This window comes from Sus scrofa, chromosome 6 (genome assembly GCF_054392235.1).
Source record: "Sus scrofa isolate SSC_HxYL_T2T_F1_AM1 chromosome 6, Sscrofa_HxYL_maternal_Yorkshire_Landrace_v2.0, whole genome shotgun sequence".
NCBI lineage: Eukaryota > Metazoa > Chordata > Mammalia > Artiodactyla > Suidae > Sus > Sus scrofa.
The window spans coordinates 77,532,636-77,604,069 of NC_139388.1; the positions used below are offsets into that span (position 1 = coordinate 77,532,636).

General features: G+C 46.3%; 1 protein-coding gene and 1 pseudogene across 2 annotated transcripts; both read left to right on the plus strand.

Annotated features, from left to right (window-relative positions):
- The first annotated feature begins 8,314 nt into the window (after positions 1-8,314).
- On the plus strand, positions 8,315-39,290 carry PDPN (podoplanin). 2 transcript variants are annotated; one of them, XM_005665017.4, is made up of 6 exons: positions 8,315-8,603; positions 29,311-29,435; positions 31,297-31,426; positions 35,998-36,036; positions 36,605-36,716; positions 37,561-39,290. In XM_005665017.4, the coding sequence occupies exons 1-6, from the start codon at positions 8,537-8,539 to the stop codon at positions 37,565-37,567; spliced, it is 480 nt and encodes a 159-aa protein (XP_005665074.2). In that variant the 5' UTR covers positions 8,315-8,536; the 3' UTR covers positions 37,568-39,290. The 2 variants fall into 2 exon arrangements, with proteins under 2 accessions (XP_005665074.2, XP_084815075.1); XM_084958949.1 differs by lacking the exon at positions 35,998-36,036.
- A 29,845-nt stretch (positions 39,291-69,135) lies between these two features.
- Positions 69,136-71,434, plus strand: part of LOC100738564 (lysine-rich nucleolar protein 1 pseudogene) — a 2,763-nt pseudogene continuing 464 nt past the window's right edge.

Below are 71,434 nucleotides of genomic sequence, written 5' to 3' on the forward strand. Positions count from 1 at the left end.
GGAAAGGCAGCTCCGTATCCACCCTGAATTTTATGATGATGCATTTTTTCTGGGGTGAAAAAATCTCTTAGCCCCAGGGTAATGATGTGACACACTCTTTCCTTGTTTTGTGTATGTGCTGTTTAAGGATGGAGTTTGGTCCACATTGGGGTGCTCTGAATTCAGGATCAGGGGACCTTCACTGCGGGGTCAGTTCACACTGAGAACTGACATCCGGGGCCTCCTCAGGTGGCACACAGAGAAAACACAACATATTTCTGTCGTCATCCGGCCAAAAATGCACACCTGACTCTAATCATGAGGAAAGACCAGACAAACCCAAACTGAAGGACAGTCTCCAAAGTAACCAGCCAGTTGTCTTCAAAAAGCATCAGGGTCAGGAAAGACAGGAGAGGCTGAAGCACAATTTTCTTTTTTGGTATTATCTTTGTCTGGTTTAGTATTAGGGTGATGGTGGCTTCAAAGAATGTCATTGTGAGTGTTCCTTCTTCAGTCTTTTGAAAGAGTTTAAGAAGGATCAGGGAGTTCCCATCGTGGTGCAGTGGTTAACGAATCCGACTAGGAACCATGAGGTTGCAGGTTCAATCCCTGGACTTGCTCAGTGGGTTAAGGATCTGGCATTGCTGTGAGCTGTGGTGTAGGTCACAGATGCAGCTCGGATCCCCCATTGCTGTGGCTCTGGCGTAGGCTGGCAGCTATAGCTCCGATTTGACTCCTAGCCTGGGAACCTCCGTATGCCACGGGAGTGGCTCAAGAAATGGTAAAAAGACCAAAAAAAAAAAAAAAAAAAAAAAAGAAGAAGGGTCAGTATAAGCTCATCTCTGTATGTTTGATAGAATTTGCCTGATACTACCAAACAAGAAAAATTATAGGCCAATATCTTCGATGAATGGAGATGCAGAAATTTTAGCAAAGCAAATCCAACAACACATAAAAAAGATCATATACCACAACCAAGTAAGACTCATCCCAAATTCACAAAGATGGTTCCACATACGCAAATGAATGTCATACAGCACATTTACAAAAGGAAAGTCAAAAACCACATGATCATCTCAATAGATGCAAAAAAAATTTGATGAAATTCAACATCCATTCATGATACCAAAAAAAAAAAAATAAAACCTCTTACCAAAGTGGATATAAAGGGAATATGTCTCAACATCATAAGAGCCATTTATGACAAACCTACAGCCAATATAATACCCAACGGAGAAAAGCTGAAAAACTTCCCATTAAAATCTGGAACAAGTCAAAAATGCCCACTCTTACCACTTTTATTCTACATAGTGTTGGAAGTCCTGGCGAAAGACAGAAAGAAAGAAGGACAGGGAGGGAGGGAAGGAGAGAGAGAGAGACAGAGAGAGAGAGAAAGAGAGAAAGCAAGAAAGAAAGAGAGGGGAAGGGAAAGAAAGAAAAAAGAAAAAAAAGTAAAAGAAACCAAACTGGAAGAGAAGGGCAAAATTGTCAGTATATGAAAACGGCATGATATTATAAATAAAAAATTATATATATATATATATATATATATATATATATATATATATATATATATATATATGTAGGACTGGGTCACTTTGCTGTACAGCAGAAATTGACACAACATTGTAAATCAACTATGTTTTAATTTTTTAAAAAGTTACAATCTGAACCAAAAAAAGAGGCTGAAGCAGAGTTTCGACATCCGGAGTCGTGACAGCCAAGTGCAATGTAGGGTCATGGATTAGATCGTGGGGGAAAAAAATGATAAAGGACATTGCTAGTACAACTGTCAAAGTCTGAATGTGGATTAGACAATAATACTGCCCTTCAATTTAAATATTAAGAATACTGTTTTGGAGTTCCTGTTATGCCTCAGTGGTTAATGAACCCAGCTAGTATCAACAAGGATGCAGGTTCAATCCCTGGCCCAGCTCAGTGGGTTCATGATCTGGCACTGCTGTGAGCTGTGCTGTGGGTCACAGATGCATCACGGCTGGGATCTGGCATTGCTGTGGCTGTGGTGCCGGCTGGTGGCTATAGCTCTGATTCGACCCCTAGCCTGGGAACATCCACATGCCACAGGTGAGGCCGTAAAAAGACTATATATATACACACTTATTTAACTCTGTGGTGAAAAATAATTGGTATGTGTAGTTTCGCAAAATTCTTTTAGGAAGCCTGCAAGCAAAATTGTGTGCTGCCCATTGAAACGGGGCATGTGGTAGTTTGCCTCTGACAATAGGAAGGGCAGTCAGCTTTGGGGTGATTCCTGGAGAAGATAGGGTGCTCTGGTAAATAGAGGTAGCCCAGTAGGTCAGAAAGCCAAGCCAGCTCCCTAGTAGAGGAATGGCAGGAACCAACCTCCAGGTGGGGTCCTGATGCAGAATACTAGGTCCTGGGTGGAACTGGGAGATAACTGGATTTCCCAGAGGGGGCCTTGGGACAAGGGAGCCAGACAGGGGCCCAGGAGGCTTTCAAGACTCATGTCCAAGGTGAGGGGTGGACTAGCAGGGGATGAATTGATGCCACGTCCCTGTTCATCTGGGTTTCCTTAGGCCAAAAGGAACCTGTTGTATTGGGTCCATGTCATGAACCTCTGCCCAAGAGGCTGGCACCGGCTGAGGGTTCAGGTGAGCACAGGTGGCCAGTGGGGGACATTGAGAGGCTGAGAACCAGGCAGGGCCTGGCAGAAAAGACCATCTCAGCAATGACAGCATTTATATTCCTTGCTGTGCATAGATCTCTCCAAAGTGGGACTGATGCACCCATTTTTTAAAAAAAAACTGTCCCTTATTTTACACCAACCATGTGCCCATGGATGTTGTAAGTATCAGAAAAACGTGTGGAAGCAAATCAGTGTGTTGCCTTGTGCCACTTCTTAGAGACTTAAGTTCCTACCAAATAAATAAATAAGTAAATAAATAAAAGGCAGTCCTGGTCCATGTATGACAAAAAAAAAAAAAAAAGGAAGAAAATATGATTTTACTGAGATTCTTTCTGCCTGAAGCCTGCAACCCAAACTGGTGCAAAGTCCAATGATTTGGAGCTGTACAGGGAGAAGCAAGTTGAATTCTGAAGCAGGGGCTGGTAAGCTATATTTGGAAAGGGCCAGGTAGTAAATATTTCAGGTACTATAGGCCACATAAAGTCTTTGTTACATATGGGCTTTGCATGTTTTAGAATTGTTTTAAGAATGAAAAAGCACTCTTGGCTTGAGGACCATAAAAAAGAGAGGGCTTTTGGCCAGCAAGCTAGTTTGCTAAGCCCTGCTCTAGACCTAACATGCCCATTTTAAAGAAGCAGAAACTGAGGCTCACATTGGCCAAGGCCACCACGGAGCTGAACTGTGATTCCTAAAACCCTAGGGCTCTCTCCAGCAAAGCAAGCGGCTGAGGGTTCCTTCAGCCCCAGCAGGAGTCTCTACTTGCCATCCCTCCCCTCAGCCTCATCCCATTCCTGCTAAACGCATCTGAGGCGCAGCCCCCTCAACGGAGTGCACCATTTATCTCTGAGTCAGAGGTGTTTTTATTTTTCTTATTTTTTATTTTTTGTCTTTTTGCCGTTTCTTGGGCCGCTTCCCATGGCATATGGAGGTTCCCAGGCTAGGGGTTGAATCAGAGCTGTAGCCGCCGGCCGGCCTGCACCAGAGCCACTGCAACACGGGATCCGAGCTATGTCTGCAAACTACACCACAGCTCACGGCAATGCCGGATCTTTAAGACTCTGAGCAAGGCCAGGGATCGAACCCGCCACCTCATGGTTCCTAGTCGGATTCGTTAACCACTGCGCCACGACGGGAACTCCACAGAGGTGTTTTTAATATCAGAGATTCCAGCCATTGGCATTTGGCTCTGGATGAGAGTGTGTTGAGAATCGAGAGAAGATCAGAGGCCTAACACTCACTGCCCAGCTTCCCTTGGGGTGGAGGGGCCCAGCCGAGTGCCCTGGCTCTGATCCTTCTTCCTCAGCTTGGTCCTCCACCCTGGGGTTGGGGAAAGACCCCTACTCCTTAGCCACTTCCAGAGCTCTTTTTCCAGGTCTTAAGCAAGACACGGCACCATCTGACAGGCTCAAGTTCTGCAATTTTGGGATAACTGTGGGACCAGGGTTCTACCCCTCCTGCTGGACCATCTGGATGATGTGTGGTCTCTTAACCGGTGGATCTCAAAGTGGAGCCCCAAGACCAGCAGCATCACCCATGAACTTGTTAGAAATGCAAATTCTCAGGCCCCATCCCCACCTATGAATCAGACATGCTGGAGTGGGGCCTTAATCTTTTTTTTTTTTTTTATAGACACATCTCCATTCCTATGGTTTATATTGGGGGAGATGCTTTTTTTTGTTGTTATTTTTACAGCTGCTGGCCTACACCACAGCCACAGCAACACAGGATCCAAGCTGTGTCTGCAACCTACACCGTAGCTCACGGCATCAATAGATCCTTCATCCCTAGGCCTGGGATCAAACCCGCAACCTCTTGATTCCTAGTCGGATTCGTTTCCACTGTGCCACGACGGGAACTCCGGGCCTTAATCTTAATTAAGATGAATTAATCAGTCTTAGTTAAATGTCGTAATTTTTTTTTTTTTTTTTTTTTCATTTTAGGGCTGCACCCGAGGCATATGGAAGTTCCCAGGCCAGGGGTTGCATCAGGGCTGTAGCTGCCGGCCTGCACCACAGCCACAGCAACACAGTATCTGGGCCGTGTCTTTGTCCTACATCACAGCTCATAGCAACACCAGATCCTTGACCCACTGAGCAAGGCCCGAGATCGAACCTGCGTTCTCATGGATGCTAATCAGATTCATTAACTGCTAAGCCATGACGGGAACTCCTAAGTGAATTAATCTTACCCATGCCAATCTGATGTGCACTTTCTTCGGAAGCCCCTTTGGAAGCCACACTGCTTTGAAAACCTGTTTCCTTGGATATAAAATGGGAATCATCAGTGTTCTAAGCCCAAAGGATGCCTTGAGGATTAAGTGAGATAATGCTGGAGGTTCCCGGGTAAACAGGTGGACATCAATGTTATCTCACCTAAGTCAGTGCTTTCGGAACTCAAGCTGTTTCATAAGACTGTAGGAATTTTCTGGCACCTGCACTACTTGTTTCCTCCTTCCTTCCTCGGGCCTGGGCTCAGACTCCTAATCCCCTGGGCTTCCCTGCAGCTTCTTTAGTCTCACCCTGAATCACCCAGGAGCCCCGTGGCTCCAACTCCTGTGCCAGCCTCCCCTCTCTCCTCTCTGCTTGGGGGGGTGTTGAGGCAGGTCCCCACTGGGCCCAGCCACCCTCACCCAGGAGCCCAGGGGCTGCCACAGACTCCCCGTCCTGGTCCCTCTCCCCATCCCAGGATGACCTCCAACAGCATCCAACTCCGCCCTCCCCCTCCTCCCTTCTCAACCAGAAGGTCAGGAAACCAGCCTTGTAGAATCTAAACACATTCCTGGAGGCTGGGGTGGCGGGAGAGGCGGCGGGGGGTGGGGGGGGGGTAGAGGGGCTTCTCTTTCATCAACCGAAAAAAAAAAATGCACAAGAAAGTTTCTGTTGTGGTTCAGCAGTAACGAACCTGACTAGCATCCATGCAGATGTGATGCAGGTTTGATCCTTGGCCCTGCTCAGTGGGCAGTGGCAGATCCGGATCCGATCCCGCATTGCTGTGGCTGTGGTGTAGGCCAGCAGCTGCAGCTCTGATTCCATCAGTAGCCTGGGAATTTCCACATGCCATGGGTGGGGTCCTAAAAAGAAGGAAAAAAAAAAAGTGCACAATGTGAAGGGATCCAGTTTCGTTGGGGGCAAAACGAAGATTATGGCCCTGGAGACAGCATTTCAGACAGCGCTGAGAAACTGCCTGGAGAAGTAGGAGAGATGTCACACGTGCTTTCAGGGAAGGCGGGATGTGAGGTGAAGCACACATTTTAGCAGAGGCTTGCTGCTAGTCACGAGGAGCAGATGTCACCATGAAAGATGTTAGCGCTTCCCTAGATAGGAGGAGATGCAGGAATTGGGCTCGTAAAATCTTCTCCTGAAAATACCTATCTAAAGGTCTGTCCTGCCAGTTTTTCCCAGAGCAGAGAGTGCCTCATTCCTCATCTCCACTCCTTGCGGGGTGTGTTGAAGGTCAGCGGCCACAGCAGTCTGTGACTTCGTCCTTGTAAAGGCAGGTGGCAAGTGGCAATTTTGAGTTGGCACCTTCGATCATAACCCAGCCCCAAACCCCCGCTAAGTGAGCTGCATTTAACCAGTTCTCCCACTAAGGCTGCATTTCATCTCTATCTCCAAGCGAAGGCTTGAAGGCTCCTTTTTCTTTTCTTTTCTTTTCTTTTTTTTTTTTTTTTTTTTGACTTTGGAGTGGATTTGCAACTATCCTTCATCTAACTGGATAGACACTAGAGGTACCTTGCAGTCTCTCCACCAATATTACTGTTACTGCAGTAACACCAGTAAAACGCGTTACCGTGATGTGATGGGGAAGTTAGTTCAGGTTATTCTCTCTACGTCCAGTTTTCGATGTTTCCAACCCCTTGCCTCTCCAAGGTAACTTCCTCGCCCTTATTTCACGGGTCAGCTCCTATCCTGTAGCCCCAGGAAAAGACTTCACCTGGGAGACCCTTAGAAATGCAGAATCTCCCCACAAAGCTGCAAGATAGTTGCAGTAATTCACAAGGTCACTGCTGTTTGAGAAGGGCTGCCAGGGGGCTCTGTTTACTAAATATCCCTGGGGACACTCACTTAAAATAAGAATTCTCAAAGGGCCTGATTCCTGGGGGTGGAACCCAGGAATCTGAGCTTTTAAAGCAATCACCCCTTGTGATTCTTTTTTTTTTTTTTTTTTTGACGAAGACCAAGGTATGTGGAAGTTCCTGGGTGGGGGACTGAACCCAAGCCAGAGCAGTGACAATGCTGGCTCCTTAAATTCCTGAGCCATTTGGGAACTCCCCCTGTGATTCAGGGTTTTTTATTGTTAGTGTGGTTTTTTTGTTGGTTTTTTTTTTTTCCTGTATTTTTAGGGCTGCACCAGAGGCACGTGGAGGTTCCAAGTCTAAGGGTTGAATCAGAGCTGCAGCTGCCGGCTTACACAACACCAGCTCTGAGCTGCAGCTGAGACCTATGTCACAGCTTGAGGCAACACCAGATCCTTAACCCACTGAGCAAGGCCAGGGATGGAACCCAAATCCTCATGGTAGTCGGGTTATTAACCTGCTGAGCCACAGGGAAATTCTCCTTGTGATTCTTATGACGATTCTTATGTGATTCTTAGTCAAGTGAATTTAGAATCTGGTTTAAGAGAAGGATCTGGAAACAGCCAATTTTCACCCCAGAATGGAGCTTGAGGGCATTAGTCTCCGGGTTCTTTTTGTTGACTGGAATTTGTGGCATCTGGGAGTGGGCCACCTCTCCAACTCCTCCCTTTAAAAGAAAAAAAAAAAATTAATTCCAAGAGTTCAAAAAGAAATAAAATGAAACCATAAACGCTTTTCCCGTTGCTAACGGCCAGTACCTGAGGTCAGGGCAACATTGCTTAAAGCAGTAAAGTGGGAATTTGGGGGCCAAGCACCAGGATTAAAGCAGACGGTAGCTGAGCCCCAGCTGGAAGTGCACACAGGTTGGTGATCAGGCGAGTCCTTGTGGTTCTGGGGCTGTGGTTCCCCAGCGACTTCTCACTGGGCCCCAGCACCGCACCGCAGGGCTGTATCCAGAGTAGGGGGAGGCTCAATCTCCAGCCCAGCCTTTATTCCCAAACTGCCGGAGCCACTGAGCCTGCCAAGCTTCCAGCCAGCTCCCAGTCAGGTCTCGCGCCAGGCCCCCAGGAGCCCGCCTGCTCCCTGCGCCTGGAGAAGGGCGCAATTTACCAGCGCGAGCCGCCTCTGGCCCACCCAGACGAGGACGGCCACTTTTTTCGAAAGCCCATCAAATTCCGTATTTACAAGAATGCTTAGATCTAAAGCGACTTAGGTCGAAAGCGACGGGCCACACAAAGAACAGTTTACTTCTCGTAGGAAGAGAAGCCCAAGCTGGTGCCTTACCCTTAAAAAACAGAATAACAAAGCTTAAAAATCCCCCTCCAAAGAAACGCTTATTGTATGCGCCCCCTTCCCTCTGGCTGGGGAGCCGAATAAAAGCCAATTTTGCCTGGGCTCTGGCCCTCCGCCCGTCCTGGCAGCCCCCGCAGCTGCGGCCGTGTAACTTTAAACCTGGCCTGAGGTCATCGCTTTCGCGCTGGCCAAACAGAGGCGGGGGGCGGTCCCAGGGAGCCCGGGCAGAGACCACCTTACCGCCGATCACCCCGCCCTCGCCCGGGGAGATAAATGCTGACTTGGCTCGGAAAGTTCCCAACTGCAAAGTTTGCTCCTGGAGCGGTTGCAGCGGCTGCCGAAGAAGGAAGCTTGGGGACCCCTCCCGCGCTGCGACGTTTGCCCCCCGCCTTCCAGCCCTCTCTCTACGCGCTCCATCAAGCGAGGGCCTGTGGCTGCGGAGCTTTTGCCTCATCTTCCCCCCAGCACGGAAACTAGCTGCTCGGCGCCCCCCCCCCGCGGAAGACAAGTCAGCTAAGAAAATGTGGAAGGTGCCAGTTCTGCTCTTCGTTTTGGGAAGCGCATCGCTCTGGGTCCTGGCAGAAGGAGGTAAGAACTGGCAGGCGGGGCTCCCGGCAGCTGCTGGAGGGGCAAGCGAGCCGGGAGTTGCCGGAACGCCGGGCCTGGTATTTGAGGTTGCCCGGGAGAGCTCGGGGGAGCTGGCAGGGTGTGTGCGCAAGGAGTCTGGAGGATCCGGGAGAAGGAGGGACAGCGGCTTGGCCGGTGCCAGGTGCCAGAGAAAGAGTTGAGCAAGGTGCCAAGAGGAGACCCTAAATCCACAGGTGCCAGGGAAAGAGCTGAGTGGGGTGCCAGGAGGAGACCCTAAATCCACAGGCAGCGGATGGCGAGCAGAGGGGGCCTCCCTGGGTCGGGCGGAGCTGGCTCCTAAGGGAGAGAGTGGCAAGGTAGCAGCCAGGAGCCTTCCACCGGCTGCGCTGGGCTATCCTACAGGGCTGTGTAGCCGAGGACCGCCCATGGCTGCAGAAGAAGCTGGCCGGGTGGAACCGGGAGGGACATTTAGGGGCGCTGGGGTGGGGGTGGGGTCCCCCCAGCCGCGACAGGCTCCCTCTGGGGGCTGCCAGGGCCTACACCTTGTGCCCCCTGAACGGTGGACACACTCAGACCGCATCAGTGGAGACCCGCTGGAAGAGGCTTCGGTCCTGTCATCCTGTGCAGAGAGGATAGTGTGGGTGGAAAGGACTGAAGAGGAAGGTCCCGAGTTCCTGAGTCAGTGAAGGACTGTTGGGAACATTGAGGCTTAATTTCCTTTGGGGCTTTGAGTCGAACTTGGCCAACAGTGTCAATGACTGGGTGTCGGTGACTCCTGAGACCATCCCTGGGCTCTATCTGAGGATGGAGGCACTGCCTGCCGGTAGTCTGCATCTTCCCCTTTGCTTTCCTCTTTCTATCACACCCCCTCCTGCACTCGCTTCTTTCTGCCCATTGTGCTGGGTTGGTGGCATCCATGCACATTGGTCAATGTTTTATTTTTCTTGAGTTTTATTTTTATCTGTTTCCACTGTCAAATATAAGCTCCCATGAACACAGCTATGTCTTAGCCTTGATCTCCAGGGCCCAAACACTATATTGCCTGTAGTAGTTGCTCGCTAAATACTGGTTGAAGGCATCTTAAGCTGACTAGTGATCATTGGAGTCAGAGGCGGAGGATCTGGGTAAGCCTGGTGCCAGAGGAATCCTGCTTGGAGGGAGAGGCTTAAGGGCAGAGTGGACCTCACCAAAGCTTCTCTGATTCCACACAGAGGCAATAATAGCCAGCCCTGGGGAAGCGATACAGCGAGTTTTAGTCTGTGCTGTCTGCTATTCGTGGCGGACCTATCTTTGGAACTTCTCCTTCCAGGGCGATATACACAGCTCTGCATTTCGGTTACATTTCCTTTTTGGTGAGACAGTGTGCAGAGGACACTGTTTTGTGCTCAGCAGGGGCAAGGTGTGGGAGGTACACCCCCCGCCACCAAGCCGCATCCCAGCTCTGCTCAGGAAAGACTGCCACTGGGCGACAGCCTGTTTTCTCCCAGGGAAGAGTGACCTGTAATTACTTTTGAGCCAGTGCTGACTATCAAAGGTACTCCTAAAAAGTCATGGTGAACTTTGAAAAAACCAACCACCACTGGTACTTACAGCTCCATCGCTAAAGACAGAAGCCCCCCCACCCCCACCCCCCTTATGTCCAAGCTGAGTTGCTGGGCTGCTGGCAAGGCGCTGAGGCCCAGGAGGGTTTTTGTCTGAGGATAATGAGTGAGGCAACTTGAATATGGATGAATAACTTCATTGAGCCGAGCCATTGTTGGCTTTTGTCTGGGAGCTGGGCTGGGGGTAATTATGGTGATGAATTTTATTATCCTTCTCTTAGGATTCCACTCTCGGCTGGGCTAGTGTTATAATCTGGTTCAGTTGTATAATCTGGTCCCTTGTGTTGTCTCTGGGGATGTTTGTGGAGTCAAAGGAGCTCTGTTGTCCACACATCTGGCGTTTTCCTCCATTGTCAGGCCCCGCCCTCATTCCAGCTTTCATCCAAAACACGCACTCAGGCCTCTCCGTTAGTTGGTTTATTCCGTGAAGTTCTGCAGGCAGCTGCGTGCTGCAAACCCACGTGTGCTTTTCCGGGATCCATCCACCCAGGATTAATCATGCAACGAAGAAAATTCCCTGTGATTTCCCCAAAACTCCTGCCAGTTTCGGAGGCTCGGAAATCTTCTCGAGTGGCTAAGAGTTTTTTGTTGTGTTTAACGCATCTCAGATCTGTTGGAGCCTTTGTGAGGAAGGCTTTATTGATTACACTGTGCATGAGATCCAAGATAGCGTTTCACATAGAAAAGCACGTTTAAGAAGTCTTGGGGTGGGTGTGAAAAAAAGAAGTCTCCAGGCATGAGAAGGCTAAGCTGGGACACGGCAGATGGGAGCCCTGGCTGAGCAGAGTACGTGGCCCTTTCTCCGAAATGAGTGGCCAGTGATGAACTCTAGGCCGCCGAGAATTGCAAAGACCCCAAACCCTGGTGTGACAGTGGATGGTGTGGCCAAGTAGGACAGACACCACTTCTCTCCCAACTCCTATCCTATCCCCCACCATGTGCTAGGAATGTCACAGTCCCTCATTTAGTCATTGCAACTCCTAAAATTATACATTATTCCTTCAGAATATGGCAGGACTGGGATTCCCAAAAAAAATGGGCCTAACTCCAAACCTCAAGCTCTTTTTGCTGCATTACACAATTACACAGCAAAAAAAAAAAAAAAAAAAAAAAAAAGAGGAAAAAAAAAAGCTAAGAAAGCTGAACTTGAAATTTAAAACATTAAAGGTTAACCTTGCTTTAAACTCCTTGAACAGGAAAAAAATTTTTGAAAGATATATGAAGTTCTTTACATGGAATCCTTATCCTAATATTCCTTTAAGAATGAAGATGTCACAGTCCATTAAAATAGGATTCCTTAAATCATCCCCCCAAGAGTAATTCAGCATCTCCTGAAGTGCTGGATTTGAGCTCTGTGTACCTTCTTTGAGAGAGGTACCCTTGAACATAAAGCATGCACTACAGGCCTCACCAGCAAAGCCACGAACAACGAACGTGTGCTTTAAATTCCACTGGCTTATCTGAATATTTGTCATATTTCTGGCTTCCAGGAACAGGCATGCCAGGTTACAACTTGTGGAAATATTACGGGGGAGGATGGAGAGAGTGAGAAGGCTCATATACCTGGCAGTACCCTTGTGAAACTCACTTGAGGAAGCTGAACCAGATGCTGCAAGGTTCTCCAAGGAAACTTGTCATTCCTGGGATATTCCAAGGAAATCTCCAGTGAGAGTGTTTTGTTAGAAGAGAATCAAATGATTGAGGAAAGCCAGGGAGGGTTACTGAAATAAGTCTTAGGAGTCCCATCGTGGGGGGGGGGGGGCAGGAGATAAGTTTTTTTCTTTTTTTTTTTTACTTAAAAAAAAAAAAAAAAGCCCACAGTTTTATTGAAATAAGATTCACAAGCCATAAGTCACCATGTTAAAGTGTACAAGTGATTGTTTTGTTTTGTTTTGGGTGTGTGTGTGTGTGTGCGCTGAAACCCGGGAACAAACTTCAGGTGTTTCTTGTTTTAGCATTTCCATGAAGTCACACAACCTTCACCACTTTCTAATTTCAGAATATTTTCATCACCCCCCAAAGAAACCTAGCACCCCACCCCTAGCAACCCCATCCTCTGATCCCTAGCAACTGCTCGTTTCTGTTTCCATAGATTTGCCTGTTTTGAACATGTCATTAAAACACCTTTTGATTGGAGTTTTGAAGCCTTTCCCTACTGATTTCTTAAAACGTTGGGGGAAAGGAAAGCGATTGGGCATTTTCGAGAGGGCTGTGAGTTGGAGCCAGGTTAGGGAGCAACTGGAATTCGGCCAACTTTCATCCAAGGCAGGAAAACGAGGTGGCTGTTTGCTTCCCTCGTGTCTCACCCCGGCGCCCCCCAGCCAGTCCATGGCCGGTGTCCCCTTGAGCCTCATCAGGTAGGGATGGACAGGCTACTGGCTCTCCTGGTTGGCTGCCCCAGCGCTTTTGCCTCGGGATTTGCTCAGAGGAGAATGGGTTTATCCTTAGAGAGAAATCACCGCTAAGTTCCCACCTGGCCACCTCATTCATCTCTTGTCTGAAGAGCTGTGAGCTGAGTTGTCAGGACAATACTAAATTTTATGCAGGGGAAAAAAAAAAAAAAAAAACCCATAAACCAAAAAACAACAAACCTACCAATGGGATAATCATCTTTCCGGAGGAAGATGTGCTCTCGACCTCTCTTCAGAGGGTCAGAGCTGCCAGGGCTCCAGGCAGTAGAGAGGACTATCTATGGCTGAGCCCCAGGAGGGTTAATAATTGTCATTGTTACATTTGTAGCAGGCAGGGGAATGCCAGTTACAGAGATCTAGATGGGAAGCAGGGAAGAGCCACTAGAAGATGAGTAAACATATTAGTGGATGAGAGCCCAGTATTTTCGATAATTCATCTCACTGTCTCCATTCGGGTGAGTAAAACACAACGAACGTAAGCGATCGGATGAGTGGTATCTGCCCAAAGGAGAAGGGAGTGGGTTTGCCTAGAATCGAGCCCGGAGGGGAAGGGAATGGGGACTAATAAGGACCCGCCTTGCCCAAGGAATGCATTTACTTAACAAATATTTACTGAGTAACTTCTTTGTGAGTCAGGCAAGGCAAATGTTATCCTTGCTAACAGCTAGGATGCGAGATGTCATCGCTGGTGGCTGTAGGGCTTCCGATCTGATCTCAGTCAAGGTGTTATTGTGATGAATCAGGGATCTCTGTCCTATGACAGTCTGGAAATGTGCTCCCCTCAACTGCCCCACCCCAGCCTTTGTTCTCTGGGTCCCAGACAGCATTTCAGGTATTTGGCTCTCCAGAAGGGCATGGCTTAAGTAGCAAATATGTGTAGAAAGCGTTGGAAACTATTTGCACTTCTACCTAAGCTACTTGATTTCCCGGCCTCTTGTGAGTTTGGCTCGTGTGAAACCGTTTCCTCTGAGCTGTGTCATCCTATAGGAAGATTACATTTCGGAATCAGTAAAACCCAGGGAACGACACTCTGGCGTGGGTGGCATTAATGCCAGTAAGTCGGTAATAACAGCTGACATGCACCGAGTATTCAGTGTCAAACACTTTCCCAGCCCTGTTTCATTCAGATCCCCCCCACTGACCTACAAGGTAGGAACTATTTGTATTTTATGGATGGGTAAAGAGGCTCAGAGAGGTTGAATAACTTACATACCGGCACAGAGTTAGTACACACCCATGGTGAAACCTGAATCCAGGCAGCCCATCCCCAGGGAACTATATTCAGCATCCTATACGGAGTTCCTGTTGTGGTTCAGCGGGTTACAAACCCCACTAGTGTCCATGAGGATGCGGGTTCAATCCCTGGCCTCACTCAGTGGGTTGGGGATCCAGCATTGCTAGGAGATGTGGTGTAGGTCTCAGACGAGATTCAGATCCCAAATTGCTGTGGTTGTGGCATAGGCCAGCAGCTGCAGCTCCACTTCAACCCCTAGCCTGGGAATTTCCATAAAGTTCCTAAAAAATTGAAAAAAAAAAATCCTATGATAAATCATAATGGAAAAGAATATGAGAAAGAATAAATGTGTGAATAACAGTCATTTTGCTGTACCGCAGAAATTAACACAGCATTGTAACTCAACTATATGTCAATCAGTCCATCAAATGGCATCTCCTCAGTAGCCCACACCTTCATCTGCTGTTGCTTTGGAAATGAGAGTCTTTTGGCCTTTGGGAGCTAGAAGAAGCCTTGTGGGGAAGAGGAGACTTGAACTTGGCTGTGAAAAATGGTGGCAGGGAAGGGCAGTCCGGGCAGGAGAGGCTGCTTGAGCAAACGCATGGAAATTAGAACCATCTGGAGTTTGTGGGGGAATAGGTGGGGCACCCAGGGCCAGGAAGAGCCGTGAAGCCTGGCTGGAGTGGGGGTGTTGAGTTGGGGAGTGGCAGGAAATCAGGGAGAAGGATGAGTTCATGGTAAGTGGGAGGTGGACCTTTTTTTGTAGGCCATGGGCAGATGGGAGCCCAGTGGGCCATAAATAGGAAATAAATACATAGGAATAAATAAATACATAGGAGGTGGGCCTGCCAGAGGAACATGTATTGACAAGGACTGCATCTAGTTTATGGGACCCACCTGGGGGCAGGGGGAGAGTTGGAGGGACAGGGACCGCATGTGGTGACAGAAGAAGGGGGAATGGGTTCAGATTCAGGGGAACAGAGCCGGGAAGGCTTGCAGCTCAGCGTTTCCGGATGTCTTATTACTCTTTACTCATTTCCTGATTTCTTCTTAATCACCTCTTACGACATTGTCCCTGTATTAATTTTTTTTATTGATATGTAATTCTCATATCATAAAATTAACCCCTTTAAGTTAAACAATCCCGTGATTTTTCGTGTATTTAGAGAGTTGTAAAGCCTCACCGCTGTTTTATTTTATTGTATTTTTTAATTTTATTTTTTGTCTTTTGTCTTTTTAGGGCTGCACCCTCAGCATATGGAGGTTCTTAGGCTAGGGGTCAAATTGGAGCGACAGCTACGGGCCTACACCCCAGCTCATGGCAATGCTGGATCCTTAACCCACTGAGCGAGGGCAGGGATCGAACCCGCATCCTCCTGGATCTTACTCAGGTTCCACTGAGCCATGACGGGAACTCCACCACTGTCAGTTTTTAGAACATTTTTATCACCCCCTGCATCAAAGTCCCAGACCATTTGCAATTGCTCCCATTTTCCCCTCCCCCCATCTCCCTAGCAACCACTAATCTGCTACCTGTCTTTATGGGTTTGTCTACTTTAGGTATTTCATATAATCATACAGTATGTGGTCTTTTATGTCTGGCTTCTTTGACTTAGCATGATGTTTTCAAGGTTTATCCATGTTGTAGCATGAGTCAGAATTTCATTCCTTTTTTTTTTTTTTGTCTTTTTCTTTTTACGGCCACATCTGCAGCATATGGAAGTTCGTGGGCCAGGGGCTGATTTGGAGCTGCTGCTGAGGCTTATGCCACAGCAGCACGGGATCCCAGCCGCATCTGCCACCTACGCTGCAGCTTGCTGCAACGCTGAATCCTTAACCCACTGAGCCACACGGGAACTCCAGACTATCATTCTTTTTTTATGTCTGTATAGTATTCCACGGTGTGGCTATGCCACATTTGGTTCATCCGTTTGCCCATTGATGGACTTTGGGTTGTTTTCACTTTGGAGCCATGACGAATAATGTCGCTGTGGATATTAATGTACAAGTCTGTGTGTGGACCTGTTTTCATTGCGCTCAAGTATATACCTAGAAGTGGAATTGCCAGGTCACATGGTAACTCTTATGTTTAACGTTTTGAGGAACTGCCAAACTATTTTCCAAAGCAGCTGCACCATTTGACATTCCAACCAACACTGCATAACCGTTCCAGTTTCTCCACATCCTTGCCAACCCTTGTTATTTTCCATTTGGGTGAGTGGTTTTTTTTTAAATACTAGCCATCCCAATGGGTGTGAAGGGCTGTCTCATTATCATTTTGATCTGCATTCCCCTAATGACGCATGGTGTTGCACAGCTTTAAATGGTTTATAAGCCATTTATTTATCTTCTTTGGAGAAATATCTGTTAATAACTTTTTCTCATTTTAAAATTGGGTTTTCGTTTTTATTGTTGGATTTTTTTTAAGTGTTCTGGAGACTAGACTTTTATCAGACATATGAATTGCCGATACACCTCTCATTTTGTGGGTTGTCGCTTCAGTCTCAAGAGCACAAATTTAAAATTTTTTGATGTCCAATTTATCTATTTTTATTTCTGTTGCCTGTACTGTGGTTGACACATCTAAGAAGCCACTGCCTAATCCAAGGTCGTGAAGATTTACTCTTGTTTTCTTCCAAAAGTTGCATAGTTTTAGCTCTTACAGTGACGTCTTTGAATCATTTGAAATTAATTTTTATATGTGGTGTGAGATAGAGGTCCAACTCCATTCTTTTGCATGAGAATATCCCATTGTCCCACTGAACCACCTTGCACCTTTTTTTTCCCCCTGCATCCACGGCCTATGGAAATTCCTGGGACAGGGATCAAATCTGAGCCAGAGCTGTGACCTTTGCCACAGCTGTGGCAACACAGGATCCTTAACCCACTGTGGAGGCAGGGAGTCAAATGTGTGCCTCGGCAGTGACCTGAGCCACTGCAGAAACAACCCCGGATCCTGAACTCCCTGCACCACAGCGGGAATGCCTCACCTTGGCACTTTTACCAAAATCAATTGCCCATAGATGTGTGGCTTCATTTCTGGACTCTCAATCCAGATCTATTCCGTGGATCTGTACATCTATCCTTATACCAGTACCAGTAATTAATTACCTTATACCAGTACTTACCACAGTTAATTACTGTTCTTTCACTGTCTTTTAATTTTTTGTGTATGTCTCTAGCTTCTTAGAGAAGAAAGCAGGACCCATCTTATTCAGCACCTGGTAAACATTTGGCAGGAGGAAGAGGGAAGAAGCACAGAGACCCAAGCCTTTTGGCAGGAATGACAGGAAGGCAGGTGATAGAAATGGGATGGGAGGAATAAGAGATTAGAAATCAATGTGATGAGGTAATAGTAAGCCATGCAATCTGGTGTCTTTTCTGGGTACCTGGGGAGAGTCTTAACTAAAGTGGGGTCAGAAATAAGTCCCGGGGAGTTCCTATCATGGCTCAGCAGTAGCGAACCCGACGAGGATCCGTGAGGATGCAGGTTCGATCCCTGGCCTCACTCAGTGGGTTAAGGATCCATTGTTGCCGTGCGCTGTGGTATAGGTCACAGACGCGGCTCGGATCCCGAGTTGCTATGGCTGTGGCTGTGGCGTAGGCCGGCAGCTGTAGCTCTGATTTGACCCCTCGCTCGGGAACTTCCACATACTGCATGTGCAGCCCTTAAAAAAAAAAAAAAAAGAAAAGAAAAGAAAACAAAAAGTCCCAGAGACAGAGTTTGCTGCCCAAATTCCTCAATCCTCAGTCATCAGAACGAGGGGGAAAGATAGCAAGGAAGGTCAAAAGAGATCCTCCTAGCTAAGGGGTGGCTCAGCAGGTTAGGAACCCAAATAGCATCCATGAGGATGTGGGTTTGAACCCTGGCCTTGCTCGGTGGGTTAAGGATCCGGTGTTGCTGCAAGCTGTGACGTAGGTGGCAGACACGGCTCGGATCTGGCATTGCTGTGGCTGTGGCGTGGGCTGGCACCTGCAGCTCTGATGGGACCCCCTAACCTGGGAACTTCCATATGCTGCAGGTATGGCCCTGAAAAGACAAAAATAAAATGTACTGAAGCACACTTCAAACTCCCAGGCTTAGGATCCAGGCCAAGGGCAGCTAGTGGAAACCCAGCCACATTCTGTACATTCCTGCAGGGCCTCATCCTTCTGGGCTCGCAGCTAGGCTGTCTGTGAGCTGCACGGGTGGATGGTGAGATCAGATCCAAAGGGGCTTCTCTTTTCACTCTTGCAAAATCAGGGCCTGCTCAGCAGACTGCCCCGCATGAATCAGAAGCCCAATTTCTGAGCAGCTGGTGAGTGTTTCCTGAACACCCCACCACCCTGCTGAGATGCTCTGCTCCAAGGCAGCCCTTCAAAAGCCAGCCTGAGTTGTTTGGTTACTGCAGTGCTAAGCGGTTCTTCCTAGGAGGGGGCTTTTTCATGCAGGACTTCAGCCCCAGCCAAGGTTCCAGAAAAGTTCTTACAGAGGTGTTGACTCCAGTCTATAAAACTGTGAACTCATTTCCTGTTTTACGGAGAACATTCCGCTCTTAGTCAAGAGAGAAGCGCCTCCCCAGGTTGAGTAATCTTGGTTGAGGTTGTAACCAACAGCCTCTTGTTTTGACACTCGAGGGGGCCCAAACATGGTCTGTGGCTGGGGTGAGCAGGTGAGTTGATTTATTCTCCTGAGTCCTGAAAAGTGTAACTATTCATCTAATCATTCATTCATTCAGCTGTCAGAGCCTCTGCTAGTGGCTGGGCCCTAGGCTTCCAGCAGAACGAATGGCGTCCTCAAGAAGTTTGTAAATGAGGAGTTCTCATCGTGGCTCAGGGGTTAATGACTCTGACTAGGAACAGATTCGAGGTTCTGGGTTCAGTCCCTGGCCTTGCTCAGTGGGTTAAGGATCCGGCGTTGCCATGAGCTGTGGTGTAGGTTACAGATGAGGCTTGGGTCCCACGTTGCTGTGGCTCTGGCATAGGCCGGTGGCTACAGCTCCCATTAGACCCCTAGCCTGGGAAACTCCATATGCTGCAGGAGTGGCCCAAGAAATGGCAAAAAGACCAAAAAAAAAAAAACAGAAAAAAAAAAAAGAAGTTTGTAAATGAGACAGGGGAGGGATGGACTGGGGGGTCTGGGATTGGCACATGCACATGGAGGTTTATGGAAGGACTGGTCAACGGGGACCTGCTGTACAGTGCAGAGAACGCCACCCACTATTCCGCGATCATCTATGTGGGAAGAGAAGCAAGGAGAATGGATGTGTGGACGTGTCTCGCAGCATCACTTTGCTGTGCAGCAGAACTGCTCACAGCCTCATAAATCAACTACACGTCAATAAAACTTTAAGGGAAAGAAAAGAAGTTTATAAATGAGAGTAGGGGGAAAGGTGTATCAAGCTTTACACTAGTTTAGAAGATGGCTTTTTCCTGGCTCCTTGGGGGTTGGGGGTGGGCTCTGAAGAAAGAGGTGTTTTCCCTGGACCTGGAGGAGTAGCTCGGGAGTGGCTGGGCAGTGATGGGGTCAAGTGAGGAAGGCAACGAGTGGGAGCTATGGAAGAGTGACCAATACATGTGAGGGCTGTGTGACACAGTGGTTAGAGCTGGGGGTTTGTTTCCTTGATTTTATTTTGTTTTGTTTTCTTTTTCTTTTTCTTTCTTTTTTTTTCACTGCGGCTTCTGGAGGTTCCCAGGCTAGGGGTTGAATCCGAGCTGTAGCCGCCAGCCTACGCCAGAGGCACAGCAACACCAGATCCGAGCCACCTCTGAGGCCTATGTTTCAACTCACAGTAACACCGGGTCCTTAAGCCCCTGAGCGCATCCTCATGGATACTGTGTCGGGTTCTTAACCCACTGAGCCACCACGGGAATTCCTTGTTCATTTGGTTGGTTTGAATCGGACAGATCCCAATGTGTAGTCCTTGCTGGGGAAGTGGGTGGATTAGTCTCAGCCCCGCCGCCCTCATTTACAAAAGGAGGATGACGTTAGTTTGCCGTCTTTTTGTAAAGCTCAGAAGCGCATGCGTGGCACACACGTTTTGCACACGCTCCCGCGTATTCAATAAATAGCTGCCATTATGAGGATACCTGCCTTGCGTGTGGTCAGGGAGATTAATTGCAGAGCTTCATGAAGTGTACACAGCTCTCAGTTCCTTTTCTGCCAGTGAAGCGGAGAGAGAATGGATGTGGTTGCGAGACCTGTCTTACCGTCGGTGTGTCTGCGCCTTCCACCTGCCAGTGACTTGATGTGAGTCCTTGCATCTGAAGTGGAACCGAAGTCCCCAGCCCTCACTGGCCCCTGTCCATCCTATATTGCCCAGTTTCGGCAGCAGAGACTTGTAGAACGCTGCCTTCGACTTTGGAAGGTGCCCCAGAAGGTCCACCCAATCCAGAGCCCAAAGAAAACTGCCCTCCCCCACCCCCACCTGAAGGCATCCTTGGGGCATGAATATAACTGCCTTCTCTCTGTGCCAAAACTTTTTTTTTTTTTGGCCACACCTGTGACATACAGAAGTTTCTGGACCAGGGATCAAACCTGCACCACAGCAGTTGACAAAATAGGTCCTTAACCCACTGAGCCACCAGGGAACTCCCAGATCTTCATGCATAACCTTTTTTCTGATTTCTCTAGAGGAACTAGTGACACTAATCCCATCTCCTCAACCTTGACACATAGCTTTATGGGAGAGGTAATATCCCTGATACTGACAGCCAGCAGTCAAGTCTCAGTCTCAGCCTGCAGGGGCTGACAGGACGTGACTCAGTGGGTGGACAGGCTCCAGCTCGTTAAAAATCAAAGGGCAAAGCAGCAGAGTTCACCCTCCTAAGTGAAGCCTTCTGTTTTCAGCCCTGCTGTCTCTTTCATTAGGGGAAGACATTTAATAACTTAGGTGAAGCGCCGCAGGCAGTAGCGGGAATGTTATAATGTGAGGGATAACTCAACGGTACTACTTGGTGGTTAGTGTACTCATTCAGTCACTCAACAAACCTCTGCTAGATACTTAACCAGGCACAAGGAATATGGGACAGCGTGGGCTGCCTGGAGGAAATTAAGAGCGTGTGTGTTCCTCTGGGATACTGAGTGGTGAGACCAATTTCTAGGAGTTGCCTAGATTTTCCGTGGCCAAACTTTGATCCAGTAAGCAATTTACCAGGATCCTTGGAAGGGGCGGAGGTGGGTGAGAAACCATACTGACCACGTCACTGACTGTACTGACCCCAACCCAGCGTTTGCCAGGAGTTGAGGGTCAGGCACACGGCTGTGGGTTAGCAAAGGGCTTTCAATATTCCAAAGGAAGGCTTCTCTACAAGGTCAGGATGGGGGCCAGCCTGTGGGTTGAGAAGGGTCCCTTGAAAGATGTGGTTAATAAAAGCAGTCCCGATACCTTTCTTCCGGTTGCAGAAACCCCCTTCGTGGTACCTAAGGGGGCACCATCAAACAGCTAAATTTGGGGACATTTTGAATGGAGATAAAGGACTCCGCAAAGATCCGCGTGGCTTGGTGCTCTCTGGGGGTGGGCTGCACGACAGTGGAAAATGTTGGAGGTTGGCACCTCTCTGCAGTTTTGGGTGTGTTTATTTTCAGGCTTCTGAGCCCAGTTTTGAGACCATGATAGAAAAAGAGTATGTGAAAGCCTGTGTCTGGGCACAGGAACAGAGGCAGGCATTTTTGTTGTTTTCTAAACAGATATTTTGACCTCCCTCTGAAAGCATGACTTCCACCCCAGTGAAACTGGGATTATTTGTTTAATGAACAAATAATTATCCTACAGTTTCTCCTTCAGGGGAAACCCAGAACTCCCTAGGATGCTGAAAGAAAGGAAAAAGGGCATTCTACTTCTCGAGAGCCACAAAAATCATTCCAAGGCCATGCAGGCATCCATCTTCAAAGGGTTATTTGTGCATTTAGATGTGGGAGCAGCTTAAGATGCTAGAAAATCCAGACAGCAGGAAAGATGCCTTAATCTGTTGGCTAACACCACCGGTTTTCTTTGAAACGCCGAGGGTAACTCAGCTTGACTTCTTTTAAAAATCAGCTTTCCCACTTTACTCTCCAGCTGTTGGATTCCGAAGCCTCGGGTCAGCAGAAAGAGGACAAGGGGGAGCTTCTCCCTCATGTGGAGCTGGAAAGGGGAAGATGCTCTTTATCTAAACTTCTGGGAGCTCCCTGGTAGCCCAGCAGAAAATGAACCCAACTAGTATCCATGAGGACGCAGGTTCGATCCCTGGCCTCACTCAGTGGGTTAAAGATCCGGCATTGCCATGAGCTATGGTGTAGGTCACAGATGTGGCTCCGATCCCGTGTTGCTGTGGCTGTGGCTACAGCTCCGATTTGACCCCTAGCCTGGGCACCTCCATATGCTGCTGGTGTGGCCCTAAAAAGACAACAAACAAACTTCTGTGGGACTTGTGTGGCTGTCCTGACAAGACAAAGTGATATCCGGTCAAGGGCCCGGCATCACAGGGGAAAATTCTGCTTTACTTAGAACATCTATTTGTACTTTAAATGCTGTTATCCACAGAGCTACAGCAGAAGGTAAATCCGGCCTCCACAGTTTCATATTTCTTTTCTTTCTTTTTTTTTAATGGCCACACCCGGGACACATGAAAGCTCCTGGGCCAGGGATTAAATCCAAGCTGCAGCTGCAACCTGTGCTGTAGCTGCTACTGCGACAATGCCGGATCCTTTTTTAACTACACCAGACCAGGGAACAAACCCGCAGCTCCCCAGTGACCCGAGCACAGCAGTTGGATTCTTAACCCGCTGCGCCACAGAGGGAACACCTTGTGTTTGTTCCTGATTGTTGGGATCATGACATCAGATGCTTCCCAGCCATCATGCATCCATTTTTTCCACTGCCCCCTGCTCTGTCCTGGTGAGAGCACCACCCACCTCTGCCTGGACAAGAGGCTACGGATCTTGCAGCTTCTGTCTGACCCCAGCCTCATCCCAACACCCACATCTATTCCACCGCACTCAGAGTGGCTCCTGGACTGGGGTTATGTCCCTCCCCCTCTCACAGCATCTCTTGGCTTCCTTTCCCACTCCAATTAAAACCAAAACCCCCTCCTTCCAGAGTTCCACTAGACTGACTGGCCCGCCACGGTCCCCCCCGCCCCCCTACCCCCGGTCTCCTTTCCTTTCTTACCATCCAGCCACAGCTTTTCACCTGTTTTTCAAGTGTGTGTTGCCCCAAGTTTATTCTCAGCTTCACAATTCGTTAGACCAGCTCTTTCCCTGGAGTTCATTCAGTCATTCAACAAATACTTAATGATGGAGTTCCCTGGTGGCTTAGTGGGTAAAAGATATGGCATTGTCATTGCTGCCACATGGGTTCGATCCCTGGCCCCAGAACTTCTGTATGCTATGGGTGCGGCCCAAATAAAAAAAAAAAAAAAAACAAATACTGAGTGCCTTCTCTGTGCCAGCATTATAGGCACTGTTGAGGTGGAATAGCATTTATTGAGCTTACGTTCTAGTGGGGTAGCCAATTAGTGATTACACTACAGTGGGTGAGTGTAGGGGGAAGAGGTACTGATTTCGATGGGGAGTCAGAAGGCCTCCCAGGAACGTGCCCTTTGGGCAGAGATCTGCAGGGGGTGCAGGAGCACTGACTGTCTTGAGAGTCTCCTTGTTTATCTGCTTGCTGTGAGCTTCCCACCCCAAATCCACAAGCGTGGAGACCTCGCCTGCTCCACACCCGTCTCCATGGCCCAGAAAAGGGCCCAGCACATGGCAGGTGTGGAGAGTATTCAGGGACAAAGAGGTGAACCTCAGGAAGGTCCCGTCTCCATCGTTGCTGCTGCCTTAACTTGCAGAGCCAAGAGCGCCTTTATAAGGCAGACCACACCTTCCTTCTAATCTGCCGCTTCCAGAAGCTGAGTCTAGAAGGGGACTCATTTGGGGAACTAGAGATGGTGGTCACTAAATAATTAGATGGGGGGCTTCTAACAGATGGGATTTCACAAGAGGAGGTGAGATGCCCAAGAAAGCCACTGCTTCTGAAAACCCAGGGTTATCATTTCAAGGGAAGGTGAGGATGGGGGCAAAGAGAAGGATGTTGGAACCCAGGAAAGGGGCGCTTTCCAGCCCACAGCTACCACGGAGGCACGAAAGGGCTTTGGGGGCCAATGAGCAGTCAAAGCACGTGGCTTTACATCTGCTCATGGACCAGGCCAATTTGGCAAATCATTTAACTTCTCACCTTATTAAAGGAAGTTATTCTGTCATTTGTTCAAACAGTTGGAAGACTTTATTCAAGACTATTGCCATGGGAATTCCCTTCGTGGCTCAGCAGTTAATGAACCCAACTAGGATCCTTGAGGACGCGGCTTTGATCCCTGGCCTCCCTCAGGGGGTTAAGGATCTGGCATTGCCGTGAGCTGTGGGGTAGTTCACAGACACGGCTCAGATTCGGTGTTGTGGTGGTGGTGGTGTAGGCCAGCAGCTGTGGCTCCAATTCAACCCCTAGCCTGGGAACCTCCATATGCGGCGAGTGTGGCCCTAAAAAGCAAAAAAAAAAAAAGAGGAGGAGAACACAGAGGTAGGGGATTCTTGCTAACCTGGCCTAAGAGGATTCTTGCTAAAGGCGGGTCAGGGACACCAACATCAAAGGGGTGAGGGATGGGGGATTTGATCAGATAGCAAGGGGTTGAGGGATTGTCTCTCAACTGACTTAGCGGGATTCTTGCTGAAACTGGACTCTGCCGCGATGGACACAGAAGCCCAAGGCCATGGCCTAGCGGGGAAGAGGGCTCAGAGGAGCTTCCCTGAGGTTGGGTCAAGGAGGGGCTTTGTCGACCTCACCTTCCTCATCTGATAAATGGGGACAAAATGCCTGCACAACCACCTTGGGGTAGAAAGGCAGCCTGGAGATCCCACGCACACTCAACACCACTGAACCAGTGGGGGGAACGGTGTTGTCGCGATGCTGTTCCTCCCGCCTCCAGCAGGCAGCAGTGCGCTTCTGCGTGAGTGGCCCGCTTTCCCGCCTCACTCTCTACATCCTGCTTTATTCTAACGACGTCCTGGGCACATTCAGCTGATGCGAAGAGGAGGAGGAGGGAGCTGATGGCGAAGGGAGTGCAGATTTAGGGGTCAATTCTGGAAAGACTCTGCAGACAGAGGGAGGAATGTAAGGGGCATGAGGGCAGATGGCAGTGCCCAGGCCATGTAGGCTGGTCCTTGTGCTAAAGGTTTCTGCCAATACCGTGACACAGTATTTGAAAGAAAACCTTTGCCTGCATGCGAGCTAGTTTCAAAGCAGAGAGAAAAAGTATTTATTGAAATGATAGCTTAATCTTCGGGAGAAAAGCAAATTTACGTATTCATTTAAATGATCACTTATTATTGTCTTTATTCTTTTTTTAAGTTTTGTTTTTGTTTTGTTGTTGCAGATTCGTTGTGTTTCTGCATGGTTTTTATGTTTTATTTTTTTGCCACACCCATGGCATAGGGAAGGTCCTGGGCCAGGGATCGAACCCACGCCACCGCAGCAACCTGAGCTACGGCAGTGACACCGCCAGATCCTTAACCTACTGAACCACTAGAGAACTTGCTTCAAGATAAACATAAGATGGGAGTTCCCGTCGTGGCGCAGTGGTTAACAAATCTGACTAGGAACCATGAGGTTTCGGGTTCGATCCCTGGCATTGTTCAGTGGGTTAACGATCCAGTGTTGCCATGAGCTGTGGTGTAGGTCGCTGACTTGGCTCGGATCCTGAGTTGCTGTGGCTGTGGTGTAGGCCGGTGGCTACAGCTCCAATTACACCCCTAGCCTGGGAACCTCCATATGCCTCGGGAGCAGCCCTTGAAAAGGCAAAAAGACAAAAATAAATAAATAAATAAACAAGACGAATAGAAATAGTCAGTGTAAAAACAAAACTCTAAGGAAAACTTAGATGAGTATCTACATAGTCTTTTTTTTTTTTTGATGTGGTTTTTTTTAAATTGTTTTTATTTACATAATCTTGAAGAAGGGTTTGTAAGACATCAGAGGAACAAAACAAACTTTCTAAGTTTGATTGGCTACAGAGCTCACCACTTATAAAAGAGAGGTGCAAATGCCAGTTAGGAAACAAACAAATAAAAAGCAATTGTAAAATCTCCTCCAAGGAATATATTCCCCTTTTTTTTTCTCTAAGGGCTGCATCTGCAGCATATGGAAGTTCCCAGCTGCAAGTCCAATCAGAGCTACAGCTGCTGGCTTACCCCACAGCCGCAGCCGCAGCAACACCGGATCTGAGCCTTGTCTTCTGCCTACACCACAGCTCACGGCAACGCCAGTGCTTTAACCCACTGAACAAGGTCAGGGGTCGAACCTACGTCCTCATGGATACTAGTTGCATTTGTTACCTCTGAGCCACAATGGGAACTCCCAAAGAATGTATATAGGCATAAAGAACACCTAAAAATTATTTTAAAAGATGAATATCGCAGAGAAAAATAGTCACAAGAGAAGACTCTTATTGGCCAGCAAACAGATGGAACAACTCGCTACCACAAATGAGAGAAGCATAAATAAACCAAAAAGATCAAAAACACTTACTCAAAGACTTATTTTATCTTATTCTGTTTTGCCTGAACCCATGGCATGCAGAAGTTCCCAGACCAGGGATCAAACCAATTCCACAGCAGTGGAACGCCAGACCCTTAACCTGCGGTGCCACTAGGAAACGCCCTCAAAAAGCTTTTACTCAAGAATCTTGAACTATGGCAATACAACAGTAACAGTGTGATTTAATGTTCCATCCAAATTCTAAAATATTTTAAAAGAAATGTCATCTCATACATGTTATGTAAACTAGAAGAATTTTTTTGAGAGTTGTTAGGCTTTAAAGCAAAGATAAAGTTGATTCATAATTAGCACTTTCATCCCAAAATGCATCTCTTCAGTTCGAATATGTGATCAATTATCGCATCATTTTCTTAGAGGTAGTAGCTTGTTAAAGAATAACACAGGTGCGCGTACAGACACGTGCGAATTCCAGAGCAAATAGGTGGCAGCCCTATCTGGAAACTTCCACTGGTTCTGACCCGTAGACTAGGGGAAGCTGGGTGTGGCAGGAAAAAGTGTTCGGTGCACAGGAGGATATGCCATTCCAGAACCGACTCTGTTATTGTAGGTTCATCACGGCGCTCATATAAAGAGTTGTGTGTGTTGACTGTGCCCACGCGTGTCGTAGAAAGAGAAAAAGGATAAGGAGAGCAAAGGCACCCATACATGATTTGAATTTCACCATTTGAGAGAAAAGGATGACAAATGCTGGCTGGAAACTCAGCAGCTGGGTACCTAGGACCTCTTCACCCTGGAAAGACTTCACCCCAAATAATGAGAGGGACAATTGAGCATCTCTTGGTAAAGATCAACTTTCCCATGGAGCAAAAAGAATGCCAGGGCGGTGAGACAAAAGACATGCCTCTTAATCACGAGTGTCATTCGTAAAATGCCCTTTGTCTCTGCAGAGCCATTTTAGTCCTTGGCTCTGTGAGGCACGAGTAGAAAAAACAAGAAGCAATTTTTACCAAGTTACGCTTTCAATGAACTGAACTTTCTATGGAAGGATTCATGCCAACTTCATTCAGGACTTGTTTTTTTTTTCTTTTTTTTAAGCGAGGGTGGTTTTGTTTTGCTTTTTAAAGTCAGAGGATGCCACAGAGAAAGTGATTTTGCCGAACGGCTCCAGAAAACAGTTTTTAAATGGTTGATTTGTTAACTGGAGTTCAACCCAGGAGGAGGGGCAGAGAAGACAATAGGATGCTTAGGGATTGTTTTTTTTTTTTTTTTTTTTTTCATTTTTTAAAGTGTAATGGAAGTATATTTGATTTGCAATGTTGTGATAATTTCTGCTGTACCACAAAGTGATTCAGTTACACATGGATGCTTAGTTTTTTATTCAAGGTTTCTTGCCTGGCGAAGGGATATTTTCCTCTCACACTTGATAAATACATTCAGCATCTGCCTAGACCACAAAGTCATAAATCTTTAGTGGGAGTCGATCACTACACCCACCCCCACCCCCACCCCCATCCCAGCAACCAACCAGGAGGGAAGGCAATTGGTTTGTCCGCACTGGGGGGTTCAGCTATTGCTAACGAGTGAAAGCCTTCTGCCCCCGCCACTCCAGATGAAAAATAAATGCATATGCTTGGGAGGCTGCTCCAAAGCCATTGATTGGCAACGCTGGATTAGGAGTCTCAATGCCAAGAGAAGGCTCATGGAACAATCGAGTTTACTCCAGGGGCTTCCTTTCTCTATGCATCAACAAAGAAGCTGTGATCAAATATTTATTATCTGTGCCTTAGGCTGAGCTGTCTAAGCATAGGGAGAAATAGGGAGTGTTAAGGCAAGGACCCCATTGCTCACAAAGAACTGCTCTTGGGCTCAGAGGTCTCCGAGCGCCCCCTCCTTGTTGCCCCCTCCTTGTGTATGCTTGCTTATTTTGCAATAGTTATTTAGTCACGGAATTTCCAGAGCCACTCTGAGTCTGGGGAGGGAACCCGTGACCAATGAGTCAGATGTGTCTTAACTCGTGAAAAGGGTTATTTGATGAGTTGAGACGGTGCTCTTCCTCAGTCATGATTAGCCCCGATCGTGGCGGTAGAGGGTGAAGAAGAGCCCACTTCTTGTTCTCACCCCCATCCTGGAATTCCACCTGCAATCCCACCCCACCCATTCCCTGCTCCTTTGGAAACCTTTCTCGTTGGCACAAGGGGCTCATTCATCCAGTGTGAATGGAGAAAAGCCAGGGCCAGGGGCTGTGAGGTCTCTCTTGAGCAGAGCTCTGGGTGCACTCGGAGTAAGCATTCTTGGTTTCTCGGCACCCTTAAGTATACTACTGACCCTCCCTGGGAGGCGATTACCCCAACTGGAAAAGAAGACGTGGAACTGTGTCCATCTGTGAGGTCCGTGGTCAGAGCCGGTGGTTCTCACCTTTCAAGCAGACCTCCACCTCAAATTGTAGTGGAGAGTGAGCTTGATTTTAAAAAGATGGAGACCCTGCGTTTGGACCTTCCAAGCTAATAGGTTTGGGACAGAGACTGCAAATCAGCATTTTTAGAAATCTGCCAGGTTCCTCTAATTTAGAATTTTTCTAGGTCTAAGGGATAGCCTCTTAACCCAAATGCATGGATTCGTTGTATGAAATGACACCAGGAAGAACTGGGTTCATTGTTGTAAAGGCGTGATGTACCTCCCACTCCTTCACGCCTCGGGGTGGGGTGGGGGGGATAACGGGAGGGGCTGGCTGCTTCACCTTTGTGTATTTCCCTCTTCCCTTATATTGCAGTGGAGACCAGCAGACTGCTGTCTGTGTGTAAAGCGGTTTGTGTTAAGCCAGAATGATGACCCCCCCCTCCTCGCCACCAAAGAAAAAAATAACCCAAAGAAATGGGGGAAAAATGATCTGATTGAAGCTGACCAGTTAGGTCCACCCTCATGAGTTCCAGCTTAAGGTCTGACTCGGCCTTTCTTTTTCAGCCAGCACGGTCCTGCCAGAAGATGGCGTGACTCCAGGTGTCGAAGGTAGTAGCAAGGCGTCCCCGGGTGTGGAAGATTACACACTGACCCCACGAACCCGTGAAGAGCCCTATGCAACCCCTCTGGTGAGTGTCCCAGGAAAAGCGGAATTTGTGGTCCCAGGCAGGGCTGTTTTGTGCCTGGCTTATTTCAGTATCCTCAAGCAGAGTGTCCCCAGGGTTCATCCACCTTGTCACAGGTGTAAGAATGTTTTTCCTTTTGAGGTTGAAGAGTATTCCACGGTATGGAGTTCCCGTCGTGGCTCAGTGGAAATGAACCTGACTAGCATCCATGAGGACGTGGGTTCAACCCCTGGCCTCCCTCAGTGGGTGGAGGATCTGGCATTGCCGTGCGCTGTGGGGTAGGTTGCAGACACAGCTCAGCTCTGGCATGGCTGTGGCTGTGACATAGGCTGGTGGCTACAGCTCCAATTGGACCCCTAGCCTGGGAACCTCCATATGCCGTGGGTGCGGCCCTAAAATAAAAGACTGAAAAAAGAAGTATAATCCATTGTGTGTATAGATCCCGTTTTCTTCATCCAGTCGTCTGTCAAGGGACATTTTGGATTAATTCCAGCTCTTGGCTTATTGTGACTAGTGCTGCTATGAACATGGAAGTGCAAATATTTTTTAATTCTTTGGGGGTATATACCCCAAAGTGGGCTTGGTGGATCACATGCGAGTTCTATGTTTAATTTTTCTAAGGACCTTCATCCTGATTTCCATAGTGATTGCAACCATTCTACACCCCCACCAGCAGTGCACAATGCTTGCGGCTTCTCCACATCCTCGCCAATTTGTTAGTTTCTGTTCTCTGAGAGCAGCCATGCTAACAGGTGGGAGGGGATCATTTCCTCGTGGTTCTGATTTGCTTTTCTCTAATGACTCGTGACACGGAGTTCTTTCAAATGTTTGTTGGCCATTGTGTACCCTAGTTGGAGATATGTCTACTCAAGTCCTTTCACCCATTGTTGTTATGGTTTTGTTTTTGCTTTTGTTTTTGTTTTGCTTGTGCCTGCAGCATGCAGAAGTTCCTGGGCCAGGGATCCAGCCAGAGCCCGAACCACTGCAGTGACAACACCAGATCGTTAATCCATTGTGCCACAAGGGAGCTCCTTCTTGCTCATTTTAAATATCACGTTATTTGAGTTTCTTGCTATTGCTATTCTTTACACTTTTATCAGATGAATGATTTGCAAATATTTTCTCCCATTCCGTAGGTTGCCTTTCCACTCTGTTCTGTCTTTTGATGCACCACATTTTTAAGTTTGATGTAGTTCCATTGATCCATTTCTGGGTTTTTTTTTTTTTTTTTGCCTGTGCTCACTAGCACATTTGTTGAATGCTACGTTGGCATAAACTTTGGAGTCAACCATTTCTAAAGTCTTGTTCTGTGGCTTCTTGATTATGCGAGTCTGAACATATTATCTGATCTTTCTAAGCTTTGTTCATTCTATAGGGCTAATAATAGAATTTACTTCTTGCGGTTTTTTGTGGTGTAAATGAGAAGGTATTTAAAAGTCCTGGCATATTGTCAGTTCTTGGTAAAAGGCTATCTATGACTCTAATTCGGGAAGGGGGGAAGGAGGGCATTAAAAATAATACAACGTAATATGTGCCAAATAAATGTCACAGGGGAGATTTGCCATTCAAGGTCAAGGGAGAGAAGGAGTTAATGCCAATGACCTAAAACTTTCTGAAGAGTTAAGGCCTTAGGAAGTCAGCATGCTGAAAAACAGGTGGCATCTCTTTCTGGAGTAGACGTGATTTTTATCCTGTCGCCACTCTTGTTGTGTCTTTATGTTTGGTCTCTTGTTTCCACTTTAAACTTATACCATCATATAGTTTATACATTTATGCCACCGAAGTCCTTTTCTGATATGACAAGACATATTTTTTTAAAGCATGAGGTTTTATTTCTGCTGTGTCTCATTTGCATCTCCAATAGGTGCCAACGAGAACAAAGGGCACAACAGGCAGTCCCACAGAGGATGTGTTTACTGTAGGAAGCACAACGCACAGCCACAAAGGAAGCCAGAGCACCACGACCCAGAATGTGGTGACCAGTCAGTCCCACGGTAAGAAGACCCGTAGCCCCACTAGGGGGTTGATCTGCTTTTACCTAATCAGGGCATGCCGAAAAAAATCCATGAACAAGTAGAAGAATCAAGTAGGGCACATACTGGGATGCAAGCCCTAATTTTGAACCACATTTTATGTGGTGGGTTCAGAATTTGTATTTATTGGGTTGCGAAATCGAATCCAACTTGTTGGGTTGCAGAACACAGCTTTCTACCTTGAATGGCAGCTAGGAATAATGCCCCCATAAGGGTATACTTAGTAGCTACTGGTGTCATGTCGCTGACCCTAAGCTGACAAATGCTACGCTAAGAACTTTGTGTTGATACCCAAGAGCAGAAAACTCAGCCAACCTACTATGCAAATCTTAATAGATTCCACATTAACCTTTACCATCTTATGTTGGGTTCATGTCTATACACATGAAGCAAGAATCTATTTTAAACTATTCTTACCAGGATTGGGGGTGGTTCTTGTGATGCACCTGCAGCAACGTGAATGGAACAACTTGAAGAAAAGGTTTGGAGGACAACTTTGGGTCTTCATCATTATTATAAAGTGGAGGCCATCACTGATAAGCATGAGGAAAGTTCTCTGCTGTTACAACTTAGCAAGCGAGAGAGACAGCTTCCTGTTTCCAGGGCTTTTTTCTTTTTTTGCTTTTTAGGGTCACACTGCAGCATATGGACGTTCCCAGGCCAGGGGTCGAATCGGAGCTGCAGCTGCCAGCCTGCGACCTACGTCACAGCTCATGGCAACATCTGATCCTTAACCTGCTGAGCAAGGCCAGTGGGATACTAGTAGGGTTCGTTATGGCTGAGCCACAACGGGAAGTCCTCCAGAGCTTTCTTAAAAGAAATTCAATTTAAAAAAAAATAATAATAATGCCTTCTTTTGTAATAGAAAGGGATGAAAGAGAAAAGAAACTAATCCTCCAATAAAGGTAATGAGGGCTTGCTCCCTTGAGCAGCTTTTCTATAATCATTTTATCTAGGTAGGTGTTTCCATCTTTAAATAAATGTAAACATAAGATCCACCCCTAAGGCAGTGACTCCTGAAACCAGTGGCACATCTAAACACATAGGAAGTTATTTTTCATTTTTCAACATTTCTAAACACATAGGAAGTTATTTTTCATTTTTCAACATTTTTCATGTCCAGACCCAGGCACCAATCCAGTTTTAAACACTCTGCAGCACTTCTCTAGATTTAAAAGATGCTTTCTATCTGCACACCTTTGTTCAGATCACCTTATGTACAATAGCTAAAACGGGGAAGCAAACCAGCTGTCCGTGGACAGGTGATGGGATAAACAAAAGGTAGTGTGTACATACAGTGGAATATTATTCAGCCTTTAAAAGGAAGAAGATTCTCACGCATGTTCCAACATGGATGAACCTTGAGGACAACATGGAACAGACCTGACACCAAAAGACAAGCACGGTGTGATTCCACTTAGATGAGATACATAGTCAAAATCACAGCTACAAAAAGTAGAATGGTCGTTGCCAGGGCTGCGGGCAGGAGGGAGGGTGGGGAGTTATTATTCAGTGGGTACAGAGGGTCCGTTTTGCAAGATGAAAAAGAGTTCTGGGAACTCTTGGTGGTGATGGTTGCACAAGAGTGTGACTGTACTTAATACCGTCGAATGATCGCATTGTTTATCCAGTCATCTGTCCATGGACAGCTGGTTTGCTTCCATGTTTTAGCTATTGCACATAATGCTTAAAAACGCCGAAGGCGGCAAATTTTATGTTGTATGTATTTTGCCACTATAACAAAAAAAAAACAAAGTTTTATAAAGGGCTTTGAAAATAAAGCCTAAAGCCTACTCCAAGATGCTCAAGAAATGATTAACATTAAACATCAGGAAAAAAAAATATAGCGCCAAGCAAGGAAAGAATAATCAATATACCTGGTCATTGGAAAGCATTTCAAAATTTTGGAGATACATGGGTCACTTGTAACAGGAGCCCACAGCTAATTAGAAGCAGAAAACGGAGCGTTCCAAGTGGAGTATCTTTTTAAATATCTCACCAGGACACACTTCCTATTCCTTAAAAAATTCTCAGTTGCCTGGAAAATACGCCCAGTGACTCTCTTGTCCTGTCCCCTGACCCACCCATTCCCCAAAACTATGACTTATGATGGCACATTCCCACTTCACACATCAGAGTTCCAAGAAATTGTCATATGAAAGTTTAGATGTCATTATAAGCACTTGGTTTTTTAAGAGGTAATTTTCTTAGGGCAGCAGATGTCTTTCCCATGAAACGGCCAAGTTTGATGATGTCCACACATATGACACCCTTGCGTGATCACAGTCAGTGTCGCTGGGAGGGAGCTGGGAGCTTACGATGAATAAGCTCACATTTGGTAATGAATCTTCCACACGCTTTATTTTTGGTCCTAGGTTTTCCGACAGATGGTGTCACTGATGGTAGGCACAGTGTGTTCTGAGCCCAGTATGCAGCCACGATGTTGGGACATGATAAGCAAAAGACATGGCCTGTCTGTACTGGTGGTTGGCAGCCAGGTGTGACATTTAGGAAGTTGATTTGGCAACACCTTTGTTCAGGGCAGGCCTCAACCCCAGCAGTCCCCCAGCTGCCTTTTTGTAGGGATGGTACCATCAGCTTGAGCTCCGTGTAAATGCTCTAGGGCCATGAGTTCAAGGACCCGACCCTGGGGCCACCTTGCAAAGGTGTCTTTTTTTGGAAGAAGGTCTTGGTGCAAAGTGGATGGCTTCTTTCCAACTCAACCGTTAGAAAAAGCGAGCATCTTATAAATGAGGGTTGGCTGGTTTCACCTTTGATGAGGGATAGGATTGGCTCTCTCTGTGGCATTTTGCAAATTGTGCACTAAGGTTCTAGGAAGGGGCCTGATTGAATCATCCCTCCCTGTTGTCTCTTCAATCAAAGCCTCTAGAGTTTTTCTTCATCAGTAAACTAAACAACTATTCCTCCAGAAGAATAAAGGACTCAGCGTACAAAGAGGTTGGTGGGAGAAACAAAACAAAAGACTATTAATTTTTTTTTTTTTTTTTGTCTTTTTAGGGCTGCACCCGAGGCATATGGAGGTTCCCAGGCTAGGGGTCTAATCGGAGCTGTTGCTGCTGGCCTTCACCACAGCCACAGCAACGCCAGATCCAAGCCACATCTGTGACCTACACCACAGCTCACGGCAACGCCGGATCCTGAACCCACTGAGCAAGGCCAGGGACCTGCAACCTCATGGTTCCTAGTCAGATTCATTTCTGCTGTGCCACAACAGGAACTCCACCTTTTACTTTTGAATAGAGATTGTGTAAAATGATCTGAAAGAAACACAGAATTTTATTTCCTTACAAGAAGGTACTCATAATCAGACAACTTAGACCCACATGACAGGGAAATGAGAATATTCACCTGGTAACTACTGGGTTAGGTTTAGCTGCAGGTGGATCGCCTCTACAATAGCCGTGTTCTAAAGACAAAGAATGTGTTCTCATTAAATGTTTGTGCCCTGTCAGATCTGAATTTTGCTAGATAAGAAAAGGGAATTGAGGAGTTCCCGTCGTGGCGCAGTGGTTAACGAATCCGACTAGGAACCATGAGGTTGTAGGTTCAATCCCTGGCCTTGCTCAGTGGGTTAAGGATCCGGTGTTGCCGTGAGCTGTGATGTAGGTTGCAGACGCGGCTCGGATGCCGAGTTGCTGTGGCTGTGGCTGTGGCGTAGGCTGGCGGCTACAGCTCCGGTTGGACCCCTAGCCTGGGAACCTCCATATGCCGCAGGAGCGGCCCAAGAAATGGCAAAAAGAAAAAAAAAAATAGAAAAGGGAATTGAGGAGCTCCCACTGTGGCGCAGTGGAAATGAATCCAGCTCGTAACCAAGAGGTTGCAGGTTTGATCCCTGGCCTCCCTCAGTGGGTTAAGGATCTGGCGTTGCCATGAACTGTGGTGTAGGTCACAGACGCGGCTCGGATCCTGTGTTGCTGTGGCGGTGGTGTAGGCCGGCAGCTGCAACTCTGATTCAACCCCTAGCCTGGGAACTTCCATATGCCAAGGGTGCAGCCCTTTAAAAAAGAAAGAGAGAAAGAAAGGGAATTGATATCACGAGACAAGTCAGTCTTGACCACAATTTCCAAAATATTTTGCTCTCCAAGTGGAATTTCTTCAAAATAGACCTCATCACAGTGGCGACTTTTCCATGATCTTGACATTGACCAAAAATCCAACCACCTTGGATTTTTTCATTACCCTAACCTCAGAAATTAGTGACCATGTATTTAAGATCTCTGTGGGTCAGTTTCCTTGCCGCTGCTCTCTAAAATGGGTGAGAAAAAAAAGTAACGTCCACAAAAGAACGTAGGTGTGAAGAAGCACTCATAAATTCAATAATAATAGTTGTGAAGACGGGATCGTGTCAGAGCTTGCTTAAAAAAATCCCCTGATCCCATTTATTTCAGAAATTATCCACTTTGCTTGTGTTTTGCTCCCTTCCATTTAGGGTAAATTCATCTTCTGCCAATTGTTAAATTATAGTTATTAAATCCTAATAATTCTATATCATTGCATCTCTCTCTTTATAGATAAAGGAGATGAAGAGAAATCAAAAACAGTTACGAAAGGTGGGTTAGACTTTGGTACCAAGATATTCTTACTGGAGTTTTTTTAAAGAAAGTTTTATTTGAATTTAACCTTTGTGATGAATTATGTTCTCTCCTGGATCGTAGTCAACAGGGGCAGAATACAAAACCTAAAGAGAACAAGTTTCCAACCTAAAGAGAGAAAAGGGAATATAGCCTGTATTTGAAAAGAAGCAAATCACAAATGAGTCTCTTCACTTAATGACAGCTATGGAGAATGGTGTCATACCTTAGCTTATTCCTACCAAGAATGAAAATAGGGGCTAATTTAAAAGCTCTATGTACACAAATGTTACCCAGTAATTAACAGTGAAGCCACCTCGGAGGAGTGGTATGCCTGACAGATCCTGAGACCCAGAAGTCTTTCCATTCGCAAAAATGAGATTAGAATAACCCAGAGTTTCTCCTCTCAGTCAGCTCCCACTGGATACAGAAGAGACAGCGTGGAACACCGTTTGCTCCCGACAGTGGGCCGGGGGCTTTGTTTATCGAAGGTGTATTGTTTACCTAGGGTTCATGTTTTTTTTTTTTTTTTCTCCCTCTTATTCAGATGGCTTGGGGACGGTGACCCTAGTTGGAATCACAGTTGGGGTCTTACTAGCCATTGGATTCATTGGTGGAATCATCGTCGTGCTTGTGCGAAAAATGTCAGGAAGATACTCGTAAGTAGGGACCTTGCCCTTGTGTGATGGGTAAATGAAGGCAGGCATCTCCACCCTGAAACTATTAGAAGCCTCTACATAAGGGTCGTGTTCAGAAGCCACCAACCTCCTCCGTAAGCACTTCAGCTGAAGTTCCCCCAGAAGAACAGGTGTCTTCTTGGACCTTACAAGTTTCCAAGAAAAGGAAGAGCCAGAGAGGCTTCTTTAGTTGACTTCCAATGACACCTGACCAAATTCGACCTCTTGTCTTTATTTGCCAACTAAGTGAACTTGAAAGAAAACCCAAATCAGATTTTAACTTAATACCCCATCACTCCACTCCCAGTCATCCGAGGTAGGTGGTTTTCAGAAAAGCTTACATGGCAGAGCCAGGGCCCCCTTCCAGTGAGGAATACTATGGGGGTCTGTCCCCTGATTCCTGCCCTGCATGTGCCCACACATGGCAGTGTACTCCTGGCATGGATTGTTGATAAGGGGAAGGAATACTTTTTATTAAAATTCCTTAAGAATTTGGACTATGTGAATTCACAGCCAGAGGAAAACATTTTCTTATCTCTGTTGGGGAAATGGTATATGACTGGGTGGGGAGAGGACAGATGCTGTACAGCTGGAGGTCAAGGGCTATGACTGACCGTTCAGGCGCAGGCTTAGGTAGGTATCTGGAAATGCCTGGGAGTCTGACCCTGGGTGTGAGGACCAGGCCTGGAGGAAGGATGAGCAGGGAGAGAAGAGCCCCAGGATCCAGAACTGAAAGACACAGGACAATAGGGACAATGACTCACGGGAAGTCTAGTCACAGTGCCAGTCAAAGAAATGACAGTCACCTTTCTCTTGGTTTTCCCAGGCCCTGAAGAGCTGAAAGATCATGCCCTCCTGCCAACACGTTTAAAGAAGAAAAAGTTTTCAACTGCCCCTCCCCCGGCCCTGAGCACGTGGAGAAGATGACCCGTGGAAATGCTTGCCTCCCCCTGCCCCCCGCCCCCCGCCACCCTCAAAATCCATGGCGATCCCTCCACTTGCCAGAAGTAACCGCAGAAAGGATATTCATAAGACTTGCTCCTCTAAGCATTTGTCTTTTGGGGCGAAAAAAATTTGTTTTAATAGAAATTTTGCATAAGATGACTTAAAAGACAAACTGCATAGAAAACAGAGCAAAACTACATAATCTGATGTGTAACTCAGTATCATTCAATCTATGTTAGAAAGTGTGATTGTGTCTCTGCTCCACCCATTCTCTCTTGTTGTTACGATGCAAAGGAATTTGGAAATATTTATCCCCATGGCGTCCTTGGGTGAAAAGCTATGTCATTAAGTGGCAAAAGCATTGTACAGTTTCTGGTCTGTTGAAATGTACATGTTCCAGTCTAATTAGGTCTGTTTTGAAAGTCTGATTTGGTCTGAATGATATGCCAGTACAGAATCTAAACTTGCATAATATGTAATGAGCAGCTGCCTTTCACTGGTCTGGGTAAATCATTTCAAAGGCATCTATTTTAGATCAGACACAGGACGTCTGTACTTGGGGGAAGCCATCCTGTTTCTTGCAGCAAGGGTACCGGACAGGCTCCAGGTGTGCCCTGCTGCCTGCCCCATGAGTGACTTGATAATTCAAAGGTTTCCATCTGCCTGCCCCTTCCACTCCCCTCAGATGGTGGGGATCCAGAGCTAAGGTGGTGACTTTCTTTCTTCCCTGTGACGTGAGTCCTCCAGGTCGGCTGCTTTGTTCTGGAATCTAAAGCTCTCAGCCCCAGGTGCCAAAGTGGCTGCAGGAAGCCCAGAGGTACCAGAGCTCAGGTCTTCCAGGAATGAAGAACCACAGTGCTCCCCCAACCCTGTGTGTGGCTCTGAGAAACAGAACCTGCTAATTTACTTTTGGCCTCAGAGGAAAGATCTGGGGATACTAATTTTTGAAAAGCAGCTGGCTTTGGAGACTTGATTTAAAAAGCAAAGATATTCCTGCTCTTCATGATAGCCCACATATTTCTGTGGGGTCACAATTGAAAATGCTATATCGGCACCCCTCCAACTCAGGACCTTTCTCCCCCTAGGTCAACTGAATTCTTTCCCCTCCACGAAAAGTTTTCAGGCAGAGCAGATGCTGTGTCCCTCTTGTGGCAGCGTGGTTCTGATGGCTCTACAGACGTGTGCGGGTTCATAAAACAGGAAAGTTAACTAGCAGTTGGAAAGTACAGCTTATTCCTCCCACCTGTTGCAGTCACGTGGGGATGTTATTTTAAACAGTGTGCCCATGTGTCATTCTGTCCAGCTGGTCTACCAGCCCAGGTTCCATACCTGACCATCCACAGATGGAGAGAAGGGGCTTCGGAGGAGCTTTATGAATCTCTTCAAAATCCTTCCGTTTCATCACTCAGATTCCTGAACAGGAGTTGGGAATACTGTTCGTCTTTCCTATCCTCTCTTCTTTCTCTCACTGTGAAAAATCATAGTCAACCCCAAGTCATACACTGGACCCATCGCCTGCTGGGACAGGACTGTGGGTTTCTTGGTCACATCTGTGTTGGTGCTCAATGCAGTGTAGACGTGTTTGAAAATAAAACAGACAATTGTGTATAAGAATGAGTCAGCCCCTTTGATTGGGAATCTCGATGAAGTCTGGGTCACCCATAAGGACGTCTCCAGTTAAGACTACAAATTATATAAATATTTGCCTCTTGACTGAATTGAGAGTGAATTAGAAACGGTCGTAGGAAGCACATCCATGGGAAAGAAATGCAGCTATACCTTTCACCCAGGGCTTTGCCAAAATGGAGAGGTTAAGGTCAAGCAGAAGCATCAGAGGAGTTCCCGTCATGGCACAGTGGTTAGCGAATCCGACTAGGAACCAGGAGGTTTCGGGTTTGGTCCCTGCCCTTGCTCAGTGGATTAAGGACCCAGCGTTGCTGTGACCTGGGGTGTAGGTTGCAGACGTAGCTCGGATCCTGCATTGCCGTGGCTCTGGATGTAGGCCGGCGGCTACAGCTCCGATTTGACGCCTAACCTGGGAACCTCCATATGCCGCGGGAGCGGCCCAAGAAATGGCAAAGAGACAAAAAAAAAAAAAAAAAAAAAAAAAAAAAAAAAAAAAGCATCAAAGGAGAAAACAAAAAACTGAGTATTTATCATGAGGAAGGCATGCATGATGCTTTTTTTTTTGCTTTTTTTTTTGCTAGGGCCCAAGAAGGAATTTTCTCAGAAGCAAATTTTATATATATATATATATTTTTTTTGTCTTTTTGTCTTTTTTTTGTTGTGGTTGTTGTTGTTGCTATTTCTTGGGCCGCTTCCCGCGGCATATGGAGGTTCCCAGGCTAGGGGTTGAATTGGAGCTATAGCCACCGGCCTACACCAGAGCCACAGCAACGCGGGATCCGAGCTGCGTCTGCAACCTACACCACAGCTCACGGCAACGCCGGATCGTTAACCCACTGAGCAAGGGCAGGGACCGAACCTGCAACCTCATGGTTCCTAGTCGGATTCGTTAACCACTGCGCCACGACGGGAACTCCAAATTTTATATTTTTAAACTCTTTTTCTTCTGCATGTTAGAAAATCTCTTCTCACATCTGATCTATTATTTTGTACTTTTAAAAAATGCTGACTTTGATATTCACTGTTGTATTTTTTTTTTTGTCTTTTTAGGGCTGCACCTGCGGCATATGGAAATTCCCAGGCTGGGGGTCACATCGAAGCTACAGCTGCCGGCTTATACCACAGCCACAGCAATGAGGGATCCGAGCTGAGGCTGTGACCTACGCCAAGCTCACGGCAATGCCGGATCCCTGACCCACTGAGCAAGGCCAGGGATGGAATCATGGATACTAGTCGGATTCATTTCTGCTGCACCACGCCAGGAACTCCAGGCATGCGTGGCTCTAATGGAGAAAATCTTGGGACTAGTTTTGCTCTCACTGGGCACAGAGGGTTAACAAGGTTTCGCCTGGCTCCTCATTTCTCTGCCCTGAGACAGGAGCCAGGTGAGAGAGGAGGTACTCTTTGTTCCTGCCAGTCCTGCCTGGGAACCTGATCTCAGGTGGTCAGGGTTAGACCACACAAGAAAAGGAGGTGGAGTTCCCGTTGTGGTTCAGTGGGTTAAGAACCCAACATAGTGTCTATGAGGATACATCGGGTTCGATCCCTGACCTTGCTCAGTGGGTGAAGGATCTGGCATTGCCACAAGCTGTGGCTCACATCCAGCGTTGCTGGGCTATGGCTGTGGTGTAGGTCTGCAGCCTCGCCCTGGAACCCGCGGAAGCTTTACAGGTGGCATGCCTGATGATTAGCTTGTTTGGGCTACGGTTTCTTTTTTATTTTATTATTATTATTATTATTATTATTATTGCTTTCTTGGGCTGCATCCACGGCATATGGAGGTTCCCAGGCTAGGGATCGAATCAGAGCTATAGCCGCTGGCCTTAACCACAGCCACAGCAACACAGGATCTGAGCCGCATCTGCGACCTACACAGAGCGAAATCCTTAACCCCCTGAGCGAGGTCAGGGATCGAACCCGCAACCTCCTGGTTCCTAGTCAGATTTGTTTCCGCTGCACCACAGCGGGAACTCCTGGGCTATGGTTTCTTCATAAAACCTTCCCTGAGATGGTTCCAAAGCATCTCTTTTCTAGCAGAAAACTAACCGTATCCACCTAATCCCACAGATTCCAAAAGGGAGTGGGGTCTCCAGCTATGTCAAGTGTAAATTTCTATTCCTTTACCTGCCCCCTGCAGGAGATGCCTAGAAACTAAGGCAGCTGCCAAGGGCCCTGGACGTTTAAGGCAAACAACTCCATCCTCTCTTCCATCAGACACTGGGGCACCAGGCAGTGCTGAAATTAATTGTGCCAAACTAAAGCCTCATTTTTAACTCCTACTTTTTTTTTCTTTCATCCTGGGAGAACCAATCAAAAGCCAGGACTTAGTTCTGCTCCATGTACCTCCTCTAATGAACAGGGAAAGAACAAGTAACTTAATCCTGGACTGTCTCCATCTTCACTTTAATTCCTCTTGATTTAGTATTCAGGGCACGGGGCCGCTGGTGGAAAATGCTTCCATGGGCAGTAATGCACCTTCTGACATGAAAACTTTGCTAATTAAGCCCCGTGGAGGAGTTCCCTCATGGTGCAGTGGGTTAAGGATCTGGTGTGGTCACTGCAGTGGCCTGGGGTCACTGCTGCGGTGCAGGTTCCATCCCTGGCCCAGGAATTTCCACATGCTGCAGGCAAAGCCAAAAAAAAAAAAAAAAAAAAAAAAAAAGTCCAGTGGAAGCAGGAGAAGAATTTCCCTGAAACACAGCTGGATTTTAACACTCACGCTGGAACACACAGTCATCCACCTCTGAGCATCATAGGACCTGGCGTATGTTCCCTGAATGATTGCATTTCTCTTTGCTCTTCCTGACGCTTAAAGCCAGGTTGGAATGTACAGTACATCCTCGAGCTTTTAATTCAATAAAGACACAGTATGTAGCCACAGTTCACGGGCAATAATGCAGAGTCAAGAGAAAAACCAGGAGTCAAAAAATGAAGACGGTCCCGTGGGTGAAGAAGATACGTTTCTGGCCCGTGAGCCCAGCACACATGTATCTGCCTGAAACAGGCCAAGTGTCAGCCTGCATCCACCCAACTTTAATCCTCAGCACTTTCCCTCCCTCTGGGGGTTATTTCATCGGACACTGATGCAAAGCACCCAGTGTTCCCTTTCTGCAGCCAAGGCTCCTGGCCACAACACAGATAGTGTCGTCATGATCCTGAGCCTTTGCTCCTCCCGTTTTTTCTCTCCTACCCCCTTCTCTCCTACTGCCAGTAACTTCCCACTGTTGCACATGTGTGAGAAACCAATCGCACACCAGTCACATGGGGCAGGGCCGTGGTTCTGAAGTGATGGTGGCCTTCTGGATGCTGCTGGAGAGAGTGTCTGCAATAAGGGCTTGAATAACCTAAACCACTTAGAGCGCCCGGTGTGTAACCTCAGGAAGCCGAAGGATGATCTGAGTGAAGGGAGCTTGAACCTTCCTTGTACTCCCTGCCCCCGCCCTCCAAAGAGTGTCTGGACGGGAAGTGGGCAGTGGAAGGCACAGGGCTTGTTGGAAAGGGATTGGGGGTACGGATGTCTGTCCAGCGAGACCCAGGGACAAAAGACACTCACGGACAGACAAGGTGTTTGGGGCTGCTGGAGAGATACACCATCATGGAACAGGAATAATCTGCTCATTTGTTCATTCAACAGACGTTTATTGTCAGACCCTGTTCTAGGTCCTGGGGATACATGGGGAGCAGAACTGACAAAAATCCCTGCCTGCATGGAGCTTTCATTCTAGTGTGGGAGACAGATGGGACCCAAATAAACAGGTAAATCATAGCGTGTGTGGAAAATTAGAAGGTGGCAGAGGCAATGGAGGAAGCCAGCAGGGGAAGGGGGCGGAAGAAGGGCAGCGTGGCATCGGTGGGCACCTGTGCTCACTGAGATTCACTTGACGTTCTGAAGGGTCACAGGAGGGAGACCAAGGGCTTCTGGGGGAAAACATTCCAGGCAAAGGGAGCATCAAAGACCTGGGGCCGGAGTATGCTCAGTGTGTGGCGCAGAACACAGCGAAGCTCAGAAGACCAGAGCAGAATATGCCCCGGGAGAGAATGTCGGAGATGAGGCCAGAGGGGTGGAGGGACTGTCTCAATGGGAGACGCTGGAAGGTTCCAAGCCAAGGAGAGGCACGATGTGAATTCGATTTCAAGATAAGCACTCTGGATTCTGGTTGGGAACTGGCCAGATTAAAAAAACCAGTGTGATCATTCAAGCAAGAGATGATGGTGGCTCAGACCAGAATGACAGCCATGGGCATCAATTCTCCTCCCAACCCAGCACTTCTAAGTCCAGATCTAACAGTGCTTACATGACCTGCCACAAGCTAGCTTCCACCCGCCCCACGGGCTTGCTCTGACCCGGCTTCCAAATGATCCCCCATTTGTCAAAGCCACAGCTCCTATTGGATGGAGCTGCAGGTCTGGCCATTTTCCAGTAACCAATCCCTCCTCTTGTCTATTTAGGACTGTGGGTGTGAGGGTTTCCAGCCCCGGGTGCCTCACTGTCCCTTGTTTCCTTAACTCTGTATTGCTCTTGGTAATTGTCCCTTATCCAACCCTCCTCCATCCCTCTTTTGCTGGTGTCATATATATATTTCCTGAGGAGACTTTGACTGGTACAACCACACAGGCATTTATTGATGTCCAATATTAGGAGGATTCGACCCTTCATTTTCCCTCCACTACCAACCAACAAACTGATTCTCTATTCAGAGTATCTAATCTCTGCTTCCTGGCTTCTGCTTATTTACAATCCTCACTAACTCACAGCTCAAGTGATACATGGGCCAGTAGTGACCCCTAAACAACCCACCCCTGCATCAGCATCCTTTCTCTGTGTGTTCTCCCAGCTTTGGTTCCTGCCACTAAGGGACTGATGCACTCTGCATTTCCAAGATCTCTGATGTCCAAGAGAATCTGCTTAGCCTGGCTGTTCACCATTTTCTTGGATGGTCAAAGCATCCTATGCCAGGCCACATGGGTCATGGACCATGCTAGGTACCCCCAACCTCAAGTCATTGTCCATTCTTTGTTGGCATAGGTTGGTTCAGGAAGGAAAAGCATGGGAAAACCATCCATTTCTGAGCCTTATGATTTTTTATGTGGAAAATAATACCTACATCATAGAGTTGCTATCAGCCTTGAAGGAAATAATGAATGTTTAGGGCCTGTCTAAAGAAAACAGCAACTGAGCAATCATTAGCAATTATTCCAACGACCACTTCTTACTTCTATTATCATAGCTTCATTTACTCTTGCAACATCCCTGTGAAATAGGCAAGACAAAGATTAGCCCCATTTTATAGATGAAGAAACTGAGGTTCAAACAGTTGCCTAAAATTACAGCGTTCCAATATGCCTGAAGCACAACGAGGGTGCAGGTGTCTTCATTCATTCTCTGACCCTCCTTTGTTTAGTCCACGTTTCGTCTTTTAAAATCAGTGTCTGCCTACCAGCTCAGCACTCATGCTTTTTGAAAACACAGTTTCTCCAACCAGTGGAAAACAGGGACCTTAGTTTTGAATTATAAAATATTTTAAACATACAGAAAAATACAGAGAGTGAAAACAAAACCCCACGTACTTACCACTCAGCTCCAGCTAGCCCTAACAATTTCTCATATTTACTACGTAATTTTTTTTTGAGAAATAAAAACTCACACACATCCTCCTGACATTAGTTTCTTCCTACTCCTCTTTCCCAGAGGGACCATTCTCCCGAATTGGGCGACTTTCACTTGGAAACATGTTTATTTTTCTACTATTCTTATTTCATTTTCTAAGCATGTATCCATAAACAAGATACAGCATCGTTGTCTGTGTTTTCAACTTTTATTGGCATAGATTCCTTCTCTGCAGCTGGTTTTCTCCATCTATATTATTTTTGTGAGATTTATCCTTTTGCTGATACAATAATGCATCTATGTAGCTGGTAAGAGGATGAGATCCCGACTATATCACCACTTACTTGTGCTGCCCCCATGGGTGGATATTTGACAATGTTGAGACGCATGGGGTCATGATGAAACAATTTACATTTTTCTAGAGAGCAGGATTTTGTTCCCTAAGAAAAATAAAAGTAAAAACGAGGTAATTTTGTGGGTATTTAAATATCCAGGCTTGACTGGGAACTACTTGGCATCTTTCTTACTAAGGGTGATACTCATAGGAAGAAGGGTTAAATTAATTGAACTTAAATGGCCAATAACTTGACAACGATATTTGGTCTCCACCCATCTGTCTTCCTTCACATGACCTCCTGATCATTTTTTTCCCATATGAAAATATTTAAAGAAAATACATGTAGTGCTTATTTCTTAAGTGATAGAAATGTCTCACCCACTTTTTGTGAAAACATTTTTGGAGCCAGTTAATTATTTCTTAAAAAAAATACAACAGTAGGAGTTCCCATTGTGGTTCAGCAGTAACAAACCCAACTAGGATCCATGAGGTCAGCAGTAACAAACCCAACTAGGATCCCCGGCTTCGCTCAGTGGGTTAAGGATTCAGCTTAGCCGTGAGCTGCGGTGTAGGTGGCAGATGGCTTGGATCCAGAGTTGCTGTGGCTGTCATGTAGCCTGGCAGCTGCAGCTCTGATTCAGTCCCTAGCCTAGGAACTTCCATATGCCACAGGTGCAGCTCTAAAAAGACAGAGAAAAAAAAATACAACAGTGAATTTCAAAGTCAGCATTTTTTTAAAGCACAAAACAAGGAGTTCTGTCATGGCTCAGGTGGTTAACGAACTCAACTAGCATCCATGAGGACTTGGGTTCGATCCCTGGCCTTGCTCAGTGGGATAAGGCTCCAGTGTTGCCATGAGCTGTGGTGTAGGTCGCAGTTGTGGCTCAGATCCAGTGTTGCTGAGGCTCTGGCATAGGCCAGCAGCTACAGGTCCGATTGAACCCCTAGCCTGGGAACCTCCATATGCTGTGGGTGTGGCCCTAAAAAAGGCAAAAAATTTAAAAAAAAATTTTTTTAAGTACAAAACAATAGATCAGATGTTAGAAGAGATTTTCTAACATGCAGAAGAAAAATAATTTAAAAATATAAAATTGGCTTCTGGGAAAAATCTTTCTGGTGACCTAGAGTCCAGAATATTTTGGGGGAAAGATGTCAATCAAAAATGGAAAGATGGAGTTCCCGTCGTGGCGCAGTGGTTAACGAATCCGACTAGGAACCATGAGGTTGCCGGTTCAGTCCCTGCCCTTGCTCAGTGGGTTAACGATCCGGCGTTGCCGTGAGCTGTGGTGTAGGTTGCAGACGCGGCTCGGATCCCGCGTTGCTGTGGCTCTGGTGTAGGCCGGTGGCTACAGCTCCGATTCAGCCCCTAGCCTGGGAACCTCCATATGCCGTGGGAGCGGCCCAAGAAATAGCAACAACAACAACAACAACAAAAGAGAGACAAAAGACAAAAAAAAAAAAAAAAAAAAAAAAAAAAAAGGAAAGATTCCATAATAGGCATCTTCTCTGAAATCAAAAAAAAATTGCCAGGGATGCAAAATTAAATTCAATGTTTTCCTCTTTTAAATAATAAATAAGGGATATGCTTGACGTTGATTGGGAATTTCTCCACATATTTTATCAGCATCATTTTCAGAAATCAATTGGAGCCAACCTCACCTGCAGTGAGTTGAACTGTGCCCCCCCCAAAAGATACGCCTAAGCCCTGACACCCAGACTGTGAAGGTGACCTTATTTGAAGAAAGGTTCTTTGTAACGTAATTAAGTTACTATCTCACATAGGATCGTCCTGGATTAATCAGGTGGGCCATAAATCCATTAAGAATTATTCTTAGAAGAAGAGGACACACAGATGGAAAAGATGAAGCACAGGGGAGAGGCCTTAGGAAGATGGAGGCAGAGCTCAAAATGATGCTGCCATAGGCAAATACCATATGATATCACTTATAACTGGAATCTAATATCCAGCACAAATGAACATCTCCTCAGAAAAGAAAATCATGGACTTGGAGAAGAGACTTGTGGTTGCCTGATGGGAGGGGGAGGGAGTGGGAGGGATCGGGAGCTTGGGCTTATCAGACACAACCTAGAATAGATTTATAAGGAGATCCTGCTGAATAGCATTGAGAACTATGTCTAGATACTCATGTTGCAACAGAAGAAAGGGTGGGGGAAAAACTGTAATTGTAATGTATACATGTAAGGATAACCTGACCCCCTTGCTGTACAGTGGGAAAATTAAAAAAAAAAAAAACACCTATAATAGAATTATTACTACAGCTTAGAAATTAACCACAAAAAAAAAAAAAAAAAATGATGCTGCCATGAGCCAAGGACGGCCTGGGACCACCAGCAGCTGGAGGAGGCCACAAGGCTTCCCTAGAGCCTCGAGAGTGAGATTTGCCTGCAGATGCCTTGATTTCAGACTTCATGGCCTCTGGAACTGTGAAAAAAATGAATTCCTATTGTTTTTATCCACCCAGTTTGTGGTTATTTTTCACCGCTGCCCTAGGAAACTAATGCACCCCCGAGTAACCTGTCTGTGAGGGCAGCTCCCCACTGCCCATCCAGCCCATCCCAGATGGAAAGCAACCCACACCTCTTCCACGCTGACCTCGAGTCATTCCCTTGATCCTTCCAAACAATGGTTTGGCAGCCACCACACTTCCTTTGGGACAGACAGATGTTACCAGACCTTCCCTACTGTCATTGCAATTTTGCACTCCTGTTGGAAGAATCCGTGGTGAAAGAAATGTGACCCAGAACAATAGACAAAGCCAACCCTCGCATGACGAGTGGGATACAAAGCAGACCCAGCTGCTCTAACCTCTCCACCCTTCATGATGACGAAGCCTGAAATGCCTTCCTCACTCAACACTCGTCTTAAGTGGTCAGAAACCCTTCGATGAGAAGACAATCCCAACGCCTATTGAGTGTGCCTTTGACGAAGACCCATTCAGCGCCTCCTGGGAACCAAGCACTGCCATAGATGTGAACAGTCAGATGTGGCGTTCCCGATGTGGCTCAGCGGTTAACGAATCTAAGTAGCATCCATGAGGATGCAGATTCAATCCCTGGCCATGCTAAGTGGGTTAAGGATCCGGCGTTGCCGTGAGCTGTGGCATAGGTCACAGACATGGCTCGGATCTGGCGTTGCTGTGGCTATGGTCTTTTCCTTTACAAATAAAAGCAGTTTTTGGAGTTCCCATGGTGGTGCAGTGGAAATGAACTCAACTAGGAACCATGAGGTTTTGGGTTCGATTCCTGGCCTCGCTCAGTGGGTTGAGGATCCGGTGTTGCTGTGAGCTGTGGTGTAGGGCACAGACGCAGCTCGGATCCCACATGACTATAGCTGTGGTATAGGCCAGAAGCTGCAGCTCCGATTCGACCCCAAGCCTGGGAACCTCCATATGCTATGAATGCAGCCCTAAAAAGCAAAAAGAAATAAAACAATAAATAAGTAAATAAAAATAAACAAGGAACAGTGAGATGGAATGACTCTAATGACTCAGAAAGCATGCCAATAAAAACAGTCCTCTGGGTTTGTGACTAAGGGAGAAAGAGTTTGGGGTCTGAAGTCTCTTGGTTCGGAGATGTCCAACAGGAGGAGTTGACCTTCGTCATGACGTTTCCAGATTGCTGTCAGAGGGCAGACACATGGCAACACAATATCAGAGGCGGTTGTGCCAAAATGAAGAACTTCTTTGGCACCCTCTCACCTCCCTCCTCTCCCCCGGACCCCTCCTGGCTTGCCCCCATTGCCATGGGCATGCCCTCAGTGGGTGCCAACAGGTCCACCTAAAAGGAAAAGAACAGAGTCCACAGAACATGGCATCAAGGGTGGGAAAGCCTGACCTGCAGTTCCTTCTGCAAAAATAAAAATGATAATATAGTCCAGCCCAGCTCACAAGACTGCATCTGAGCCAAATAGACAGGGTGTGTGAAAGCCTTTTATAAATTGTTAAGCAACATACAGCAGCAATGGGAGTTGCTGTTGGGCAACTGTAACCTCCAAGCACAGGTTAGATTCTCTGACATGCAGGCGTTTAATACCTAAAACAATCCCGAAAGTTGCCCTTTTCTTAGCTGAGGAAAAGGCAGAAGCTAGAATGGTTGAATAACCCAAAGCCACCCCACAGTGAGTGTTGGAGCTGCGATCCCAAACCCATGTCTTGTCCCCTGAATGCCACCAGGCCCCCACATAAGGTATTATAACGGTAAAAGCTACTCAGGTGAATGTTTATGTCTCTTCTAGAGAAATAAATTGTTTTACAAATCCAAGGATCAAAGGCATACCACCATCATCGATGGTGGAAATTTAGGCACTGAGACAAGCAGTTAAAAATCTTGCCATTCGCAGCATCCTGGGTGCAGCTAGAGATTCTCATACTCAATGAAGTAAGTCAGAAAAAGAAAGCAAATCCCGTATGATATCACTTCTATGTGGAATCTAAAATATGGCACAAATGAAGCTGTCTACAACAGAAACAGACTCACAGATGAGGAGAACAGACGCCAAGATGTGGTTGCCAAGAGGGAGGGGAGGGAGTGGGATGGACGGGGAGTTTGGGGTTAGTAGATGCAAACTTTTACATTTAGAATGGATAAGCAATGAGGTCCTACTGTATAGCACGGGGAACTATATACATCCAGTCTCTTGGTGTCACGAGACATGTTTCTGCAATATTTTCTTAGCCTCTTTCCTGAAAACTCCATCTTGTCCTGCCTTACTTTACCCCATCTTTCTGCTTGAAAAACAGTCGCAGTTCTGGTCAAGGACTTAAGCTTAAGAACAAAGACCTCAAGGCATAAGTTATTCATGTGGTCCAGCTGAATGGGGACTTAACGCATTGGTCTTGGCACACCGGACCTGTGCAGATAGGCAGCTGTTTGCACAGCATGATATGTTCTCTAAAGAATAAGAGGAAGATGAGCCTCATGGCCCCAAGGGGTTTATGAGGGGTCGTTAGCAGCATATGTGTTAGCAAGGAGAACAGAGGTGCAAACCTAGGCACTGCTAGGTTGCTGCAGATAAGCACGCAGGCTGCAGAAGCACAATGGTGATTCTCTAGAATGCTCTGCATAGATAGCTGAGCTTCCTCAATGCTAATGACTGTTAAATGCCTAAAGGTCAGAATAAAAGCTTAATCAGCTACCGGCTATGTGACTTTTAAAATAACTTTAAAAACCCTATATCCTGCACCTACAACCCCCTCCTCACTTGAGGTCATCCTCAAGAGCACAATAAAAGCAGTGTGGTTTCTTGAGGCAGGGCGCTTGGTCCCTGAGACCTTGAGTCCCCCGTTCCCACCTTTAATTAAGACAAATGGCTCTGTGTCTTGTTAGATGTTAACTTTTTCCTTAAGTTTCACAGTACGTGTTCTTCAGCCCCAGCCTGCTGAGCTGCTCTCGGCATCTTGGGTTAGACCTTAAGGAAGATAATATGAGAAAAAGATGTGTGTGTGTGTGTGTGTGTGTGTGTCTGTGTGTGTCTGTGTGTGTCTGTGTATGACTGGGTCACTGTAGTGTAGTCTTGGGTTGAACCATGAAACTGCCATTTTGTACAGCAGAAATTGGCACAACATTGTAAACCAACTATATTTGATAAAAAAATTTTAAAGGAAAAGAAATATAAAAAAAGATCTTTTGAATGGAGGCCCTGCCCCAGAGCTCCTGAAGTCACGCTGCAGAAGTGCCACCACTCCCCGCACGCACCTCCATGTCTATGTCACAGACTTGGGATATGGCTTCATGCAGTCTTACTCTCTGTGGCAGCCCAACTCCTGGAGCCACCTCTCCTGTGGAGACCTTGACCTCCTGAAGGTCAAGTTATTGCCATTGTGAATTCAGCAGCCATAAAGCCTCGGGGCCATGGCAAAAGCACACAGACCTAGGGCCCTGCCCGGTGCTCACGGTGCTCACGCCCCACATGCAGGGCCACCAAGAGCTCAGGTGCAAAGACATGGAGCATTGGGTGCCCCTGACATAATCCCATCCTCCAGGGCAGGGCCTGACAGAAGGAGGAAAGGGCTGGAGTGGGAGAAGGGGGAGGGGGAGAGGGAGCTTCTGGTGAGGAGCACTCACTCTCCTAGGTTTAGGCTCAAATTCCACCCTTTACAGCCTTGTGCCTCAAATCACAATTCTAATACTTCCTTCCCAAGACTCCAAAAAGCATGCCTGGAGCAAAATGCAAATCATCACACTTCTGCATTGTCCAGGGCTGCCCTAACGGTGGGCTCAAGATTAGGTGTTCAAGGAGTTCCCTTGTGGCTCAGTGGCTTAAGAACCCAACTGCAGGGAGCCGAGAAGATGCAAAGAGCCGAGGAAGGGAGCTTGCCTGAACAGTTTGATTCTGAGGGCAAGCTCCTGATCAGGAAAAGGAGCCTGTCTGAACGGTGCAATTCTGAGGGCAGGTTTCTAAACAAGGAGATGTCTGCCTGTACGGGCGCAATTCCGCGGACAGGCCCCAGAAGGCAATAAGGCTCGCCCGCTGACATTGGTGGGGAACTGAATTTTCCAGGAAACAATTTCCATTTTGCGTTGCTGAGTGGGGATTGTTCCATGGATGACTTAGTCTTTTCTGTTATTCACTTGTTATTCAGTTTTCCTCAGTCTTTCCTGATTATTTGCTTATTATTCTTATTTTCCATTCTTATTTTCCTGTGGTGATTTGTGATTTAACAAAATTACAACAATAATACAATACGAATTTCATCCTGAAGGACTTCCCCCTATCCAAATCTAACTTAATTAAAACATAGTGTTTATCTACTAACTAGTTATACAGTAAACTTTAGAGTTAGGATTTTAATAAGGTTCATAAAAGTTAGACATATATTATTCATGAAACCTAGCTATGAGTTTTGTCCTTGATTTTAAAAGCTTTTAAGTGATAGCTAGTTAAGTTGATTTATATTTTCTTATACTGTCTCCCTGCCATAACGCTTTAGAGATAAACACTAGTCTAAAAACAAGATTTGTAAATGCCAAATTCTTGTGTCTGTGACCTCTTCAATTTGTAAAGACTAGCTGGCCATGGGATGATTTGTACTGAGTCTCCTCCTTTCCACATGATGTATTGTACCTATTTGCCCTTCAATTGTACTCACTAAATTTAGTTAAGACAAAGATCTTAGAACATGATGTATAGCTGCTGTACCATATAAAAGTTAACCAATGTACTTTTAACAGTGTGATGTAATCTGTAGTTAGAAACTGTCTATATAAACAATCATCTATGCCAATAAAATTTGAGCAGTACAGTGCCCTGAAAGAAGGGACAAAGAGGCTGTCTCCGTGTGCATTTGCCAACACCGTCCATCCCCGACAGGGTGCGTGTCCCTGGCCGCTGGAGCTGGACTCCGACACCCAACATAGTGTCTGTGAAGATGAGGGTTCGAACCTTGGTCTCGCTCAGTGAGTTAAGGATCCAGCATCGCCCAAAGCTGCAGCTGGGATCTAGCATCGCTGTGGCTGTGGCGTAGCCTGGCAGCTGTAGCTCTGATTCAACTCCTAGCCTGGGAACTTTCATATGCTGCAGGTGCAACCCTAAAAAAATAAAATTAGGTGTTCCTAGGAGATTAGAGCCACTGGTCTTCATTCCCCACCTCCAGGGCTTAGAATCTGATTTGTGGAAGCCATAACATTTAAGACAGCATTGATTTTTTTTTTTTTTTTCTTTTTAGGGCCACACCTACAGCGTATGGTGGATCTTTGAGTAGAGTTCTCAAATCTTGTCTTGTATCCCAAATGATGGGTGTGCAGGCCCCCTGCCCCCCAACTCTGGAAGCCACCCCCGCAAATGAAGAAGTAGCCGGAGCACCCAGACTTGAATGAAGGAATAGTTGAGCTGAGCCTGAAGAATGAGTGAATGGCCCAGGCAGAGGGTCTAGGGGAGGGTCTTCCTGAGAACTGAAGAACCACATCTCAGACACATGAGGGGCTGGCGGGTTGAGGGATGGTGGGATCTGCCCCATCCATGCATCCAGGGCCCGCCAGCACCACCTAAACATGGCCAGGACTGAGCCTTCTCCTTCGGATCAATGGGATATTTCACCCTCTTCTGGAAAGGTCATCTCGTAGGATGAATAGCAAGTGGATTGCTTTTCCTGTACCATGCCCTCTGACCTTCTTTAAGGGATGAAGGGCATTAGGATAAGAACCTGTGTCTACATGTGGGGGTTCAGTTGGGGCCCCCAAACTAGAGCTCGTGAATGTGACCTTATTTGGTAGAAGAGTCTTTGCAGATGTCATTAATTTGAGGATTATTATTATTATTATTATTATTATTGGCTTTTTTAGGGCTGCACCCACAGCATGTGGATGTTCCCAGGCTAGGGGTTGAATCGGAGCTACAGCTGCTGGCCTACACCACAGCCGCAGCCACTCCAGATCCGAGCCGTGTCTGCGACCTACACCATAGCTCACAGCAACACAGGATCCTTAACCCACTGAGCGAGGCCAAGGATCGAACCCGAAACCTCATGGCTCCTAGTCGGGTTCATTTCCACTGCACCACGACAGGAACTCCTAATTTGAGGATCTTAAGATGAGATCCTCCTGATGACCCAGTTGGACTCTAGAACCAGTAAGTGACCTTCTAAGGCTCAGAAGAGGAAAAGACATAAAAGGAAGCAACGTGACCATGGAGACAGAGCTTGGAAGGGGCAGACTGTCCCTGAGAGCCTCCAGAGGCAGTGGGGTCCTGCAACCCTTTGATTTAGGGTTTCTGGCCTCCAAGGTGTGAAAGAGTACATTTCTCTTGTTTTAAGCCGCCACGTTTGCAGTAGGAAGGGGCTACCCTAGGAAAATACTCTTGGACCCCCTGGGCTGAAATACCTGCTCATTTAGCTGAACAAATGGGGAGAGACCTATCATTGAATAGCCCCCAAACCAGCCCCCAGAGGGCCCTGCAAATGTGGTCATCTTAGACAATATGCAAACTTCTAACCGAATCCTGCTCTCCACCCGCCGCGAGGCCCCACGCACAGAGCATGACTCTTTATGGGGGAAAGTTTGCTCCCCGAGGTCAGGCCATCCTCAGGGATCCCAAAATCAGCTCCCAGCAACTCCCTATCCACCTCAGGTCACCACTCTGTGGGTGATAGAGGGCCACCATGGTGAGCAACACGATGGGGACACACAGCCCGGGGACCACCCAGAAGAGGTGCTGCTATGGCAAGGGTCTGAGTCACTGCCTTTGCCACCCTCCAGCCGTGTTCCAAGCCCGCTCAGTAAATACGGTGGCACCACACCAGCATTGTGCTTCTTTAGATGTAGGCACCCGTCCAAACCCATCGACCCCTCTCGGGAGCAAATTGTTGGGTGAGAGTACAAAGATCTCCATTCAACCTCCTTGCTTGCTCATTTCTCCAAGCCGAGGAGAGCAACACGGAAAACACCTACGCGAATCAAATCTGAGGTCACTTTCATAGGCTGGGCTCTTGGTGGCACATACATTTTCAGGTGTAAGTATCCAACATCCAGGGACTTCGTACCCAGCACTTCCAGCCTGGAGGGTCTCAGTCCTGGTAACAGAGTGTCCTGGGCACCGAGCAGGAGGGAGCATGGGGGGTGGGGGGCTGGGGGGGAGGGAGATTCTTATTTAACCTGGGGGCGAGGGGCGGGGACTCTGCCTTCAATAAAGAGGTAACACATTTAGACCCCAACTCCTAGGGTTCTTGAAGCCAAAGCCCCTCATCCCTTTGAACTCATCCTTCAGACACCTTGAGAGGCTATGGACACCAACCATCGTCTGGAGAGAAGGCTCCAATGTCCTTTGAGACGTCAAGGATCACTTCACAGTAACCGCAGGGAAGCCCCACCAGCCACTATGTGGTCCCCAGTTTCAGGCCAGGAAGCAGAGGGGCAACTGGGGCTGGGACTAAATGCACTCAGGGCCCCTTCCTGGATTGAAATTCTCATCCATCAGCTGACCTGGACCCTCAAGAGCCATGGAAGCAGATGGACGGGGATTCTAAGAATCAGAGGGTGTGTTTACATGGGCACAGCCTGTTATTTATCAAAATAGATGATGGCAGTGGGAAAGCCACTTGTGTGGCACTTTTCCAGAGTACTTTTAAGGCCACAGGAGTTGAAATCTCTCTTTTTAGCCACACCCTCCTCTCACAAGCACGAGTTCACACCCCTTCCAATCCCAGGCCAGCAGATACACACGCAAGTGTGATGAAGATTTGGGGCCTCCTGCGTCTGACCATTGCTTGTCTGGCCCACACCTCAACCTGCCCACCTTGTTAAGACAGCAACTCCTATTCCATGTAAAAGGCAGATAATGATCCCAGACACGGATACAGCCCTTGTCCAATGCCGGGCAATATTCCATGAGCTTTACGTCCCCTCACTACAACCTGGGCTATTATTATCTCTGTTTCGTAGAAGGGGAACTGAGGCTCAGAGAGGTCAAGTAACTTGCTGAAGGGCACACAGCACTCAGGGACAAGGCTGAGATTTCTGGCTCTACTATGTCTCAGTGTCCCTTCCCTGGGAAGACGTCTCTGCACAACCACCCCTGACCAGAAACCAGATCAGGTCTCCCTTTCATAAGCATCCACACCCCCCCTTCACCAATACCATCATCAGCCATGATCTGTGATAGATTCTTCATGGCCAGCTCCTCTGATGGGCTGTAAATTCCCGTACTCGTTTGCTAGGGCTGATAGAACAGATCATCCAGGAGCTACAAGCCCAGCGCACTCTCCGTTGCAAGTTCCAGGTAGGACTCTGTTTCTTACCTTTTCCAGCTTCTGGGAAAAGTCGGCATTCCTTGGCTTGTGGCCACATCGCTCTTTCTCTGCCTCTGTGTCCACGTTCATCTCTGTGTGTCTCTGAATGTCTGTCCTTGAACTCCTTCTGCCTCTCTCTCTTATCAGGACACATGTGACTGCATTCAGGGCCCATCTAGATCATCCAGGGGAAACCTCTTCTCTCAAGATTCCTGACTTCATCACCTCTTTTGTCATATTAGGTGATATTCACCAGTCCTGAGCATTTGGTCACGGACACACCTTTGTGGTGGGAGGAGCGACCATCGAATGATCAGGAGCTGACTGTCTCATTCCCAGCTGTGCCCCAGTGTGGACACGGGGGCCCTGAGGCCCCACAGCATGTGTCTGTGAGCCTGCAGAAGCCCCAACCCTCTCTGTGAAGGAAAGTTAGGGCCACACTTGGATTCCTCTTCTCTGCCTCTACCACTGTTATTGCCCCCCCGGGCTGACTCTCCAGCAGTTGTTCCTGCGTGGAGGGAGATGGAGGAATCACCTGCTCTAGGACTCACCTCTCGCTGAAGCTCATGGGTCAGTGTGTGCCTGTGAAGACCCCATATGCTCCGGAGGGGCGTCTGTGGAATGAGTTGATTCAGGTCTACTTGTGTCCAGACTCACTGGCCAACAGCACAGGGAGAAAGTCAAGTCAGTGTTTCCAAGCAATATTGGTTGGTGCCTTTCTTTTGTCTTTTTAGGGACATACCTACAGCATATGGAGGTTCCCAGGCTAGGGGTCGAATCGGAGCTGCAGATGCCAGCCAACACCACAGCCACAGCAACGCGGGATCTGAGCCCTATCTGCAACCTACACCACAGCTCATGGCAACACCAGATCCTTAACCCACTGAGCAAGACCAAGGAGCAAACCCACATCCTCACGGATACTAGTTGGGTTCATTAACCATTGAGCCATGACGGAAACTCCAGATTTGACATGCATTTGGGATAACTTGAACCCCTGTGCTTAATAAGTTTTATGGAATTTCTTTGGAGATAGAGAAGAAAGCTCCCACCTTTGAAAAGCACACAGGGCCTCTCATCTCTTGCTCAATCCCAGTTCCTTGTAACAGAACCCTCCAGGCCAATCAGCTTCCTTCTTTAAAGCTTGAATGAGTCTTGTTTGTTGAGTCTTGTTGCTGAAGAAGAGCAGGGTGCAGACTTGTCCTGGAAACTAAATCCCCAGGCCAAACTACCACCCAAAAGGAGATGGTATTTGGGTTCCTTTTTAAAAATTTTTTCTTTTTACAGCCGCACCTGTAGTATATGGAAGTTCCTGGAGCCAGGGGTCAAACAGAAGCTGCAGCTGCTCGCCTATGCCAGACCCGAGACAAATCTGGGATCCATGCCAGATTGCTAACCCACTGAGCCAGGCCAGGAATCGAACCTGCTGGCTCATGCACACTATGTTGGGTTCCCAACCTGCTGAGCCACCTTCGGAACTCCACTACATGGGTTCCTTCCGACTTTGAACACTTGGAAAGAGGAACTTAAGAAGCAGAGCACTGAGCATCTGCAAGGCAAAGTAGCAGCCTCAAGAATGAATAAATAATCTGTTTACTGCTTTGTGGACTTCAGGCAGGAGCCGCCACACAAACAGCTGGTTTCACATGGGTGATGAATTCTTAAAGGATAAACGCTGTCCAGTTTTGACTTCTATATGGAAGACATTCGGCAAATGCCAACAATTACAGAAAAGAGTAGACTCTCCGATGGCTCCAAAAAAGACTCCAAATTGTGTTTCAAACATCACCCCCTCTATAGCACAATCCCTTTTTTCAATAGCAACTGGAAAAAACACACTTTTTCATCCCAGTGCTCTAGTCCAGGGAAGCATCTCAAAATCTTTTGATGGCACCTGTTATATATCCTGACACGTCACTGAAGTTTGGACTTTTTTTTTCTGGGATCTCTGGCTAATACTTTTACACCGAGTTATAGTGCCTCCTTATTGGAAAAAATAAATAAATAAATAAAGTCTTGACCTGAACCTTGAAAGTGAGGGTATGCTTTGCAGATCCCTGTAGAGGAAGCAGCTTTATGTGAAGACAGAAGCTCAGGGTATTGATTTCTTTAAAATGAATCAAGCGATGCTCTGTTTTCAGAATTTATCTTCCCTATGTCATCAGCTGCCATTTATCCTGAAAATCTATGATGGCATTTCAATACTTTTTCAGTGGAAGAAATGGAATCTGGATGTCATATGCACTTGCTTATCGCTGACAAACTGCCTTGAAAATACCTTCCATTTTAAAGCAGTCAGCTGTAAGCAACCGTTTGGCAGCACATGCAAGTTCATGTTGCTCCCAGCTTGCGGCAACACCAGATCCTTAACCCAGTGAGCAAGGCCAGGGATGGAACCCGCATCCTCAGGGATACTATGTCAGGTTCTTAACCTGCTGAGCCACAATGGGAGCTCCAAACTGGAACTTGCTTAATAAATAATGAACTGAAACCTGCCTTCATTCACCGAGCTTGCTTTTAGCAAATACTTGCATGGCCTCCAAGCATCACATAGCCTAAACAAGAACACGTTTGCTTGAGTTGTTTTTCAGGAACTTGGAGTCAGCTCTGTCCAGTTCGAGCTTGAGCTGGTTAAGGTTGGTTAGGACCACAGACCCTCCAACTGGGCTTGCCAAAAACTCCACCCTCAAAACATGCTGACACCCCATTTTCTAAGCATATGCCCCATAAAGAAGCCTGTAGCTTAGTTGCACCTGTGCATAATTACGATTACCTCACTTCACATGCTTTTCTGATTTCCAATCACCTTTCCCCATGATTGTTTATCCCGTAAATATCCCAAGCCCCTTGTCCTGAGGGAAGCAGATTTGAGATTTGTTCTCTCGTCTTCTTGCTTGGCGGCCTTATGAATAAACCAGGTCTCAGGTGCAAATTGATTAGGTAACAAGGTAAGATGGCTGATCCAGTTACAGAACAGGCGTCTAGAGCTTTTTTAAAAAAATTCGTCTGTGTTGGAGTTCCTGTCGTGGTGCAGCAGAAATTAATCTGACGAGGAACCGAGGTTGCGGGTTCGATCCGTGGCCTTGCTCGGTGGGTTAACGATCTGGCGTTGCCGTGAGCTGTGGTGTAGGTTGCAGACGTGGCTTGGATCCCACATTGCTGTTTCTGTGGCGCAGGCCGCCGGCGGCTGCTGTGATTTGACCCCTAGCCTGGGAACCTCCATATGCCACAGGTGCAGCCATAGAAAGCAAAAAAAAAAAAAAAAAAAAAAAAAAAAAATTCCTCTGTGTGATGTCCTTTGACTTAAAATATACTTTGCCATACAGATGGGCCATATGTATGGTAAACTGCCAACTGAGTCAGGGAAACATGGGATCTGAGAGTCAGGAGGAGCTCTAGAATTCTAGCTCTGTGTTCTCTCTTGAAGCTCATGTTTTGTTCTAGTACCCTCCATGAGAGGACACTGACTACCTCATCACACAGGGTGTTCAAAGAAGCAAGGGAATCGGGAGTCACTTGGACAGGGTCTTACATGCCAGTAAGGAATTTGCCGAAGATGGCGCAGTGCACTATTGGCACAACCCAATGAGTCCCCACCTCCTTGTGTTAACTTGTTTTGAGCCCAGGTCATAAAGAGATGTGTTCTTTCATGTGCTTACGATGAAGAAATATATTCCCTCCTAGGAATGAACAAACCAATCACTTAGTTTTACATGGTATATTTTAAGTGGCCAAAGAAGTAAATTGTTTGAATTCGTCTGTTAGGTTGAAGGCAAGGAAGGTTTCCCAACAAAACATGTCTTTAGTACATGATGAAGATGCCACAGCTCACCTGGACTGTTGAGCATCTCTGTCTCACTTGTCTCGACCTGGACCTCTCCATTAGCCCACCTGGGCGTGTCCCTGTTGGCACCAGGAAGATTCCTGCCCAGAATATCCACCCAGAGGTAAGATATTGATCTTGTGAGGTCTCTTCAGCAGTGTCTCAATGATTGCTGTTTTATTTTTTACACGTTATTGCAAAGGTTTTCATCACAAAAGTGCAGTGAATAGGATAGTTAACCCCCTAGACCCATTCGTCTGATTTAGCAATTTCAGCATTTTGATTCTGTTGCACTTGCTTTATCAAACCATTGTTTTTTTTTATGATCAATTTTTTCCGCTATAGTTGATTTACAGTGTTCTGTCAATTTCTACTGTACAGCAAAGTGACCCAGGCATATAGATAGATAGATAGATTCTTTTTCTGACATTATCCTCCATCATGTTCCATCACAGGTGACTAGATATAGTTCCCAGTGCTATACAGCAGGATCTCATTGCTTATCCACTCCAAAGGCAATAGTTTGCATCTATTAACCCCAGACTCCCAGTCCATCTCACTCCCTCCTCCTCTCCCTTGGCAACCACAAGTCTGTTCTCTAGGTCTGTGAGTTCTTTTCTTTGGAAAGGTTCACTCGTGCCATATTTTAGATTCCAGATATGTGATATCATATGGTATTTGTCTTTCTCTTTCTGACTTACTTCATGTAGTATGAGAGTCTCTAGTTCCATCCATGTTGCTGCAAGTGGCATTATTTTGTTCTTTTTTATGGCTGAGTAGTATTCCATTTTATATATATATTATATATATATATTTTTATATGTATATATATGTATTTATATATATGTATATACATGCCACATCTTTCTTAATCCAATCATCTGTCAATATATATTTTATATATATATATACACACCACATCTTTCTTAATCCAATCATCTGTCAATGGACATTTAGGTTGTTTCCATGTCTTGGCTATTGTGATTAGTGTTGCAATGAACATACGGGTGCATGTAATTTTTCAGTGAAAGTTTTGTCTGGGTTTATGCCCAAGGGTGGGAATGCTGGGTCATATGGCAGTTCTATATTGAGTTTTCTGAGGTATCTCCATACTGTTTTCCATAGTGGTTGTACCAATTTACATTCCCACCAGCAGTGTAGTAGGGTTCCCTTTTCTCCACACCTTCTCCAGCATTTGTTATTTGTGGGCTTATTAATGATGGCCATTCTGACAGGTGTGAGGTGGTACCTCCCAGCAGTTTTGATTTGCATTTCTCTAATAATCAATGATGTTGAGCATTTTTTCACGTGCATGTTGTCTATCTGTATATCTTCTTTGGAGAAATGTCTATTCAGATCTTTTGCCCATTTTTCAACTGTGGCGTTTTTTTTTTTTTTTTTGCTGTTAAGTTGTATAAGTTGTTTGTATGTTTTAGAGATTAAGCCCTTGTTTCATTGCATCATTTGAAACTATTTTCTCCCATTCCGTAGGTTGTCTTTTTTTTTTTAATGGTATCAAGCCATTCTTTATCTGTCTCCTTCCCTTCCTTGCTTCCTTGTTTCATTGCATCATTTGAAACTATTTTCTCCCATTCCGTAGGTTGTCTTTTTTTTTTTAATGGTATCAAGCCATTCTTTATCTGTCTCCTTCTCTTCCTTCCTCTCTTTTTCTCCCCCTTCAGTGATTTTTTTTTTTTTTTTTGTCTTTTTGCCTTTTCTAGGGCCACTTCCTGTGGCATATGGAGGTTGCCAGGCTAGGGGTTGAATCGGAGCTGCAGCCACCGGCCTACGCCAGAGCCACAGCAACATGGGATCCGAGCCGCGTCTGCAACCTACACCACAGCTCACGGCAATGCTGGATCCTTAACCCACTGAGCAAGGGCAGGGACCGAACCCGCAACCTCATGGTTCCTAGTCAGATTCGTTAACCACTGTGCCACGATGGGAACTCCCCCCTTCAGTGATTTTAAAATATATCCTTGGAGTTCCTGCTGTGGTGCAGCAGGTTAGGGATCTGGCATTGCCACAGCTGTGACATAGGTTGCAGCTGTAACTTGGATTTGACCTCTGGCCCAGGAAATTCCATATGCCAGGGATGTGGCCAAAAAAGAAAAAAAAAAAAAATCCTTAACATCATGTTATTTCACCTTGAAAGACTTCTATAGACATTTCTAAAATATAAGGCCATTTTCCACAATCCATCAATGTCATCCAATGTAAATTAAAAATTCTTTTAAAAGAATGATTACTCCACTTATACTCTAAGGTCTCCACTCATTGCATTTATTTGCATGGCTGTGATGGCTCTGAAGTCCTTTTTTTTTTTTTGCTTTTTTAGGACACGTTCTTGGTGTATGGAGATTCCCAGGCCAGGGATCAAATCAGAGCTGCAGCTGCCAGCCTACACCACAACCACAGCAATACCAGATCTGAGCTGCATCTGCAATCTACACACCACAGCTCATGGGAACACTGGGTCCTTAACCCACTGAGCATGGCCAGGGATCGACCCCGAAACCTTGTGATTCCTAGTTGGATTCATTTCCACTGTGCCACGACGGGAACTCCTGAAATCCTTTTTTAATCTGAAACTTCCCCTTAGCTCTCCCCTCTTCTCCTCATGCCCCGGACTTGTCTTAGAAGCTGGACCAGTTTTTCTACAAGAGATGCCCCACATTCTGCATTTGTTTCATTTCTCTCTTCTGAAGTCCTTCAACTTATAAGGGTTTGTCCCTTATTTCTCCTATAAACTAAAAGTTAAGTCTAGAGGCTTGATCAGATTCTTTGGTACTTTTTTTTTTTTTTTTTCTTTTGGTCTTTTTGCTATTTCTTGGGCCGCTCCTGCGGCATATGGAGGTTCCCAGGCTAGGGGTCTAATCGGAGCTGTAGCTGCCAGCCTATGCCAGAGCCACAGCAACGCGGGATCTGAGCCACGTCTGCAACCTACACCACAGCTCACGGCAATGCCGGATCGTTAACCCACTGAGCAAGGGCAGGGACCGAACCCGCAACCTCATGGTTCCTAGTCGGATTCGTTAACCACTGCGCCACGACGGGAACTCCTCTTTGGTACTTTCTATTGTATTCTATTTATAGGTGTACTTTCTATGGCATCCCATCAAAAGGCTTATAGCCTGGTTGTGCTACATTGGGTAAGGCTGAGATCGGTCATTGGATTCAGGTGATGGCAGCCTGATCCCTCCACTGTAAACTTCCCTGCCGATCATTCTCCATTAGGTTTTGCATCAGTCTAATCTCAGAACCTGTTATGCAATTAGGAGTTTGAAAAGTGGTGACTTTTGTACCATTTTAATTCTAGTGTCCCTTCTAAATGCATTAGCTGGAATTCACCTTTATAGGTGAATAGCTCTCATCAACCAGGGCTATTTAGGAACCTGGGACTACAGTTGCTGTAGAACAAGCAGGAGAAATATTCACTTCTTTCCCTTTAATTACCATTTCTCAGAGTAAGGAGTTTGTCCTAGTCAGTTCAGGCTGCTATAACAAACACCGCAGACTGGGTGGCCTACATAACAACCAGTTATAGCTCACAGTTCAGGACGCAGCAAAGTTTAAGATCAAGGTGCCAGCAGATTCAGTGTCGGGTGAGATCCTCTTCCTGGCTTGCAAACAATCACCTTCTTGCCATGTCCTCAGCTGGTGGAGAGCTCTGGTCTCTTCCTCTTCTTATAGGTTCTCTTTTCCGTTTTTGTCTTTTTAGGGCTGCACCTGCGGCATATGGAAGTTCCCAGCCTAGGGGTCAAATTAGAGCCACAGCTGCTGGCTTATGTCACAGCCACATCCACAGCAACTCGGGACAGCTTGTGGCAATGCCAGATCCTTAACCCACTGATGGAGGCCAGGGATCAACCCTGCATCCTCATGGATACTAGTCAGGTTCATTCCCACTGAGCCATGATTGGAATTCCCATTCTTATAGGTTCTTATAAGGATACTAACCCCGTTATGGACCCCACTGTTGAGATTTCATCTAAACTTAAGTTCCTCTCAAATGCCCCACCCCCAAATATCTTCACACTGGGGATTAGGATTTCAACATACAAATTTAGGGGGATACAAACATTTGGTCTCTTGCAGAGTTGGTGCCCTAGCTACCAGCAGGAACTTCAAAAGTGCCCAGTGAACTTTTTAAGCTGCTATTGCTATTCCTCTTTCTCTGATTATCATTATGAACTCATGGATTCTTATATATTTGTCACGTGTTAATCAGTCCCAGTCATTATTCATTCTGATGTCCAGAGTGTCCCTTTTAGACCATGGGAACCTCACAAACTGGGTTTTCAATGTGCCGTCAGTTTCTGGTGGCTTCCCTGCTTTCTGGCCCAAGAAGCCCCAGGACCAATTCATACATGTCCTGCCTCCAAGTTGGACTCAGCCACTTGCCTACAATGGCTTGCTTGTTTTAGCAGGAAACGGTGTGTTCATTGCTGTGGAGTTGTTATAGCTTCTGTTAATTGATTTAGAAAATCCATCTTTTTCAGAAAGAAAAAGCCTAACATATTCAAGTGATTTTTCCACTTCACATTTAACATCATCAGGGTTTCACTTCTTTGATGTTATATTTGTGTGCCTTTTCTGTAATATTTAAAAGCTTGTTTTCTAAAGATAATTTTTATGGCTCGAGTGACTTATTGAACTATAATCACATATCATAATTTCAAAATCGCAAGGTCAATATTGCTACTAACCAGAAGACCACTGAAGGAAATTTAACTTTTCTTTGCAGTTCTTTTTGGCCGTCGAATGTAGAGTGTCTTCGGCTAATGAGGTACAGTCCAAATGTTACATCTGAAAGCAACTCGAAATAGCTCTTTTATCTTTGTGGCATGACATCAAGCTGATACATAATTTAGTACTAGTTTTGATTTGTTTTCAATTTCCAGGGAATGCTTCCTTCTCCTCTCCTTTTGATTTAATTTTCCTTTTTAAATTTATAGAATATTTCATGATTCCAAAATCAAAGCTTTCTAGCAAGATATATTCAGAAACGTCTCATTTCTTTCCCTGCTTCTGCCCCTCATTCCCTCTTTTTCCCAGTATTTCTCCCACTGGTTTATCCTTCTTGTGTTTCTTTTTGAAAATATGAGAGAGTGTGTGTGTGTGTGCGTGTGTGTGTGTGTGTGTGTGTATGTGTTTCCTCCCCTTCTTCACTCAAAAGTTTGTACACTATAGACACAGTTTTGCAGGTGACCTTTTATTTTACCGCATAACATCTGGACATCAATCCATATAAGTATGTATATCAAGAATTTGCCACATCCTTTTCATGCTACATTGTGCTCCATTGCGTGGGTTTTTCATAATTTAGTCAATGTACCTTTTCCTTATTGATGGATATTTGGGTTATTTCCAATTCTTTGCATCATAAACAATGTTGCAATGGATAACTTATGAAGATATAATTCTGTTTGTATACAGATGTATCATTGGAATAGATGCCTATAAATAGGATTGCTGCATCAAAGAAAAAATGCATATGGAATTTTGCTAGATACTGTCAATTCTCTCCCATAGGGCTTATACTATTTTTATTTATTTTATTTATTTATTGTTTTCCTTTTAGGGCTGCACCTGCAGCATATGGAGGTTCCCAGGCTAGGGGTCCAATCGGAGCTACAGCTACTGGCCTATACCACAGCCACAGAAACGCTAGATCCGAGCCATGTCTGCAACCTACACCACAACTCAAGGCAACATCGGATCCTTAAGCCACTGAGCAAGGCCAGGGATCAAACCTGCAACCTCATGGTTCCTAGTTGGATTTGTTAACCACTGAGCCACAGGGGGAACTCCCACTTATATTATTTTGTATTCCTATTAAGAATGTATGAGAATTCCAGTTTTCCCCACACCCTTGCCTATGGTGTTTGGTGTCAAAGTTTTGAATTTTTGTCGGTTTGATGGGTGAGACATAGTATATCAATGTAGTTTTCTCATTTCTCTTATTATAAGGCTGAACATCCTTTCGTATCATTAAAGACCATTCACTTTTCATTTTCTGCAAACTAACTTTCATCCATGAAGACAAAAATTACTCTTTTCCTTTTTAATTTTTGAAAGTGTGCTCTGTAAATTTTTTTATCTATGCTGTAAGTTGCAATTGCTGTTTATTATTTGTCTTTTGGGTTTGCTCATAGTATTTTCATCTTTTAAAAGGTCTTTGGGGACTTCCCATTGTGGCTCAGTGGAGTACGAGCTAGACTACTATCCGTGAGGATGAGCGTTCGATCTCTGGCCTTCTCAGTGGGTTAAGGATCTGGCGTTGCCGTGAGCTGTGGTGTAGGTCACAGACACAGCTTGGATCCCAGGTTGTTATGGCTATGATGTAGGTGGGCGGCTGTAGCTCCGATTAGACCTTAGCCTGGGAACCTCCATATGCTATTCGTGTGGCCCTAAAAAGACAAAAAATTTAAAAATAAAATAAAAAGTATTTATTTGGGGTTGTGGAATTCACAATCTTTTTCTACTGCTTTTGGATGTCAAGTCATAAGTGAGAAAGTTCTCCTCCACTCCTACCTCGCAAAGGATTTCACCTGCTTCGTTCCGAGCACTTACATGCTTTATAACATTTAGATTTTGATCCATTTGGAAGTTAGCTTTGCCACACAATGTGAGTGACAGGACATTTTCCCCATGTCAGTGATTAAGTTTTTGACTCAGGTACTTGACATTGGATATTCATAGTTAAAGTAAGATAACATCTTTTTCAAATTTTCAGCACCTTGTCATCCATAGGCTAAAATTCAGGGATATTCCAAGAGGTACAAGTCAACATGATGGAAGCGAACTGTTAGCTTCTCTCAGCCTGTGGTTTTAGAGCCTTCTAACCACACGACTCGCAGTCCCATCTCAACACCAGTGCAGTGGGTAATGTTAGACGGGAAGCCAGGAGGAGTAACGGATGCTTGTCGGCCAAGCTGGCAAGACCATCTGCTTCCCGGAATCTCCAATGCCATTTACCAGATAAAGCTGGGATAGGAGACTCTAATGTGTGCTATGGACAAACATAGAGGCTCACAGGTGTCACAGCGCGTTGCCTGTAGAAACTTTTTGGTCCTTGAGCCTCATCAGAGAGAATGGCTCCAAGTTACTTTAAGAAAAGCCAGGAGTTCCCACAGTGGCGCAGTGGTTAACAAATCCGACTAGGAACCATGAGGTTGCGGGTTCGATCCCTGGCCTCACTCAGTGGGTTAAGGATCCGATGTTGCTGTGAGCTGTGGTGTAGGTCGCAGAGGCGGCTCAGAATCCCACACTGCTGTCGCTGTGGTGTAGGCCGGCAGCTATAGTTCCAATTAGACCCCTAGCCTGGGAACCTCCATATGCTGCGGGTGCGGCCCTAAAAAGACAAAAAGAAAAAAAAAAGCCAGATCTGGAGTTCTCGAGGTGGCTCAGCAATAACAGAACCTGACTCGTAACTATGAGCATTCTGGTTTTATCCTTGGCTTTGCTCAGTGGGTTAAGTATCCTGTGAGGCTGTGGCTGTGGCTGGCAGCTGCACCTCCAATCTGACCCCTAGCCTGGGAACTTCCATATGCCACACATGTGGCCCTAAAAAAAAGAAAAGAAATGCCAGAACTGACATTTCAGGTATATCAATTTAGGCAAGAATTGATATTTCTGAACTTAGTTCAATAGTTTTTGTTTGTTTGGTTTGTTTGTTTAGGGCTGCACCTGCAGCATATGGAAGTTCGAGGGTAGGGATCGAATTAGAGCAGCAGCTGCAGGCCTGCATCACAGCCACAGCATTGTGGGATCCGAGCTGCATCTGCAACCTACACCACAGCTCACGGCAACACCAGATCCTCAACCCACTGAGCCAGACCAGGGTTCAAACCCTGGTCCTCATGGATCCTAGTTAGGTTCGTTACTGCTTAGCCACAACAGGAACTCCAGTTCATAAATTTTTAAAGAAGATTTTATAATGATGATAGCAAAATAAAGTGATGTTAGGATAATATAAAGTGAAAATTTCTTACATATTTTGAATGTGATAGACACATCAAACTCAAATAGAAATGGAATTGTCAGCATATTGTTATGACAGATGAACCTTTTCTTCTGTGCTTTTTTGTTGTAAAATCTGCTTTCTTCACCTGTGAAGATTACAGAAGTTATCAACAAATAGTAGGACATGAACTTCTGTACTGTTTTTCCAGTAATGGTGAAAGACCCCATATTGGCTGAGATGCTCTCAGGGACCTCTACAAGGTGGCTAAACTGTAGCCATGGACTTGAAGGAAGTTCATCAGTCTAAGGAAAAATCAAAATTTCAGCCTTGGCCTAATTCATGTTGTGGTCTACTCGACGGAATCAGTTATGGAATTAAAGCCAAGAAATTTATTATCAGTAAGGTGACTGCTATTTTAAAACAGCAGTCAGAGTTCCCATTGTGGCTTAGCAAGTTAAGAACCCAGCTAGTATCCATGAGGATGTGGGTTCCATCCCTGGCCTCACTCAGTGCATTAAGAATCTGGTGTTGCTGCAAGCTATGGCATAGGTCGAAGATTTGGCTCAGATCTGGTGTGGCTGTGGCTATGGCTGTGGCTGGCAGCTGCAGCTTCAATTTGACCCCTAGCCTGGGAACTTCCATATGCCACTAGTGGCCCTAAAAGACCAGGGGGAAAAAAAGTTTAACCACAAAAATTGGGGGATTAATATTTTTATTAGGTTGCCTTGGTTTTCAAAATCTCTAGCCAAAAAAAAAAAAAAAAAAAAAGACTGCTTATAAGATTCAAGAATGATAAAAATAAATTTCTGTGTTGGAACTGTTTAAGGAAATTAAAAAATTCTGGCATTGAAAGAGACATTAGAGATTGTCTCATCCAAAAGGAAATCTGTTGCATTTGTAAGTGCAGCTGTGGGGTGTCCGATTTAGAAGAACTGCTTCTTCGACATTGAGACACTAGACAGTGGAAGTGACATAAGGGCATGATGTCAAACTTAGGGTGACTGATCGTGGCAGAGTCTATGTGATTGCAGGCTTACTAAAAGATCTAGCACCAGCTAGTGGTGAGAATTAATGAAGACATTACTTGCCAGGAAAAATCGAACATTAGTTGAAAGGAAACCTTACAGCTCAATTTCTCAACCACTTTCTAGGTGTCTTCCACAGGACATCAGTTTGACCCTCCTGCTGAAATAACACAGACACCTTTATTTTAAATGCTGAGGGGTGCTGTGCAGCCAAAAAAAAAAAAAAAACAAAAAAACAAAAAAACAAAAAAAACCCAAAAAAAGCAAAAAAACCTGATGACAGCTTCTGTGGCACGGTTGTCAGAATCCTGGGAGGAAAGCCGAGGATGAGGGTGGGTAAGGAAGGCAATGAAAAAAATCATTGTATTTGCAAAAAAAAATACCCTTGAATATATACAGCTGCAGGGAGCTTGTGCGTACTTAGCAGGATGTTGGTTTTTCGCCCTAATTCCGCCTGAAGGATATTCTAGCTGTCCTTGAGAGCAGTTATTAAATCATCAGAACCCAGGCCATTTATCACATCCAACACCCTGTGATGGAAAATCTGGAATTTCAAACAGACTCAGCAATCACACCCTGAGCCAGCTAACACGGTCTCGCTTGGGTCTAAATCGCCAGAGAATGAAGGACTTGAGTGGCAGAGGGGACGTTCGTGGTAGCCAGCCTGCTTTGTCTACTCTTGTGATGGTTTACACACCCCGAAAAGTCTATTGCGTTCAATTAATGCAGCATTAATTCATAGTGGTCATGAGGCAGGATTAAATGGGGTGCCACGACCATCTTCTGTGGCTATAAAGGAAAGAACTGGAAAATACAGCTTAATTATCCAAGGAAGCTTCTTCTCAGATTCAAATTCAAAGAATAAGAATTTTTTTTTTCTTGCTTTTTTTTAAGGACCGTACCCATGGCATATGAAACTTCCCAGGCTAGGGGTCAAATCAGAGCTACAGCTGCCAGCCTACAACACAGCCACAGCAACTCAGGATCCAAGCCTCCTTACAACCTACACTGCAATTCATGGCAACACTGGATTCCTGACCCACTGATCAAGGCCAGGGATCAAACCCATATCCTCATGGAAAGCAGTCGGATTCATTTTTGCTGAACCACAACCGGAACTCCAAGAATTACTTCTGATGGGAGTTCCCATGTGGCTCAGTGGGTTAAGGATCCAACGTTGTCACTGCTCTGGCACGTCCGAGTTTGATCCCTACCCTGAAAATACTGCATGTCAAAAAAAAAAAAAAATTGGGGGGGCGGGGTGCACAGCCAAAAAAATTTAAGTAAAATAAATTACTTTTGTTGAAGTTAAAACATAGTTCAAAAGGTCGTTATTGAAGAATAAAAACTTTACTGCTAGAGCACGTAGGGCTCCTAGGATCTAATACATCTTTCAAAAAAAAAAGATATACAAACCCACTGTGTAATTTGTTTCTACTGAGCAATTATATGTGTGTGTGTATATGGATATATTTCTAAAATCCAAGCTTACAGGAGTTCCCGTCGTGGCTCAGTGGTTAACAAACACGACTAGTATCCATGAGGATGCAGGTTCGAGCCCTGGCCTCACTCAGTGGATTAAGGATCCAGCGTTGCAGTGAGCTGTGGTGTAGGTCGCAGACACTGCTCAGATCCCCACGTTGCTATGGCTGTGGCGTAGGCTGGCAGCTGTAGCTCTGATTCGACCCCTGGCCTGGGAACCTCCATATGATGCAGGTGCGGCCCTGAAAAGACAAAAGACAGCTGAGCGGGCTCTCCTGTGGAGGTGGGGAATTTTGGCCCACGGGGGTGATCGCTAAGACTCACAAAGGAGACCTGGGCCTTGGGCTCCCAGAGAAAAAGAAGAAAAAGAAAGTCATCAAAGAGCTAGAAACTCCATACTCGGTTTTAAACAGTGACAGTTATTTCACCGAGGCTTGTCCCACAAGAGCCATATCACCCTTGAAGAATGTGGTCCAAGGGCAGGCACTGGAAATGGCTCTGGTGAAGAGAAAGAAGAAAAAGAAGGGTCATAGTGCTGTCTGCAAGGAGCCCCTAAAACCTGAGCCTAAGTTATGTGCTGGCCGGACTGAGTCGTCCCCAGGCCCCGGGAAGCAGGTGTTTCTTCCATCTGAGTCCCTCCGCGGGGAGAAAAAGTCGTCGTCCTCTTGCCCAAGGGTGAGGACCTCCCCGGACCCCAGGCAGGGCGAGGAGGTGACCAGAGTTGGCAAGAAGTTCAAAAAAACACAAGAAGGAGAAAAAGGCCCAGGAAGCCACAGCCTTCTTAGCCAAGGACCCTTGGATCTGCGAGGCGGGTGATGCTTTGTGCGCATGCTCAGTTGGGAAGGCTGGTGAGTAGCAGGCAGTCCCAGGGCAGAAGTGGAAGCAGGGGAGCCCCAAGGAGCACAATGCGAAGGCAGAGAAAATCCAGCAGGAGGGAGATACTCCCCTGGAGCACCCCAAGCCTCTCCAGGTCAAAGTTGAGTTTCCAGAATACATCCCAACAGGAGATGCCCCAAGACTCCTGCAAAGAAGAAAATGCAGTCCAAGAAAAAGGCAGCGCAGACAGACCCTGAAGAGCCAGAACTGAAGAGGAAGAAAAAGAGGCAAGAGAGCAGAGGAGCAGAAGAACCTTGTGGGAGGAAG

Bases quoted from the DNA above. Each gene is read 5' to 3' on its own strand.
- PDPN (XM_005665017.4), top strand. From the start codon at position 8,537: ATGTGGAAGGTGCCAGTTCTGCTCTTCGTTTTGGGAAGCGCATCGCTC. The intron at 8,604-29,310 runs GTAAGAACTGGC...TTTCTTTTTCAG, and splicing joins CTGGGTCCTGGCAGAAGGAG to CCAGCACGGTCCTGCCAGAA. The intron at 29,436-31,296 runs GTGAGTGTCCCA...CATCTCCAATAG, and splicing joins AGCCCTATGCAACCCCTCTG to GTGCCAACGAGAACAAAGGG.